The sequence below is a fragment of the Pongo pygmaeus genome, chromosome 3 (genome assembly GCF_028885625.2).
Source record: "Pongo pygmaeus isolate AG05252 chromosome 3, NHGRI_mPonPyg2-v2.0_pri, whole genome shotgun sequence".
Lineage (NCBI taxonomy): Eukaryota > Metazoa > Chordata > Mammalia > Primates > Hominidae > Pongo > Pongo pygmaeus.
This window is the reverse complement of record NC_072376.2, coordinates 77,942,129-78,014,217: the sequence shown is the minus strand read 5'-3', so window position 1 is coordinate 78,014,217 and position 72,089 is coordinate 77,942,129.

The following is a 72,089-nucleotide window of genomic DNA, read 5'->3' as shown; positions in this document are numbered from 1 at the left end:
CAGTGGAAAAGGAAATACATTCAGACGAAAACTAGATAGAACCATTCTCAGAAACTTCTTGAGATGAGTGCATTCTACTCACAGAGTTGTACCTTCCTTTTGATAGAATAGTTTTGAAACACACTTTTTGTGCAAACTGCAAGTGGATAGTTGGAGCGCTTTGAGGCGTATGCTGCAAAACGAAATATCTTCACATAAAAACTAGACAGAAGCATTCTCAGAAACTTCTTTGTGATGTGCGCATTCAACTCACAGAGTTGAAGCTTCCTTTTCATATAGCACTTTTGAAACGCTCTGTTAGTAGAATCTGCAAGGGAATATTTGGAGTGCTACGGGGCCAACCCTGGAAAAGGAAATACCTTCACATACAAACCAGACGGAAGCATTCTCAAAAACTACCCTGTGCTTTATGAATTCAACTCACTGAGAGGAATCTTCCCTTTGAGAGCGTAGTTTGGAAACACTCTTTTTGCAGAATTTGCTAGGGGATGTTTGGAGCGATATCAGGACTATGCTGGAAAAGGAAATATCTTCACTTAAACACTAGACAGAAGCATTGTCAGAAACGTCGGTGTGATGAGTGCATTCAGCTCACCGACCTGAACCTTCCTTTTGATAGAGCAGTTTTGAAACGCTCTTTTAGTAGCATCTGAAAGTGGATATTTGGAGCGCTTTGAGGCCAAGGCTGGAAAACGAAATATCATCACATAAAAACTAGACAGAAGCATTCTCAGAAACTTCTTTGTGATGAGTGGATTCAACTCACAGACTTGCACGTTCCTTTGGATAGGATAGTTTTGAAACACTCCTTTTGTAGAATCTGCGAGTGTTTATTTCGAACGCTTTGAGACCTATGCTGGAAAAGGAAATAGCTTCACCTAAAAACTAGACAGAAGCATTGTCAGAAACATCTTTGTGATGACTGCATTCAACTCACAGAGTTGAACCTACCTATTGATAGAGAAGTTTTGAAACACCCTTTTTGTAGAATCTGCAAGTGAATATTTGGAGCGATATGAGGCCTCTGCTGGGAAATGAAATATCTTCCCCTAAAAGCTAGACAGAAGCATACTCAGAAACGACTTGGCAATGTGTGCATCCAACTCACAGAGTTGAACCTTCCTTTCCCTAGAGCAGTTTTGAAACACTCTTTCAGTAGAATCTGAAAGTGGATATTTGGAGCGCTTTGAGGCCAGTGCTGGGAAACGAAATATCATCACAGAAAAACTAGACAGAAGCGTTCTGCGAAAGTTCTTTGTGATGAGTGCATTCAACTCAGGGACTCGAACGTTCCTTTTGATAGAACAGTTTTGAAACACTCCTTTTGTAGAATCTGCAAGTGTTTATTTGGAGCGCTTTGAGGCCTATGCTGGAAAAGGAAATATCTTCCCCTAAAAAGTAGATAGAAGCATTCTCAGAAACTTCTTGGTGATGTGTACATTGAACTCACAGTGTTGAACCATTCTTTGGATAGAGAAGTTTTGAAACACTCTTTTAGCAGAATCTTCAAGTGGATATATGGAGTTCCTTGAGGCCTACGCAGGAAAAGGAAATATCTTCCCGTAGAAACTAGGCAAAAGCGTTCTCAGAAAGTTCCCTGTGCTTTGTGCACTCGACTCACAGAGTTCAACCTTCCTTTTGATAGACCAGTTTTGAAACGCTCTTTTTGAAGAATCTGCACGTGGATATTTGGAACGCTTTGAGGCCTATGCTTCAAAAGGAAATATCCTGGCATAGAAACTGGACGGAAGCATTCTCAGAAACTTCTTTGCGATGAGGGCCTTCAAGTCACAGAGTGAAACCTTCCTTTTGATAGGCCAGGTTTGAAACACTGCTTCTGTAGAATCCGCAAGTGGATGCTTGGAGCTCTTTGAGGCTTAGGCTGGAAAAGGTAATATCTTCATATACAAACTAGACAGAAGCATTCTCAGAAAACTTCTTTGTCATGTGGGGATGGAACTCACAGAGTTGCACATTCCTTTTCACAGAGCAGTTCTGCAACCCTCTTTTGGTGGAAACTGCACGTGGATGTTTGGTGCGATTGCGTCATCCAGTGGAAAAGGAAATACATTCAGACGAAAACTAGATAGAACCATTCTCAGAAACTTCTTGAGATCAGTGCATTCTACTCACAGAGTTGTACCTTCCTTTTGATAGAATAGTTTTGAAACACACTTTTTGTGCTAACTGCAAGTGGATAGTTGGAGCGCTTTGAGGCGTATGCTGCAAAACGAAATATCTTCACATAAAAACTAGACAGAAGCATTCTCAGAAACTTCTTTGTGATGTGCGCATTCAACTCACACAGTTGAAGCTTCCTTTTCATATAGCACTTTTGAAACGCTCTGTTAGTAGAATCTGCAAGGGAATATTTGGAGTGCTACGGGGCCAACACTGGAAAAGGAAATACCTTCACATACAAACCAGACGGAAGCATTCTCAGAAACTACCCTGTGCTTTATGCATTCAACTCACTGAGAGGAATCTTCCCTTTGAGAGCGCAGTTTGGAAACACTCTTTTTGCAGAATTTGCTAGGGGATGTTTGGAGCGATTTCAGGACTACGCTGGAAAAGGAAATATCTTCACTTAAACACTAGACAGAAGCATTGTCAGAAACTTCGGTGTGATGAGTGCATTCAGCTCACCGACCTGAACCATCCTTTTGATAGAGCAGTTTTGAAACGCTCTTTTAGTAGCATCTGAATGTGGATATTTGGAGCGCTTTGAGGCCAAGGCTGGAAAACGAAATATCATCACATAAAAACTAGACAGAAGCATTCTCAGAAACTTCTTTGTGATGAGTGGATTCAACTCACAGACTTGCACGTTCCTTTGGATAGGATAGTTTTGAAACACTCCTTTTGTAGAATCTGCGAGTGTTTATTTCGAACGCTTTGAGGCCTATCCTGGAAAAGGAAATATCTTCACCTAAAAACTAGACAGAAGCATTGTCAGAAACATCTTTGTGATGACTGCATTCAACTCACAGAGTTGAACCTACCTATTGATAGAGAAGTTTTGAAACACCCTTTTTGTAGAATCTGCAAGTGAATATTTGGAGCGATATGAGGCCTCGGCTGGGAAATGAAATATCTTCACCTAAAAGCTAGACAGAAGCATACTCAGAAACGACCTGGCAATGTGTGCATCCAACTCACAGAGTTGAACCTTCCTTTCCCTAGAGCAGTTTTGAAACACTCTTTCAGTAGAATCTGAAAGTGGATATTTGGAGCGCTTTGAGGCCAGTGCTGGGAAACGAAATATCATCACAGAAAAACTAGACAGAAGCGTTCTGCGAAAGTTCTTTGTGATGAGTGCATTCAACTCAGGGACTCGAACGTTCCTTTTGATAGAACAGTTTTGAAACACTCTTTTTGTAGAATCTGCAAGTGTTTATTTGGAGCGCTTTGAGGCCTATGCTGGAAAAGGAAATATCTTCCCCTAAAAAGTAGATAGAAGCATTCTCAGAAACTTCTTGGTGATGTGTACATTGAACTCACAGTGTTGAACCATTCTTTGGATAGAGAAGTTTTGAAACACTCTTTTAGCAGAATCTTCAAGTGGATATATGGAGTTCCTTGAGGCCTACGCCGGAAAAGGAAATATCTTCCCGTAGAAACTAGGCAAAAGCGTTCTCAGAAAGTTCCCTGTGCTTTGTGCATTCGACTCACAGAGTTCAACCTTCCTTTTGATAGACCAGTTTTGAAACGCTCTTTTTGAAGAATCTGCACGTGGATATTTGGAACGCTTTGAGGCCTATGCTTCAAAAGGAAATATCCTGGCATAGAAACTGGACGGAAGCATTCTCAGAAACTTCTTTGCGATGAGGGCCTTCAAGTCACAGAGTGAAACCTTCCTTTTGATAGGCCAGGTTTGAAACACTGCTTCTGTAGAATCCGCAAGTGGATGCTTGGAGCTCTTTGAGGCTTAGGCTGGAAAAGGTAATATCTTCATATACAAACTAGACAGAAGCATTCTCAGAAAACTTCTTTGTCATGTGGGGATGGAACTCACAGAGTTGCACATTCCTTTTCACAGAGCAGTTCTGCAACCCTCTTTTGGTGGAAACTGCACGTGGATGTTTGGTGCGATTGCGTCATCCAGTGGAAAAGGAAATACATTCAGACGAAAACTAGATAGAACCATTCTCAGAAACTTCTTGAGATGAGTGCATTCTACTCACAGAGTTGTACCTTCCTTTTGATAGAATAGTTTTGAAACACACTTTTTGTGCTAACTGCAAGTGGATAGTTGGAGCGCTTTGAGGCGTATGCTGCAAAACGAAATATCTTCACATAAAAACTAGACAGAAGCATTCTCAGAAACTTCTTTGTGATGTGCGCATTCAACTCTCAGAGTTGAAGCTTCCTTTTCATATAGCACTTTTGAAACGCTCTGTTAGTAGAATCTGCAAGGGAATATTTGGAGTGCTACGGGGCCAACACTGGAAAAGGAAATACCTTCACATACAAACCAGACGGAAGCATTCTCAGAAACTACCCTGTGCTTTATGCATTCAACTCACTGAGAGGAATCTTCCCTTTGAGAGCGCAGTTTGGAAACACTCTTTTTGCAGAATTTGCTAGGGGATGTTTGGAGCGATTTCAGGACTACGCTGGAAAAGGAAATATCTTCACTTAAACACTAGACAGAAGCATTGTCAGAAACTTCGGTGTGATGAGTGCATTCAGCTCACCGACCTGAACCATCCTTTTGATAGAGCAGTTTTGAAACGCTCTTTTAGTAGCATCTGAAAGTGGATATTTGGAGCGCTTTGAGGCCAAGGCTGGAAAACGAAATATCATCACATAAAAACTAGACAGAAGCATTCTCAGAAACTTCTTTGTGATGAGTGGATTCAACTCACAGACTTGCACGTTCCTTTGGATAGGATAGTTTTGAAACACTCCTTTTGTAGAATCTGCGAGTGTTTATTTCGAACGCTTTGAGACCTATGCTGGAAAAGGAAATATCTTCACCTAAAAACTAGACAGAAGCATTGTCAGAAACATCTTTGTGATGACTGCATTCAACTCACAGAGTTGAACCTACCTATTGATAGAGAAGTTTTGAAACACCCTTTTTGTAGAATCTGCAAGTGAATATTTGGAGCGATATGAGGCCTCTGCTGGGAAATGAAATATCTTCCCCTAAAAGCTAGACAGAAGCATACTCAGAAACGACTTGGCAATGTGTGCATCCAACTCACAGAGTTGAACCTTCCTTTCCCTAGAGCAGTTTTGAAACACTCTTTCAGTAGAATCTGAAAGTGGATATTTGGAGCGCTTTGAGGCCAGTGCTGGGAAACGAAATATCATCACAGAAAAACTAGACAGAAGCGTTCTGCGAAAGTTCTTTGTGATGAGTGCATTCAACTCAGGGACTCGAACGTTCCTTTTGATAGAACAGTTTTGAAACACTCCTTTTGTAGAATCTGCAAGTGTTTATTTGGAGCGCTTTGAGGCCTATGCTGGAAAAGGAAATATCTTCCCCTAAAAAGTAGATAGAAGCATTCTCAGAAACTTCTTGGTGATGTGTACATTGAACTCACAGTGTTGAACCATTCTTTGGATAGAGAAGTTTTGAAACACTCTTTTAGCAGAATCTTCAAGTGGATATATGGAGTTCCTTGAGGCCTACGCAGGAAAAGGAAATATCTTCCCGTAGAATCTAGGCAAAAGCGTTCTCCGAAAGTTCCCTGTGCTTTGTGCATTCGACTCACAGAGTTCAACCTTCCTTTTGATAGAGCAGTTTTGAAACGCTCTTTTTGAAGAATCTGCACGTGGATATTTGGAACGCTTTGAGGCCTATGCTTCAAAAGGAAATATCCTGGCATAGAAACTGGACGGAAGCATTCTCAGAAACTTCTTTGCGATGAGGGCCTTCAAGTCACAGAGTGAAACCTTCCTTTTGATAGGCCAGGTTTGAAACACTGCTTCTGTAGAATCCGCAAGTGGATGCTTGGAGCTCTTTGAGGCTTAGGCTGGAAAAGGTAATATCTTCATATACAAACTAGACAGAAGCATTCTCAGAAAACTTCTTTGTCATGTGGGGATGGAACTCACAGAGTTGCACATTCCTTTTCACAGAGCAGTTCTGCAACCCTCTTTTGGTGGAAACTGCACGTGGATGTTTGGTGCGATTGTGTCATCCAGTGGAAAAGGAAATACATTCAGACGAAAACTAGATAGAACCATTCTCAGAAACTTCTTGAGATCAGTGCATTCTACTCACAGAGTTGTACCTTCCTTTTGATAGAATAGTTTTGAAACACACTTTTTGTGCTAACTGCAAGTGGATAGTTGGAGCGCTTTGAGGCGTATGCTGCAAAACGAAATATCTTCACATAAAAACTAGACAGAAGCATTCTCAGAAACTTCTTTGTGATGTGCGCATTCAACTCACACAGTTGAAGCTTCCTTTTCATATAGCACTTTTGAAACGCTCTGTTAGTAGAATCTGCAAGGGAATATTTGGAGTGCTACGGGGCCAACACTGGAAAAGGAAATACCTTCACATACAAACCAGACGGAAGCATTCTCAGAAACTACCCTGTGCTTTATGCATTCAACTCACTGAGAGGAATCTTCCCTTTGAGAGCGCAGTTTGGAAACACTCTTTTTGCAGAATTTGCTAGGGGATGTTTGGAGCGATTTCAGGACTACGCTGGAAAAGGAAATATCTTCACTTAAACACTAGACAGAAGCATTGTCAGAAACTTCGGTGTGATGAGTGCATTCAGCTCACCGACCTGAACCATCCTTTTGATAGAGCAGTTTTGAAACGCTCTTTTAGTAGCATCTGAATGTGGATATTTGGAGCGCTTTGAGGCCAAGGCTGGAAAACGAAATATCATCACATAAAAACTAGACAGAAGCATTCTCAGAAACTTCTTTGTGATGAGTGGATTCAACTCACAGACTTGCACGTTCCTTTGGATAGGATAGTTTTGAAACACTCCTTTTGTAGAATCTGCGAGTGTTTATTTCGAACGCTTTGAGGCCTATCCTGGAAAAGGAAATATCTTCACCTAAAAACTAGACAGAAGCATTGTCAGAAACATCTTTGTGATGACTGCATTCAACTCACAGAGTTGAACCTACCTATTGATAGAGAAGTTTTGAAACACCCTTTTTGTAGAATCTGCAAGTGAATATTTGGAGCGATATGAGGCCTCGGCTGGGAAATGAAATATCTTCACCTAAAAGCTAGACAGAAGCATACTCAGAAACGACCTGGCAATGTGTGCATCCAACTCACAGAGTTGAACCTTCCTTTCCCTAGAGCAGTTTTGAAACACTCTTTCAGTAGAATCTGAAAGTGGATATTTGGAGCGCTTTGAGGCCAGTGCTGGGAAACGAAATATCATCACAGAAAAACTAGACAGAAGCGTTCTGCGAAAGTTCTTTGTGATGAGTGCATTCAACTCAGGGACTCGAACGTTCCTTTTGATAGAACAGTTTTGAAACACTCTTTTTGTAGAATCTGCAAGTGTTTATTTGGAGCGCTTTGAGGCCTATGCTGGAAAAGGAAATATCTTCCCCTAAAAAGTAGATAGAAGCATTCTCAGAAACTTCTTGGTGATGTGTACATTGAACTCACAGTGTTGAACCATTCTTTGGATAGAGAAGTTTTGAAACACTCTTTTAGCAGAATCTTCAAGTGGATATATGGAGTTCCTTGAGGCCTACGCCGGAAAAGGAAATATCTTCCCGTAGAAACTAGGCAAAAGCGTTCTCAGAAAGTTCCCTGTGCTTTGTGCATTCGACTCACAGAGTTCAACCTTCCTTTTGATAGACCAGTTTTGAAACGCTCTTTTTGAAGAATCTGCACGTGGATATTTGGAACGCTTTGAGGCCTATGCTTCAAAAGGAAATATCCTGGCATAGAAACTGGACGGAAGCATTCTCAGAAACTTCTTTGCGATGAGGGCCTTCAAGTCACAGAGTGAAACCTTCCTTTTGATAGGCCAGGTTTGAAACACTGCTTCTGTAGAATCCGCAAGTGGATGCTTGGAGCTCTTTGAGGCTTAGGCTGGAAAAGGTAATATCTTCATATACAAACTAGACAGAAGCATTCTCAGAAAACTTCTTTGTCATGTGGGGATGGAACTCACAGAGTTGCACATTCCTTTTCACAGAGCAGTTCTGCAACCCTCTTTTGGTGGAAACTGCACGTGGATGTTTGGTGCGATTGCGTCATCCAGTGGAAAAGGAAATACATTCAGACGAAAACTAGATAGAACCATTCTCAGAAACTTCTTGAGATGAGTGCATTCTACTCACAGAGTTGTACCTTCCTTTTGATAGAATAGTTTTGAAACACACTTTTTGTGCTAACTGCAAGTGGATAGTTGGAGCGCTTTGAGGCGTATGCTGCAAAACGAAATATCTTCACATAAAAACTAGACAGAAGCATTCTCAGAAACTTCTTTGTGATGTGCGCATTCAACTCTCAGAGTTGAAGCTTCCTTTTCATATAGCACTTTTGAAACGCTCTGTTAGTAGAATCTGCAAGGGAATATTTGGAGTGCTACGGGGCCAACACTGGAAAAGGAAATACCTTCACATACAAACCAGACGGAAGCATTCTCAGAAACTACCCTGTGCTTTATGCATTCAACTCACTGAGAGGAATCTTCCCTTTGAGAGCGCAGTTTGGAAACACTCTTTTTGCAGAATTTGCTAGGGGATGTTTGGAGCGATTTCAGGACTACGCTGGAAAAGGAAATATCTTCACTTAAACACTAGACAGAAGCATTGTCAGAAACTTCGGTGTGATGAGTGCATTCAGCTCACCGACCTGAACCATCCTTTTGATAGAGCAGTTTTGAAACGCTCTTTTAGTAGCATCTGAAAGTGGATATTTGGAGCGCTTTGAGGCCAAGGCTGGAAAACGAAATATCATCACATAAAAACTAGACAGAAGCATTCTCAGAAACTTCTTTGTGATGAGTGGATTCAACTCACAGACTTGCACGTTCCTTTGGATAGGATAGTTTTGAAACACTCCTTTTGTAGAATCTGCGAGTGTTTATTTCGAACGCTTTGAGACCTATGCTGGAAAAGGAAATATCTTCACCTAAAAACTAGACAGAAGCATTGTCAGAAACATCTTTGTGATGACTGCATTCAACTCACAGAGTTGAACCTACCTATTGATAGAGAAGTTTTGAAACACCCTTTTTGTAGAATCTGCAAGTGAATATTTGGAGCGATATGAGGCCTCTGCTGGGAAATGAAATATCTTCCCCTAAAAGCTAGACAGAAGCATACTCAGAAACGACTTGGCAATGTGTGCATCCAACTCACAGAGTTGAACCTTCCTTTCCCTAGAGCAGTTTTGAAACACTCTTTCAGTAGAATCTGAAAGTGGATATTTGGAGCGCTTTGAGGCCAGTGCTGGGAAACGAAATATCATCACAGAAAAACTAGACAGAAGCGTTCTGCGAAAGTTCTTTGTGATGAGTGCATTCAACTCAGGGACTCGAACGTTCCTTTTGATAGAACAGTTTTGAAACACTCCTTTTGTAGAATCTGCAAGTGTTTATTTGGAGCGCTTTGAGGCCTATGCTGGAAAAGGAAATATCTTCCCCTAAAAAGTAGATAGAAGCATTCTCAGAAACTTCTTGGTGATGTGTACATTGAACTCACAGTGTTGAACCATTCTTTGGATAGAGAAGTTTTGAAACACTCTTTTAGCAGAATCTTCAAGTGGATATATGGAGTTCCTTGAGGCCTACGCAGGAAAAGGAAATATCTTCCCGTAGAATCTAGGCAAAAGCGTTCTCCGAAAGTTCCCTGTGCTTTGTGCATTCGACTCACAGAGTTCAACCTTCCTTTTGATAGAGCAGTTTTGAAACGCTCTTTTTGAAGAATCTGCACGTGGATATTTGGAACGCTTTGAGGCCTATGCTTCAAAAGGAAATATCCTGGCATAGAAACTGGACGGAAGCATTCTCAGAAACTTCTTTGCGATGAGGGCCTTCAAGTCACAGAGTGAAACCTTCCTTTTGATAGGCCAGGTTTGAAACACTGCTTCTGTAGAATCCGCAAGTGGATGCTTGGAGCTCTTTGAGGCTTAGGCTGGAAAAGGTAATATCTTCATATACAAACTAGACAGAAGCATTCTCAGAAAACTTCTTTGTCATGTGGGGATGGAACTCACAGAGTTGCACATTCCTTTTCACAGAGCAGTTCTGCAACCCTCTTTTGGTGGAAACTGCACGTGGATGTTTGGTGCGATTGTGTCATCCAGTGGAAAAGGAAATACATTCAGACGAAAACTAGATAGAACCATTCTCAGAAACTTCTTGAGATGAGTGCATTCTACTCACAGAGTTGTACCTTCCTTTTGATAGAATAGTTTTGAAACACACTTTTTGTGCTAACTGCAAGTGGATAGTTGGAGCGCTTTGAGGCGTATGCTGCAAAACGAAATATCTTCACATAAAAACTAGACAGAAGCATTCTCAGAAACTTCTTTGTGATGTGCGCATTCAACTCTCAGAGTTGAAGCTTCCTTTTCATATAGCACTTTTGAAACGCTCTGTTAGTAGAATCTGCAAGGGAATATTTGGAGTGCTACGGGGCCAACACTGGAAAAGGAAATACCTTCACATACAAACCAGACGGAAGCATTCTCAGAAACTACCCTGTGCTTTATGCATTCAACTCACTGAGAGGAATCTTCCCTTTGAGAGCGCAGTTTGGAAACACTCTTTTTGCAGAATTTGCTAGGGGATGTTTGGAGCGATTTCAGGACTACGCTGGAAAAGGAAATATCTTCACTTAAACACTAGACAGAAGCATTGTCAGAAACTTCGGTGTGATGAGTGCATTCAGCTCACCGACCTGAACCATCCTTTTGATAGAGCAGTTTTGAAACGCTCTTTTAGTAGCATCTGAATGTGGATATTTGGAGCGCTTTGAGGCCAAGGCTGGAAAACGAAATATCATCACATAAAAACTAGACAGAAGCATTCTCAGAAACTTCTTTGTGATGAGTGGATTCAACTCACAGACTTGCACGTTCCTTTGGATAGGATAGTTTTGAAACACTCCTTTTGTAGAATCTGCGAGTGTTTATTTCGAACGCTTTGAGGCCTATGCTGGAAAAGGAAATATGTTCAACTAAAAACTAGACAGAAGCATTGTCAGAAACATCTTTGTGATGACTGCATTCAACTCACAGAGTTGAACCTACCTATTGATAGAGAAGTTTTGAAACACCCTTTTTGTAGAATCTGCAAGTGAATATTTGGAGCGATATGAGGCCTCGGCTGGGAAATGAAATATCTTCACCTAAAAGCTAGACAGAAGCATACTCAGAAACGACCTGGCAATGTGTGCATCCAACTCACAGAGTTGAACCTTCCTTTCCCTAGAGCAGTTTTGAAACACTCTTTCAGTAGAATCTGAAAGTGGATATTTGGAGCGCTTTGAGGCCAGTGCTGGGAAACGAAATATCATCACAGAAAAACTAGACAGAAGCGTTCTGCGAAAGTTCTTTGTGATGAGTGCATTCAACTCAGGGACTCGAACGTTCCTTTTGATAGAACAGTTTTGAAACACTCTTTTTGTAGAATCTGCAAGTGTTTATTTGGAGCGCTTTGAGGCCTATGCTGGAAAAGGAAATATCTTCCCCTAAAAAGTAGATAGAAGCATTCTCAGAAACTTCTTGGTGATGTGTACATTGAACTCACAGTGTTGAACCATTCTTTGGATAGAGAAGTTTTGAAACACTCTTTTAGCAGAATCTTCAAGTGGATATATGGAGTTCCTTGAGGCCTACGCCGGAAAAGGAAATATCTTCCTGTAGAAACTAGGCAAAAGCGTTCTCAGAAAGTTCCCTGTGCTTTGTGCATTCGACTCACAGAGTTCAACCTTCCTTTTGATAGACCAGTTTTGAAACGCTCTTTTTGAAGAATCTGCACGTGGATATTTGGAACGCTTTGAGGCCTATGCTTCAAAAGGAAATATCCTGGCATAGAAACTGGACGGAAGCATTCTCAGAAACTTCTTTGCGATGAGGGCCTTCAAGTCACAGAGTGAAACCTTCCTTTTGATAGGCCAGGTTTGAAACACTGCTTCTGTAGAATCCGCAAGTGGATGCTTGGAGCTCTTTGAGGCTTAGGCTGGAAAAGGTAATATCTTCATATACAAACTAGACAGAAGCATTCTCAGAAAACTTCTTTGTCATGTGGGGATGGAACTCACAGAGTTGCACATTCCTTTTCACAGAGCAGTTCTGCAACCCTCTTTTGGTGGAAACTGCACGTGGATGTTTGGTGCGATTGTGTCATCCAGTGAAAAAGGAAATACATTCAGACGAAAACTAGATAGAACCATTCTCAGAAACTTCTTGAGATGAGTGCATTCTACTCACAGAGTTGTACCTTCCTTTTGATAGAATAGTTTTGAAACACACTTTTTGTGCTAACTGCAAGTGGATAGTTGGAGCGCTTTGAGGCGTATGCTGCAAAACGAAATATCTTCACATAAAAACTAGACAGAAGCATTCTCAGAAACTTCTTTGTGATGTGCGCATTCAACTCTCAGAGTTGAAGCTTCCTTTTCATATAGCACTTTTGAAACGCTCTGTTAGTAGAATCTGCAAGGGAATATTTGGAGTGCTACGGGGCCAACACTGGAAAAGGAAATACCTTCACATACAAACCAGACGGAAGCATTCTCAGAAACTACCCTGTGCTTTATGCATTCAACTCACTGAGAGGAATCTTCCCTTTGAGAGCGCAGTTTGGAAACACTCTTTTTGCAGAATTTGCTAGGGGATGTTTGGAGCGATTTCAGGACTACGCTGGAAAAGGAAATATCTTCACTTAAACACTAGACAGAAGCATTGTCAGAAACTTCGGTGTGATGAGTGCATTCAGCTCACCGACCTGAACCATCCTTTTGATAGAGCAGTTTTGAAACGCTCTTTTAGTAGCATCTGAAAGTGGATATTTGGAGCGCTTTGAGGCCAAGGCTGGAAAACGAAATATCATCACATAAAAACTAGACAGAAGCATTCTCAGAAACTTCTTTGTGATGAGTGGATTCAACTCACAGACTTGCACGTTCCTTTGGATAGGATAGTTTTGAAACACTCCTTTTGTAGAATCTGCGAGTGTTTATTTCGAACGCTTTGAGACCTATGCTGGAAAAGGAAATATCTTCACCTAAAAACTAGACAGAAGCATTGTCAGAAACATCTTTGTGATGACTGCATTCAACTCACAGAGTTGAACCTACCTATTGATAGAGAAGTTTTGAAACACCCTTTTTGTAGAATCTGCAAGTGAATATTTGGAGCGATATGAGGCCTCTGCTGGGAAATGAAATATCTTCCCCTAAAAGCTAGACAGAAGCATACTCAGAAACGACTTGGCAATGTGTGCATCCAACTCACAGAGTTGAACCTTCCTTTCCCTAGAGCAGTTTTGAAACACTCTTTCAGTAGAATCTGAAAGTGGATATTTGGAGCGCTTTGAGGCCAGTGCTGGGAAACGAAATATCATCACAGAAAAACTAGACAGAAGCGTTCTGCGAAAGTTCTTTGTGATGAGTGCATTCAACTCAGGGACTCGAACGTTCCTTTTGATAGAACAGTTTTGAAACACTCCTTTTGTAGAATCTGCAAGTGTTTATTTGGAGCGCTTTGAGGCCTATGCTGGAAAAGGAAATATCTTCCCCTAAAAAGTAGATAGAAGCATTCTCAGAAACTTCTTGGTGATGTGTACATTGAACTCACAGTGTTGAACCATTCTTTGGATAGAGAAGTTTTGAAACACTCTTTTAGCAGAATCTTCAAGTGGATATATGGAGTTCCTTGAGGCCTACGCAGGAAAAGGAAATATCTTCCCGTAGAATCTAGGCAAAAGCGTTCTCCGAAAGTTCCCTGTGCTTTGTGCATTCGACTCACAGAGTTCAACCTTCCTTTTGATAGAGCAGTTTTGAAACGCTCTTTTTGAAGAATCTGCACGTGGATATTTGGAACGCTTTGAGGCCTATGCTTCAAAAGGAAATATCCTGGCATAGAAACTGGACGGAAGCATTCTCAGAAACTTCTTTGCGATGAGGGCCTTCAAGTCACAGAGTGAAACCTTCCTTTTGATAGGCCAGGTTTGAAACACTGCTTCTGTAGAATCCGCAAGTGGATGCTTGGAGCTCTTTGAGGCTTAGGCTGGAAAAGGTAATATCTTCATATACAAACTAGACAGAAGCATTCTCAGAAAACTTCTTTGTCATGTGGGGATGGAACTCACAGAGTTGCACATTCCTTTTCACAGAGCAGTTCTGCAACCCTCTTTTGGTGGAAACTGCACGTGGATGTTTGGTGCGATTGCGTCATCCAGTGGAAAAGGAAATACATTCAGACGAAAACTAGATAGAACCATTCTCAGAAACTTCTTGAGATCAGTGCATTCTACTCACAGAGTTGTACCTTCCTTTTGATAGAATAGTTTTGAAACACACTTTTTGTGCTAACTGCAAGTGGATAGTTGGAGCGCTTTGAGGCGTATGCTGCAAAACGAAATATCTTCACATAAAAACTAGACAGAAGCATTCTCAGAAACTTCTTTGTGATGTGCGCATTCAACTCACACAGTTGAAGCTTCCTTTTCATATAGCACTTTTGAAACGCTCTGTTAGTAGAATCTTCAAGGGAATATTTGGAGTGCTACGGGGCCAACACTGGAAAAGGAAATACCTTCACATACAAACCAGACGGAAGCATTCTCAGAAACTACCCTGTGCTTTATGCATTCAACTCACTGAGAGGAATCTTCCCTTTGAGAGCGCAGTTTGGAAACACTCTTTTTGCAGAATTTGCTAGGGGATGTTTGGAGCGATTTCAGGACTACGCTGGAAAAGGAAATATCTTCACTTAAACACTAGACAGAAGCATTGTCAGAAACTTCGACGTGATGAGTGCATTCAGCTCACCGACCTGAACCTTCCTTTTGATAGAGCAGTTTTGAAACGCTCTTTTAGTAGCATCTGAAAGTGGATATTTGGAGCGCTTTGAGGCCAAGGCTGGAAAACGAAATATCATCACATAAAAACTAGACAGAAGCATTCTCAGAAACTTCTTTGTGATGAGTGGATTCAACTCACAGACTTGCACGTTCCTTTGGATAGGATAGTTTTGAAACACTCCGTTTGTAGAATCTGCGAGTGTTTATTTCGAACGCTTTGAGGCCTATGCTGGAAAAGGAAATATCTTCACCTAAAAACTAGACAGAAGCATTGTCAGAAACATCTTTGTGATGACTGCATTCAACTCACAGAGTTGAACCTACCTATTGATAGAGAAGTTTTGAAACACCCTTTTTGTAGAATCTGCAAGTGAATATTTGGAGCGATATGAGGCCTCTGCTGGGAAATGAAATATCTTCATCTAAAAGCTAGACAGAAGCATACTCAGAAACGACTTGGCAATGTGTGCATCCAACTCACAGAGTTGAACCTTCCTTTCCCTAGAGCAGTTTTGAAACACTCTTTCAGTAGAATCTGAAAGTGGATATTTGGAGCGCTTTGAGGCCAGTGCTGGGAAACGAAATATCATCACAGAAAAACTAGACAGAAGCGTTCTGCGAAAGTTCTTTGTGATGAGTGCATTCAACTCAGGAACTCGAACGTTCCTTTTGATAGAACAGTTTTGAAACACTCCTTTTGTAGAATCTGCAAGTGTTTATTTGGAGCGCTTTGAGGCCTATGCTGGAAAAGGAAATATCTTCCCCTAAAAAGTAGATGGAAGCATTCTCAGAAACTTCTTGGTGATGTGTACATTGAACTCACAGTGTTGAACCTTTCTTTGGATAGAGAAGTTTTGAAACACTCTTTTAGCAGAATCTTCAAGTGGATATATGGAGTTCCTTGAGGCCTACGCCGGAAAAGGAAATATCTTCCCGTAGATACTAGGCAAAAGCGTTCTCAGAAAGTTCCCTGTGCTTTGTGCATTCAACTCACAGAGTTCAACCTTCCTTTTGATAGAGCAGTTTTGAAACGCTCTTTTTGAAGAATCTGCACGTGGATATTTGGAACGCTTTGAGGCCTATGCTTCAGAAGGAAATATCCTGGCATAGAAACTGGACGGAAGCATTCTCAGAAACTTCTTTGCGATGAGGGCCTTCAAGTCACAGAGTGAAACCTTCCTTTTGATAGGCCAGGTTTGAAACACTGCTTCTGTAGAATCCGCAAGTGGATGCTTGGAGCTCTTTGAGGCTTAGGCTGGAAAAGGTAATATCTTCATATACAAACTAGACAGAAGCATTCTCAGAAACTTCTTTGTCATGTGGGGATGGAACTCACAGAGTTGAACATTCCTTTTCACAGAGCAGTTCTGCAACCCTCTTTTGGTGGAAACTGCACGTGGATGTTTGGTGCGATTGCGTCATCCAGTGGAAAAGGAAATACATTCAGACGAAAACTAGATAGAACCATTCTCAGAAACTTCTTGAGATGAGTGCATTCTACTCACAGAGTTGTACCTTCCTTTTGATAGAATAGTTTTGAAACACACTTTTTGTGCAAACTGCAAGTGGATAGTTGGAGCGCTTTGAGGCGTATGCTGCAAAACGAAATATCTTCACATAAAAACTAGACAGAAGCATTCTCAGAAACTTCTTTGTGATGTGCGCATTCAACTCACACAGTTGAAGCTTCCTTTTCATATAGCACTTTTGAAACGCTCTGTTAGTAGAATCTGCAAGGGAATATTTGGAGTGCTACGGGGCCAACCCTGGAAAAGGAAATACCTTCACATACAAACCAGACGGAAGCATTCTCAAAAACTACCCTGTGCTTTATGAATTCAACTCACTGAGAGGAATCTTCCCTTTGAGAGCGTAGTTTGGAAACACTCTTTTTGCAGAATTTGCTAGGGGATGTTTGGAGCGATTTCAGGACTATGCTGGAAAAGGAAATATCTTCACTTAAACACTAGACAGAAGCATTGTCAGAAACTTCGGTGTGATGAGTGCATTCAGCTCACCGACCTGAACCTTCCTTTTGATAGAGCAGTTTTGAAACGCTCTTTTTGTAGCATCTGAAAGTGGATATTTGGAGCGCTTTGAGGCCAAGGCTGGAAAACGAAATATCATCACATAAAAACTAGACAGAAGCATTCTCAGAAACTTCTTTGTGATGAGTGGATTCAACTCACAGACTTGCACGTTCCTTTGGATAGGATAGTTTTGAAACACTCCTTTTGTAGAATCTGCGAGTGTTTATTTCGAACGCTTTGAGACCTATGCTGGAAAAGGAAATATCTTCACCTAAAAACTAGACAGAAGCATTGTCAGAAACATCTTTGTGATGACTGCATTCAACTCACAGAGTTGAACCTACCTATTGATAGAGAAGTTTTGAAACACCCTTTTTGTAGAATCTGCAAGTGAATATTTGGAGCGATATGAGGCCTCTGCTGGGAAATGAAATATCTTCCCCTAAAAGCTAGACAGAAGCATACTCAGAAACGACTTGGCAATGTGTGCATCCAACTCACAGAGTTGAACCTTCCTTTCCCTAGAGCAGTTTTGAAACACTCTTTCAGTAGAATCTGAATGTGGATATTTGGAGCGCTTTGAGGCCAGTGCTGGGAAACGAAATATCATCACAGAAAAACTAGACAGAAGCGTTCTGCGAAAGTTCTTTGTGATGAGTGCATTCAACTCAGGGACTCGAACGTTCCTTTTGATAGAACAGTTTTGAAACACTCCTTTTGTAGAATCTGCAAGTGTTTATTTGGAGCGCTTTGAGGCCTATGCTGGAAAAGGAAATATCTTCCCCTAAAAAGTAGATAGAAGCATTCTCAGAAACTTCTTGGTGATGTGTACATTGAACTCACAGTGTTGAACCATTCTTTGGATAGAGAAGTTTTGAAACACTCTTTTAGCAGAATCTTCAAGTGGATATATGGAGTTCCTTGAGGCCTACGCAGGAAAAGGAAATATCTTCCCGTAGAAACTAGGCAAAAGCGTTCTCCGAAAGTTCCCTGTGCTTTGTGCATTCGACTCACAGAGTTCAACCTTCCTTTTGATAGAGCAGTTTTGAAACGCTCTTTTTGAAGAATCTGCACGTGGATATTTGGAACGCTTTGAGGCCTATGCTTCAAAAGGAAATATCCTGGCATAGAAACTGGACGGAAGCATTCTCAGAAACTTCTTTGCGATGAGGGCCTTCAAGTCACAGAGTGAAACCTTCCTTTTGATAGGCCAGGTTTGAAACACTGCTTCTGTAGAATCCGCAAGTGGATGCTTGGAGCTCTTTGAGGCTTAGGCTGGAAAAGGTAATATCTTCATATACAAACTAGACAGAAGCATTCTCAGAAAACTTCTTTGTCATGTGGGGATGGAACTCACAGAGTTGCACATTCCTTTTCACAGAGCAGTTCTGCAACCCTCTTTTGGTGGAAACTGCACGTGGATGTTTGGTGCGATTGCGTCATCCAGTGGAAAAGGAAATACATTCAGACGAAAACTAGATAGAACCATTCTCAGAAACTTCTTGAGATCAGTGCATTCTACTCACAGAGTTGTACCTTCCTTTTGATAGAATAGTTTTGAAACACACTTTTTGTGCTAACTGCAAGTGGATAGTTGGAGCGCTTTGAGGCGTATGCTGCAAAACGAAATATCTTCACATAAAAACTAGACAGAAGCATTCTCAGAAACTTCTTTGTGATGTGCGCATTCAACTCACACAGTTGAAGCTTCCTTTTCATATAGCACTTTTGAAACGCTCTGTTAGTAGAATCTGCAAGGGAATATTTGGAGTGCTACGGGGCCAACACTGGAAAAGGAAATACCTTCACATACAAACCAGACGGAAGCATTCTCAGAAACTACCCTGTGCTTTATGCATTCAACTCACTGAGAGGAATCTTCCCTTTGAGAGCGCAGTTTGGAAACACTCTTTTTGCAGAATTTGCTAGGGGATGTTTGGAGCGATTTCAGGACTACGCTGGAAAAGGAAATATCTTCACTTAAACACTAGACAGAAGCATTGTCAGAAACTTCGGTGTGATGAGTGCATTCAGCTCACCGACCTGAACCTTCCTTTTGATAGAGCAGTTTTGAAACGCTCTTTTAGTAGCATCTGAAAGTGGATATTTGGAGCGCTTTGAGGCCAAGGCTGGAAAACGAAATATCATCACATAAAAACTAGACAGAAGCATTCTCAGAAACTTCTTTGTGATGAGTGGATTCAACTCACAGACTTGCACGTTCCTTTGGATAGGATAGTTTTGAAACACTCCGTTTGTAGAATCTGCGAGTGTTTATTTCGAACGCTTTGAGGCCTATGCTGGAAAAGGAAATATCTTCACCTAAAAACTAGACAGAAGCATTGTCAGAAACATCTTTGTGATGACTGCATTCAACTCACAGAGTTGAACCTACCTATTGATAGAGAAGTTTTGAAACACCCTTTTTGTAGAATCTGCAAGTGAATATTTGGAGCGATATGAGGCCTCTGCTGGGAAATGAAATATCTTCATCTAAAAGCTAGACAGAAGCATACTCAGAAACGACTTGGCAATGTGTGCATCCAACTCACAGAGTTGAACCTTCCTTTCCCTAGAGCAGTTTTGAAACACTCTTTCAGTAGAATCTGAAAGTGGATATTTGGAGCGCTTTGAGGCCAGTGCTGGGAAACGAAATATCATCACAGAAAAACTAGACAGAAGCGTTCTGCGAAAGTTCTTTGTGATGAGTGCATTCAACTCAGGAACTCGAACGTTCCTTTTGATAGAACAGTTTTGAAACACTCCTTTTGTAGAATCTGCAAGTGTTTATTTGGAGCGCTTTGAGGCCTATGCTGGAAAAGGAAATATCTTCCCCTAAAAAGTAGATGGAAGCATTCTCAGAAACTTCTTGGTGATGTGTACATTGAACTCACAGTGTTGAACCTTTCTTTGGATAGAGAAGTTTTGAAACACTCTTTTAGCAGAATCTTCAAGTGGATATATGGAGTTCCTTGAGGCCTACGCCGGAAAAGGAAATATCTTCCCGTAGATACTAGGCAAAAGCGTTCTCAGAAAGTTCCCTGTGCTTTGTGCATTCAACTCACAGAGTTCAACCTTCCTTTTGATAGAGCAGTTTTGAAACGCTCTTTTTGAAGAATCTGCACGTGGATATTTGGAACGCTTTGAGGCCTATGCTTCAGAAGGAAATATCCTGGCATAGAAACTGGACGGAAGCATTCTCAGAAACTTCTTTGCGATGAGGGCCTTCAAGTCACAGAGTGAAACCTTCCTTTTGATAGGCCAGGTTTGAAACACTGCTTCTGTAGAATCCGCAAGTGGATGCTTGGAGCTCTTTGAGGCTTAGGCTGGAAAAGGTAATATCTTCATATACAAACTAGACAGAAGCATTCTCAGAAACTTCTTTGTCATGTGGGGATGGAACTCACAGAGTTGAACATTCCTTTTCACAGAGCAGTTCTGCAACCCTCTTTTGGTGGAAACTGCACGTGGATGTTTGGTGCGATTGCGTCATCCAGTGGAAAAGGAAATACATTCAGACGAAAACTAGATAGAACCATTCTCAGAAACTTCTTGAGATGAGTGCATTCTACTCACAGAGTTGTACCTTCCTTTTGATAGAATAGTTTTGAAACACACTTTTTGTGCAAACTGCAAGTGGATAGTTGGAGCGCTTTGAGGCGTATGCTGCAAAACGAAATATCTTCACATAAAAACTAGACAGAAGCATTCTCAGAAACTTCTTTGTGATGTGCGCATTCAACTCACACAGTTGAAGCTTCCTTTTCATATAGCACTTTTGAAACGCTCTGTTAGTAGAATCTGCAAGGGAATATTTGGAGTGCTACGGGGCCAACCCTGGAAAAGGAAATACCTTCACATACAAACCAGACGGAAGCATTCTCAAAAACTACCCTGTGCTTTATGAATTCAACTCACTGAGAGGAATCTTCCCTTTGAGAGCGTAGTTTGGAAACACTCTTTTTGCAGAATTTGCTAGGGGATGTTTGGAGCGATTTCAGGACTATGCTGGAAAAGGAAATATCTTCACTTAAACACTAGACAGAAGCATTGTCAGAAACTTCGGTGTGATGAGTGCATTCAGCTCACCGACCTGAACCTTCCTTTTGATAGAGCAGTTTTGAAACGCTCTTTTTGTAGCATCTGAAAGTGGATATTTGGAGCGCTTTGAGGCCAAGGCTGGAAAACGAAATATCATCACATAAAAACTAGACAGAAGCATTCTCAGAAACTTCTTTGTGATGAGTGGATTCAACTCACAGACTTGCACGTTCCTTTGGATAGGATAGTTTTGAAACACTCCTTTTGTAGAATCTGCGAGTGTTTATTTCGAACGCTTTGAGACCTATGCTGGAAAAGGAAATATCTTCACCTAAAAATTAGACAGAAGCATTGTCAGAAACATCTTTGTGATGACTGCATTCAACTCACAGAGTTGAACCTACCTATTGATAGAGAAGTTTTGAAACACCCTTTTTGTAGAATCTGCAAGTGAATATTTGGAGCGATATGAGGCCTCTGCTGGGAAATGAAATATCTTCCCCTAAAAGCTAGACAGAAGCATACTCAGAAACGACTTGGCAATGTGTGCATCCAACTCACAGAGTTGAACCTTCCTTTCCCTAGAGCAGTTTTGAAACACTCTTTCAGTAGAATCTGAAAGTGGATATTTGGAGCGCCTTGAGGCCAGTGCTGGGAAACGAAATATCATCACAGAAAAACTAGACAGAAGCGTTCTGCGAAAGTTCTTTGTGATGAGTGCATTCAACTCAGGGACTCGAACGTTCCTTTTGATAGAACAGTTTTGAAACACTCCTTTTGTAGAATCTGCAAGTGTTTATTTGGAGCGCTTTGAGGCCTATGCTGGAAAAGGAAATATCTTCCCCTAAAAAGTAGATAGAAGCATTCTCAGAAACTTCTTGGTGATGTGTACATTGAACTCACAGTGTTGAACCATTCTTTGGATAGAGAAGTTTTGAAACACTCTTTTAGCAGAATCTTCAAGTGGATATATGGAGTTCCTTGAGGCCTACGCAGGAAAAGGAAATATCTTCCCGTAGAAACTAGGCAAAAGCGTTCTCAGAAAGTTCCCTGTGCTTTGTGAATTCGACTCACAGAGTTCAACCTTCCTTTTGATAGAGCAGTTTTGAAACGCTCTTTTTGAAGAATCTGCACGTGGATATTTGGAACGCTTTGAGGCCTATGCTTCAAAAGGAAATATCCTGGCATAGAAACTGGACGGAAGCATTCTCAGAAACTTCTTTGCGATGAGGGCCTTCAAGTCACAGAGTGAAACCTTCCTTTTGATAGGCCAGGTTTGAAACACTGCTTCTGTAGAATCCGCAAGTGGATGCTTGGAGCTCTTTGAGGCTTAGGCTGGAAAAGGTAATATCTTCATATACAAACTAGACAGAAGCATTCTCAGAAAACTTCTTTGTCATGTGGGGATGGAACTCACAGAGTTGCACATTCCTTTTCACAGAGCAGTTCTGCAACCCTCTTTTGGTGGAAACTGCACGTGGATGTTTGGTGCGATTGTGTCATCCAGTGGAAAAGGAAATACATTCAGACGAAAACTAGATAGAACCATTCTCAGAAACTTCTTGAGATGAGTGCATTCTACTCACAGAGTTGTACCTTCCTTTTGATAGAATAGTTTTGAAACACACTTTTTGTGCTAACTGCAAGTGGATAGTTGGAGCGCTTTGAGGCGTATGCTGCAAAACGAAATATCTTCACATAAAAACTAGACAGAAGCATTCTCAGAAACTTCTTTGTGATGTGCGCATTCAACTCTCAGAGTTGAAGCTTCCTTTTCATATAGCACTTTTGAAACGCTCTGTTAGTAGAATCTGCAAGGGAATATTTGGAGTGCTACGGGGCCAACACTGGAAAAGGAAATACCTTCACATACAAACCAGACGGAAGCATTCTCAGAAACTACCCTGTGCTTTATGCATTCAACTCACAGAGAGGAATCTTCCCTTTGAGAGCGCAGTTTGGAAACACTCTTTTTGCAGAATTTGCTAGGGGATGTTTGGAGCGATTTCAGGACTACGCTGGAAAAGGAAATATCTTCACTTAAACACTAGACAGAAGCATTGTCAGAAACTTCGGTGTGATGAGTGCATTCAGCTCACCGACCTGAACCATCCTTTTGATAGAGCAGTTTTGAAACGCTCTTTTAGTAGCATCTGAAAGTGGATATTTGGAGCGCTTTGAGGCCAAGGCTGGAAAACGAAATATCATCACATAAAAACTAGACAGAAGCATTCTCAGAAACTTCTTTGTGATGAGTGGATTCAACTCACAGACTTGCACGTTCCTTTGGATAGGATAGTTTTGAAACACTCCTTTTGTAGAATCTGCGAGTGTTTATTTCGAACGCTTTGAGGCCTATGCTGGAAAAGGAAATATGTTCAACTAAAAACTAGACAGAAGCATTGTCAGAAACATCTTTGTGATGACTGCATTCAACTCACAGAGTTGAACCTACCTATTGATAGAGAAGTTTTGAAACACCCTTTTTGTAGAATCTGCAAGTGAATATTTGAAGCGATATGAGGCCTCGGCTGGGAAATGAAATATCTTCACCTAAAAGCTAGACAGAAGCATACTCAGAAACGACCTGGCAATGTGTGCATCCAACTCACAGAGTTGAACCTTCCTTTCCCTAGAGCAGTTTTGAAACACTCTTTCAGTAGAATCTGAAAGTGGATATTTGGAGCGCTTTGAGGCCAGTGCTGGGAAACGAAATATCATCACAGAAAAACTAGACAGAAGCGTTCTGCGAAAGTTCTTTGTGATGAGTGCATTCAACTCAGGGACTCGAACGTTCCTTTTGATAGAACAGTTTTGAAACACTCCTTTTGTAGAATCTGCAAGTGTTTATTTGGAGCGCTTTGAGGCCTATGCTGGAAAAGGAAATATCTTCCCCTAAAAAGTAGATAGAAGCATTCTCAGAAACTTCTTGGTGATGTGTACATTGAACTCACAGTGTTGAACCATTCTTTGGATAGAGAAGTTTTGAAACACTCTTTTAGCAGAATCTTCAAGTGGATATATGGAGTTCCTTGAGGCCTACGCCGGAAAAGGAAATATCTTCCCGTAGAAACTAGGCAAAAGCGTTCTCAGAAAGTTCCCTGTGCTTTGTGCATTCGACTCACAGAGTTCAACCTTCCTTTTGATAGACCAGTTTTGAAACGCTCTTTTTGAAGAATCTGCACGTGGATATTTGGAACGCTTTGAGGCCTATGCTTCAAAAGGAAATATCCTGGCATAGAAACTGGACGGAAGCATTCTCAGAAACTTCTTTGCGATGAGGGCCTTCAAGTCACAGAGTGAAACCTTCCTTTTGATAGGCCAGGTTTGAAACACTGCTTCTGTAGAATCCGCAAGTGGATGCTTGGAGCTCTTTGAGGCTTAGGCTGGAAAAGGTAATATCTTCATATACAAACTAGACAGAAGCATTCTCAGAAAACTTCTTTGTCATGTGGGGATGGAACTCACAGAGTTGAACATTCCTTTTCACAGAGCAGTTCTGCAACCCTCTTTTGGTGGAAACTGCACGTGGATGTTTGGTGCGATTGCGTCATCCAGTGGAAAAGGAAATACATTCAGACGAAAACTAGATAGAACCATTCTCAGAAACTTCTTGAGATGAGTGCATTCTACTCACAGAGTTGTACCTTCCTTTTGATAGAATAGTTTTGAAACACACTTTTTGTGGTAACTGCAAGTGGATAGTTGGAGCGCTTTGAGGCATATGCTGCAAAACGAAATATTTTCACATAAAAACTAGACAGAAGCATTCTCAGAAACTTCTTTGTGATGTGCGCATTCAACTCTCAGAGTTGAAGCTTCCTTTTCATATAGCACTTTTGAAACGCTCTGTTAGTAGAATCTGCAAGGGAATATTTGGAGTGCTACGGGGCCAACACTGGAAAAGGAAATACCTTCACATACAAACCAGACGGAAGCATTCTCAGAAACTACCCTGTGCTTTATGCATTCAACTCACTGAGAGGAATCTTCCCTTTGAGAGCGCAGTTTGGAAACACTCTTTTTGCAGAATTTGCTAGGGGATGTTTGGAGCGATTTCAGGACTACGCTGGAAAAGGAAATATCTTCACTTAAACACTAGACAGAAGCATTGTCAGAAACTTCGGTGTGATGAGTGCATTCAGCTCACCGACCTGAACCATCCTTTTGATAGAGCAGTTTTGAAACGCTCTTTTAGTAGCATCTGAAAGTGGATATTTGGAGCGCTTTGAGGCCAAGGCTGGAAAACGAAATATCATCACATAAAAACTAGACAGAAGCATTCTCAGAAACTTCTTTGTGATGAGTGGATTCAACTCACAGACTTGCACGTTCCTTTGGATAGGATAGTTTTGAAACACTCCTTTTGTAGAATCTGCGAGTGTTTATTTCGAACGCTTTGAGACCTATGCTGGAAAAGGAAATATCTTCACCTAAAAACTAGACAGAAGCATTGTCAGAAACATCTTTGTGATGACTGCATTCAACTCACAGAGTTGAACCTACCTATTGATAGAGAAGTTTTGAAACACCCTTTTTGTAGAATCTGCAAGTGAATATTTGGAGCGATATGAGGCCTCTGCTGGGAAATGAAATATCTTCCCCTAAAAGCTAGACAGAAGCATACTCAGAAACGACTTGGCAATGTGTGCATCCAACTCACAGAGTTGAACCTTCCTTTCCCTAGAGCAGTTTTGAAACACTCTTTCAGTAGAATCTGAAAGTGGATATTTGGAGCGCTTTGAGGCCAGTGCTGGGAAACGAAATATCATCACAGAAAAACTAGACAGAAGCGTTCTGCGAAAGTTCTTTGTGATGAGTGCATTCAACTCAGGGACTCCAACGTTCCTTTTGATAGAACAGTTTTGAAACACTCCTTTTGTAGAATCTGCAAGTGTTTATTTGGAGCGCTTTGAGGCCTATGCTGGAAAAGGAAATATCTTCCCCTAAAAAGTAGATAGAAGCATTCTCAGAAACTTCTTGGTGATGTGTACATTGAACTCACAGTGTTGAACCATTCTTTGGATAGAGAAGTTTTGAAACACTCTTTTAGCAGAATCTTCAAGTGGATATATGGAGTTCCTTGAGGCCTACGCAGGAAAAGGAAATATCTTCCCGTAGAAACTAGGCAAAAGCGTTCTCAGAAAGTTCCCTGTGCTTTGTGCATTCGACTCACAGAGTTCAACCTTCCTTTTGATAGAGCAGTTTTGAAACGCTCTTTTTGAAGAATCTGCACGTGGATATTTGGAACGCTTTGAGGCCTATGCTTCAAAAGGAAATATCCTGGCATAGAAACTGGACGGAAGCATTCTCAGAAACTTCTTTGCGATGAGGGCCTTCAAGTCACAGAGTGAAACCTTCCTTTTGATAGGCCAGGTTTGAAACACTGCTTCTGTAGAATCCGCAAGTGGATGCTTGGAGCTCTTTGAGGCTTAGGCTGGAAAAGGTAATATCTTCATATACAAACTAGACAGAAGCATTCTCAGAAAACTTCTTTGTCATGTGGGGATGGAACTCACAGAGTTGCACATTCCTTTTCACAGAGCAGTTCTGCAACCCTCTTTTGGTGGAAACTGCACGTGGATGTTTGGTGCGATTGTGTCATCCAGTGGAAAAGGAAATACATTCAGACGAAAACTAGATAGAACCATTCTCAGAAACTTCTTGAGATGAGTGCATTCTACTCACAGAGTTGTACCTTCCTTTTGATAGAATAGTTTTGAAACACACTTTTTGTGCTAACTGCAAGTGGATAGTTGGAGCGCTTTGAGGCGTATGCTGCAAAACGAAATATCTTCACATAAAAACTAGACAGAAGCATTCTCAGAAACTTCTTTGTGATGTGCGCATTCAACTCTCAGAGTTGAAGCTTCCTTTTCATATAGCACTTTTGAAACGCTCTGTTAGTAGAATCTGCAAGGGAATATTTGGAGTGCTACGGGGCCAACACTGGAAAAGGAAATACCTTCACATACAAACCAGACGGAAGCATTCTCAGAAACTACCCTGTGCTTTATGCATTCAACTCACAGAGAGGAATCTTCCCTTTGAGAGCGCAGTTTGGAAACACTCTTTTTGCAGAATTTGCTAGGGGATGTTTGGAGCGATTTCAGGACTACGCTGGAAAAGGAAATATCTTCACTTAAACACTAGACAGAAGCATTGTCAGAAACTTCGGTGTGATGAGTGCATTCAGCTCACCGACCTGAACCATCCTTTTGATAGAGCAGTTTTGAAACGCTCTTTTAGTAGCATCTGAAAGTGGATATTTGGAGCGCTTTGAGGCCAAGGCTGGAAAACGAAATATCATCACATAAAAACTAGACAGAAGCATTCTCAGAAACTTCTTTGTGATGAGTGGATTCAACTCACAGACTTGCACGTTCCTTTGGATAGGATAGTTTTGAAACACTCCTTTTGTAGAATCTGCGAGTGTTTATTTCGAACGCTTTGAGGCCTATGCTGGAAAAGGAAATATGTTCAACTAAAAACTAGACAGAAGCATTGTCAGAAACATCTTTGTGATGACTGCATTCAACTCACAGAGTTGAACCTACCTATTGATAGAGAAGTTTTGAAACACCCTTTTTGTAGAATCTGCAAGTGAATATTTGAAGCGATATGAGGCCTCGGCTGGGAAATGAAATATCTTCACCTAAAAGCTAGACAGAAGCATACTCAGAAACGACCTGGCAATGTGTGCATCCAACTCACAGAGTTGAACCTTCCTTTCCCTAGAGCAGTTTTGAAACACTCTTTCAGTAGAATCTGAAAGTGGATATTTGGAGCGCTTTGAGGCCAGTGCTGGGAAACGAAATATCATCACAGAAAAACTAGACAGAAGCGTTCTGCGAAAGTTCTTTGTGATGAGTGCATTCAACTCAGGGACTCGAACGTTCCTTTTGATAGAACAGTTTTGAAACACTCCTTTTGTAGAATCTGCAAGTGTTTATTTGGAGCGCTTTGAGGCCTATGCTGGAAAAGGAAATATCTTCCCCTAAAAAGTAGATAGAAGCATTCTCAGAAACTTCTTGGTGATGTGTACATTGAACTCACAGTGTTGAACCATTCTTTGGATAGAGAAGTTTTGAAACACTCTTTTAGCAGAATCTTCAAGTGGATATATGGAGTTCCTTGAGGCCTACGCCGGAAAAGGAAATATCTTCCCGTAGAAACTAGGCAAAAGCGTTCTCAGAAAGTTCCCTGTGCTTTGTGCATTCGACTCACAGAGTTCAACCTTCCTTTTGATAGACCAGTTTTGAAACGCTCTTTTTGAAGAATCTGCACGTGGATATTTGGAACGCTTTGAGGCCTATGCTTCAAAAGGAAATATCCTGGCATAGAAACTGGACGGAAGCATTCTCAGAAACTTCTTTGCGATGAGGGCCTTCAAGTCACAGAGTGAAACCTTCCTTTTGATAGGCCAGGTTTGAAACACTGCTTCTGTAGAATCCGCAAGTGGATGCTTGGAGCTCTTTGAGGCTTAGGCTGGAAAAGGTAATATCTTCATATACAAACTAGACAGAAGCATTCTCAGAAAACTTCTTTGTCATGTGGGGATGGAACTCACAGAGTTGAACATTCCTTTTCACAGAGCAGTTCTGCAACCCTCTTTTGGTGGAAACTGCACGTGGATGTTTGGTGCGATTGCGTCATCCAGTGGAAAAGGAAATACATTCAGACGAAAACTAGATAGAACCATTCTCAGAAACTTCTTGAGATGAGTGCATTCTACTCACAGAGTTGTACCTTCCTTTTGATAGAATAGTTTTGAAACACACTTTTTGTGGTAACTGCAAGTGGATAGTTGGAGCGCTTTGAGGCATATGCTGCAAAACGAAATATTTTCACATAAAAACTAGACAGAAGCATTCTCAGAAACTTCTTTGTGATGTGCGCATTCAACTCTCAGAGTTGAAGCTTCCTTTTCATATAGCACTTTTGAAACGCTCTGTTAGTAGAATCTGCAAGGGAATATTTGGAGTGCTACGGGGCCAACACTGGAAAAGGAAATACCTTCACATACAAACCAGACGGAAGCATTCTCAGAAACTACCCTGTGCTTTATGCATTCAACTCACTGAGAGGAATCTTCCCTTTGAGAGCGCAGTTTGGAAACACTCTTTTTGCAGAATTTGCTAGGGGATGTTTGGAGCGATTTCAGGACTACGCTGGAAAAGGAAATATCTTCACTTAAACACTAGACAGAAGCATTGTCAGAAACTTCGGTGTGATGAGTGCATTCAGCTCACCGACCTGAACCATCCTTTTGATAGAGCAGTTTTGAAACGCTCTTTTAGTAGCATCTGAAAGTGGATATTTGGAGCGCTTTGAGGCCAAGGCTGGAAAACGAAATATCATCACATAAAAACTAGACAGAAGCATTCTCAGAAACTTCTTTGTGATGAGTGGATTCAACTCACAGACTTGCACGTTCCTTTGGATAGGATAGTTTTGAAACACTCCTTTTGTAGAATCTGCGAGTGTTTATTTCGAACGCTTTGAGACCTATGCTGGAAAAGGAAATATCTTCACCTAAAAACTAGACAGAAGCATTGTCAGAAACATCTTTGTGATGACTGCATTCAACTCACAGAGTTGAACCTACCTATTGATAGAGAAGTTTTGAAACACCCTTTTTGTAGAATCTGCAAGTGAATATTTGGAGCGATATGAGGCCTCTGCTGGGAAATGAAATATCTTCCCCTAAAAGCTAGACAGAAGCATACTCAGAAACGACTTGGCAATGTGTGCATCCAACTCACAGAGTTGAACCTTCCTTTCCCTAGAGCAGTTTTGAAACACTCTTTCAGTAGAATCTGAAAGTGGATATTTGGAGCGCTTTGAGGCCAGTGCTGGGAAACGAAATATCATCACAGAAAAACTAGACAGAAGCGTTCTGCGAAAGTTCTTTGTGATGAGTGCATTCAACTCAGGGACTCCAACGTTCCTTTTGATAGAACAGTTTTGAAACACTCCTTTTGTAGAATCTGCAAGTGTTTATTTGGAGCGCTTTGAGGCCTATGCTGGAAAAGGAAATATCTTCCCCTAAAAAGTAGATAGAAGCATTCTCAGAAACTTCTTGGTGATGTGTACATTGAACTCACAGTGTTGAACCATTCTTTGGATAGAGAAGTTTTGAAACACTCTTTTAGCAGAATCTTCAAGTGGATATATGGAGTTCCTTGAGGCCTACGCAGGAAAAGGAAATATCTTCCCGTAGAAACTAGGCAAAAGCGTTCTCAGAAAGTTCCCTGTGCTTTGTGCATTCGACTCACAGAGTTCAACCTTCCTTTTGATAGAGCAGTTTTGAAACGCTCTTTTTGAAGAATCTGCACGTGGATATTTGGAACGCTTTGAGGCCTATGCTTCAAAAGGAAATATCCTGGCATAGAAACTGGACGGAAGCATTCTCAGAAACTTCTTTGCGATGAGGGCCTTCAAGTCACAGAGTGAAACCTTCCTTTTGATAGGCCAGGTTTGAAACACTGCTTCTGTAGAATCCGCAAGTGGATGCTTGGAGCTCTTTGAGGCTTAGGCTGGAAAAGGTAATATCTTCATATACAAACTAGACAGAAGCATTCTCAGAAAACTTCTTTGTCATGTGGGGATGGAACTCACAGAGTTGAACATTCCTTTTCACAGAGCAGTTCTGCAACCCTCTTTTGGTGGAAACTGCACGTGGATGTTTGGTGCGATTGCGTCATCCAGTGGAAAAGGAAATACATTCAGACGAAAACTAGATAGAACCATTCTCAGAAACTTCTTGAGATGAGTGCATTCTACTCACAGAGTTGTACCTTCCTTTTGATAGAATAGTTTTGAAACACACTTTTTGTGCTAACTGCAAGTGGATAGTTGGAGCGCTTTGAGGCGTATGCTGCAAAACGAAATATCTTCACATAAAAACTAGACAGAAGCATTCTCAGAAACTTCTTTGTGATGTGCGCATTCAACTCACACAATTGAAGCTTCCTTTTCATATAGCACTTTTGAAACGCTCTGTTAGTAGAATCTTCAAGGGAATATTTGGAGTGCTAAGGGGCCAACACTGGAAAAGGAAATACCTTCACATACAAACCAGACAGAAGCATTCTCAGAAACTACCCTGTGCTTTATGCATTCAACTCACTGAGAGGAATCTTCCCTTTGAGAGCGCAGTTTGGAAACACTCTTTTTGCAGAATTTGCTAGGGGATGTTTGGAGCGATTTCAGGACTACGCTGGAAAAGGAAATATCTTCACTTAAACACTAGACAGAAGCATTGTCAGAAACTTCGGCGTGATGAGTGCATTCAGCTCACCGACCTGAACCTTCCTTTTGATAGAGCAGTTTTGAAACGCTCTTTTAGTAGCATCTGAAAGTGGATATTTGGAGCGCTTTGAGGCCAAGGCTGGAAAACGAAATATCATCACATAAAAACTAGACAGAAGCATTCTCAGAAACTTCTTTGTGATGAGTGGATTCAACTCACAGACTTGCACGTTCCTTTGGATAGGATAGTTTTGAAACACTCCTTTTGTAGAATCTGCGAGTGTTTATTTCGAACGCTTTGAGGCCTATGCTGGAAAAGGAAATATCTTCACCTAAAAACTAGACAGAAGCATTGTCAGAAACATCTTTGTGATGACTGCATTCAACTCACAGAGTTGAACCTACCTATTGATAGAGAAGTTTTGAAACACCCTTTTTGTAGAATCTGCAAGTGAATATTTGGAGCGATATGAGGCCTCTGCTGGGAAATGAAATATCTTCATCTAAAAGCTAGACAGAAGCATACTCAGAAACGACTTGGCAATGTGTGCATCCAACTCACAGAGTTGAACCTTCCTTTCCCTAGAGCAGTTTTGAAACACACTTTCAGTAGAATCTGAAAGTGGATATTTGGAGCGCTTTGAGGCCAGTGCTGGGAAACGAAATATCATCACAGAAAAACTAGACAGAAGCGTTCTGCGAAAGTTCTTTGTGATGAGTGCATTCAACTCAGGAACTCGAACGTTCCTTTTGATAGAACAGTTTTGAAACACTCCTTTTGTAGAATCTGCAAGTGTTTATTTGGAGCGCTTTGAGGCCTATGCTGGAAAAGGAAATATCTTCCCCTAAAAAGTAGATAGAAGCATTCTCAGAAACTTCTTGGTGATGTGTACATTGAACTCACAGTGTTGAACCTTTCTTTGGATAGAGAAGTTTTGAAACACTCTTTTAGCAGAATCTTCAAGTGGATATATGGAGTTCCTTGAGGCCTACGCCGGAAAAGGAAATATCTTCCCGTAGATACTAGGCAAAAGCGTTCTCAGAAAGTTCCCTGTGCTTTGTGCATTCAACTCACAGAGTTCAACCTTCCTTTTGATAGAGCAGTTTTGAAACGCTCTTTTTGAAGAATCTGCACGTGGATATTTGGAACGCTTTGAGGCCTATGCTTCAGAAGGAAATATCCTGGCATAGAAACTGGACGGAAGCATTCTCAGAAACTTCTTTGCGATGAGGGCCTTCAAGTCACAGAGTGAAACCTTCCTTTTGATAGGCCAGGTTTGAAACACTGCTTCTGTAGAATCCGCAAGTGGATGCTTGGAGCTCTTTGAGGCTTAGGCTGGAAAAGGTAATATCTTCATATACAAACTAGACAGAAGCATTCTCAGAAACTTCTTTGTCATGTGGGGATGGAACTCACAGAGTTGAACATTCCTTTTCACAGAGCAGTTCTGCAACCCTCTTTTGGTGGAAACTGCACGTGGATGTTTGGTGCGATTGCGTCATCCAGTGGAAAAGGAAATACATTCAGACGAAAACTAGATAGAACCATTCTCAGAAACTTCTTGAGATGAGTGCATTCTACTCACAGAGTTGTACCTTCCTTTTGATAGAATAGTTTTGAAACACACTTTTTGTGCAAACTGCAAGTGGATAGTTGGAGCGCTTTGAGGCGTATGCTGCAAAACGAAATATCTTCACATAAAAACTAGACAGAAGCATTCTCAGAAACTTCTTTGTGATGTGCGCATTCAACTCACAGAGTTGAAGCTTCCTTTTCATATAGCACTTTTGAAACGCTCTGTTAGTAGAATCTGCAAGGGAATATTTGGAGTGCTACGGGGCCAACCCTGGAAAAGGAAATACCTTCACATACAAACCAGACGGAAGCATTCTCAAAAACTACCCTGTGCTTTATGAATTCAACTCACTGAGAGGAATCTTCCCTTTGAGAGCGTAGTTTGGAAACACTCTTTTTGCAGAATTTGCTAGGGGATGTTTGGAGCGATTTCAGGACTATGCTGGAAAAGGAAATATCTTCACTTAAACACTAGACAGAAGCATTGTCAGAAACTTCGGTGTGATGAGTGCATTCAGCTCACCGACCTGAAACTTCCTTTTGATAGAGCAGTTTTGAAACGCTCTTTTTGTAGCATCTGAAAGTGGATATTTGGAGCGCTTTGAGGCCAAGGCTGGAAAACGAAATATCATCACATAAAAACTAGACAGAAGCATTCTCAGAAACTTCTTTGTGATGAGTGGATTCAACTCACAGACTTGCACGTTCCTTTGGATAGGATAGTTTTGAAACACTCCTTTTGTAGAATCTGCGAGTGTTTATTTCGAACGCTTTGAGACCTATGCTGGAAAAGGAAATATCTTCACCTAAAAACTAGACAGAAGCATTGTCAGAAACATCTTTGTGATGACTGCATTCAACTCACAGAGTTGAACCTACCTATTGATAGAGAAGTTTTGAAACACCCTTTTTGTAGAATCTGCAAGTGAATATTTGGAGCGATATGAGGCCTCTGCTGGGAAATGAAATATCTTCCCCTAAAAGCTAGACAGAAGCATACTCAGAAACGACTTGGCAATGTGTGCATCCAACTCACAGAGTTGAACCTTCCTTTCCCTAGAGCAGTTTTGAAACACTCTTTCAGTAGAATCTGAAAGTGGATATTTGGAGCCCTTTGAGGCCAGTGCTGGGAAACGAAATATCATCACAGAAAAACTAGACAGAAGCGTTCTGCGAAAGTTCTTTGTGATGAGTGCATTCAACTCAGGGACTCGAACGTTCCTTTTGATAGAACAGTTTTGAAACACTCCTTTTGTAGAATCTGCAAGTGTTTATTTGGAGCGCTTTGAGGCCTATGCTGGAAAAGGAAATATCTTCCCCTAAAAAGTAGATAGAAGCATTCTCAGAAACTTCTTGGTGATGTGTACATTGAACTCACAGTGTTGAACCATTCTTTGGATAGAGAAGTTTTGAAACACTCTTTTAGCAGAATCTTCAAGTGGATATATGGAGTTCCTTGAGGCCTACGCCGGAAAAGGAAATATCTTCCTGTAGAAACTAGGCAAAAGCGTTCTCAGAAAGTTCCCTGTGCTTTGTGCATTCGACTCACAGAGTTCAACCTTCCTTTTGATAGACCAGTTTTGAAACGCTCTTTTTGAAGAATCTGCACGTGGATATTTGGAACGCTTTGAGGCCTATGCTTCAAAAGGAAATATCCTGGCATAGAAACTGGACGGAAGCATTCTCAGAAACTTCTTTGCGATGAGGGCCTTCAAGTCACAGAGTGAAACCTTCCTTTTGATAGGCCAGGTTTGAAACACTGCTTCTGTAGAATCCGCAAGTGGATGCTTGGAGCTCTTTGAGGCTTAGGCTGGAAAAGGTAATATCTTCATATACAAACTAGACAGAAGCATTCTCAGAAAACTTCTTTGTCATGTGGGGATGGAACTCACAGAGTTGCACATTCCTTTTCACAGAGCAGTTCTGCAACCCTCTTTTGGTGGAAACTGCACGTGGATGTTTGGTGCGATTGCGTCATCCAGTGGAAAAGGAAATACATTCAGACGAAAACTAGATAGAAACATTCTCAGAAACTTCTTGAGATGAGTGCATTCTACTCACAGAGTTGTACCTTCCTTTTGATAGAATAGTTTTGAAACACACTTTTTGTGCTAACTGCAAGTGGATAGTTGGAGCGCTTTGAGGCGCATGCTGCAAAACGAAATATCTTCACATAAAAACTAGACAGAAGCATTCTCAGAAACTTCTTTGTGATGTGCGCATTCAACTCACACAGTTGAAGCTTCCTTTTCATATAGCACTTTTGAAACGCTCTGTTAGTAGAATCTGCAAGGGAATATTTGGAGTGCTACGGGGCCAACACTGGAAAAGGAAATACCTTCACATACAAACCAGACGGAAGCATTCTCAGAAACTACCCTGTGCTTTATGTATTCAACTCACTGAGAGGAATCTTCCCTTTGAGAGCGCAGTTTGGAAACACTCTTTTTGCAGAATTTGCTAGGGGATGTTTGGAGCGATTTCAGGACTACGCTGGAAAAGGAAATATCTTCACTTAAACACTAGACAGAAGCATTGTCAGAAACTTCGGTGTGATGAGTGCATTCAGCTCACCGACCTGAACCATCCTTTTGATAGAGCAGTTTTGAAACGCTCTTTTAGTAGCATCTGAAAGTGGATATTTGGAGCGCTTTGAGGCCAAGGCTGGAAAACGAAATATCATCACATAAAAACTAGACAGAAGCATTCTCAGAAACTTCTTTGTGATGAGTGGATTCAACTCACAGACTTGCACGTTCCTTTGGATAGGATAGTTTTGAAACACTCCTTTTGTAGAATCTGCGAGTGTTTATTTCGAACGCTTTGAGGCCTATGCTGGAAAAGGAAATATGTTCAACTAAAAACTAGACAGAAGCATTGTCAGAAACATCTTTGTGATGACTGCATTCAACTCACAGAGTTGAACCTACCTATTGATAGAGAAGTTTTGAAACACCCTTTTTGTAGAATCTGCAAGTGAATATTTGGAGCGATATGAGGCCTCGGCTGGGAAATGAAATATCTTCACCTAAAAGCTAGACAGAAGCATACTCAGAAACGACCTGGCAATGTGTGCATCCAACTCACAGAGTTGAACCTTCCTTTCCCTAGAGCAGTTTTGAAACACTCTTTCAGTAGAATCTGAAAGTGGATATTTGGAGCGCTTTGAGGCCAGTGCTGGGAAACGAAATATCATCACAGAAAAACTAGACAGAAGCGTTCTGCGAAAGTTCTTTGTGATGAGTGCATTCAACTCAAGGACTCGAACGTTCCTTTTGATAGAACAGTTTTGAAACACTCCTTTTGTAGAATCTGCAAGTGTTTATTTGGAGCGCTTTGAGGCCTATGCTGGAAAAGGAAATATCTTCCCCTAAAAAGTAGATAGAAGCATTCTCAGAAACTTCTTGGTGATGTGTACATTGAACTCACAGTGTTGAACCATTCTTTGGATAGAGAAGTTTTGAAACACTCTTTTAGCAGAATCTTCAAGTGGATATATGGAGTTCCTTGAGGCCTACGCCGGAAAAGGAAATATCTTCCTGTAGAAACTAGGCAAAAGCGTTCTCAGAAAGCTCCCTGTGCTTTGTGCATTCGACTCACAGAGTTCAACCTTCCTTTTGATAGACCAGTTTTGAAACGCTCTTTTTGAAGAATCTGCACGTGGATATTTGGAACGCTTTGAGGCCTATGCTTCAAAAGGAAATATCCTGGCATAGAAACTGGACGGAAGCATTCTCAGAAACTTCTTTGCGATGAGGGCCTTCAAGTCACAGAGTGAAACCTTCCTTTTGATAGGCCAGGTTTGAAACACTGCTTCTGTAGAATCCGCAAGTGGATGCTTGGAGCTCTTTGAGGCTTAGGCTGGAAAAGGTAATATCTTCATATACAAACTAGACAGAAGCATTCTCAGAAAACTTCTTTGTCATGTGGGGATGGAACTCACAGAGTTGCACATTCCTTTTCACAGAGCAGTTCTGCAACCCTCTTTTGGTGGAAACTGCACGTGGATGTTTGGTGCGATTGCGTCATCCAGTGGAAAAGGAAATACATTCAGACGAAAACTAGATAGAACCATTCTCAGAAACTTCTTGAGATGAGTGCATTCTACTCACAGAGTTGTACCTTCCTTTTGATAGAATAGTTTTGAAACACACTTTTTGTGCTAACTGCAAGTGGATAGTTGGAGCGCTTTGAGGCGTATGCTGCAAAACGAAATATCTTCACATAAAAACTAGACAGAAGCATTCTCAGAAACTTCTTTGTGATGTGCGCATTCAACTCTCAGAGTTGAAGCTTCCTTTTCATATAGCACTTTTGAAACGCTCTGTTAGTAGAATCTGCAAGGGAATATTTGGAGTGCTACGGGGCCAACACTGGAAAAGGAAATACCTTCACATACAAACCAGACGGAAGCATTCTCAGAAACTACCCTGTGCTTTATGCATTCAACTCACTGAGAGGAATCTTCCCTTTGAGAGCGCAGTTTGGAAACACTCTTTTTGCAGAATTTGCTAGGGGATGTTTGGAGCGATTTCAGGACTACGCTGGAAAAGGAAATATCTTCACTTAAACACTAGACAGAAGCATTGTCAGAAACTTCGGTGTGATGAGTGCATTCAGCTCACCGACCTGAACCATCCTTTTGATAGAGCAGTTTTGAAACGCTCTTTTAGTAGCATCTGAAAGTGGATATTTGGAGCGCTTTGAGGCCAAGGCTGGAAAACGAAATATCATCACATAAAAACTAGACAGAAGCATTCTCAGAAACTTCTTTGTGATGAGTGGATTCAACTCACAGACTTGCACGTTCCTTTGGATAGGATAGTTTTGAAACACTCCTTTTGTAGAATCTGCGAGTGTTTATTTCGAACGCTTTGAGACCTATGCTGGAAAAGGAAATATCTTCACCTAAAAACTAGACAGAAGCATTGTCAGAAACATCTTTGTGATGACTGCATTCAACTCACAGAGTTGAACCTACCTATTGATAGAGAAGTTTTGAAACACCCTTTTTGTAGAATCTGCAAGTGAATATTTGGAGCGATATGAGGCCTCTGCTGGGAAATGAAATATCTTCCCCTAAAAGCTAGACAGAAGCATACTCAGAAACGACTTGGCAATGTGTGCATCCAACTCACAGAGTTGAACCTTCCTTTCCCTAGAGCAGTTTTGAAACACTCTTTCAGTAGAATCTGAAAGTGGATATTTGGAGCGCTTTGAGGCCAGTGCTGGGAAACGAAATATCATCACAGAAAAACTAGACAGAAGCGTTCTGCGAAAGTTCTTTGTGATGAGTGCATTCAACTCAGGGACTCGAACGTTCCTTTTGATAGAACAGTTTTGAAACACTCCTTTTGTAGAATCTGCAAGTGTTTATTTGGAGCGCTTTGAGGCCTATGCTGGAAAAGGAAATATCTTCCCCTAAAAAGTAGATAGAAGCATTCTCAGAAACTTCTTGGTGATGTGTACATTGAACTCACAGTGTTGAACCATTCTTTGGATAGAGAAGTTTTGAAACACTCTTTTAGCAGAATCTTCAAGTGGATATATGGAGTTCCTTGAGGCCTACGCAGGAAAAGGAAATATCTTCCCGTAGAAACTAGGCAAAAGCGTTCTCCGAAAGTTCCCTGTGCTTTGTGCATTCGACTCACAGAGTTCAACCTTCCTTTTGATAGAGCAGTTTTGAAACGCTCTTTTTGAAGAATCTGCACGTGGATATTTGGAACGCTTTGAGGCCTATGCTTCAAAAGGAAATATCCTGGCATAGAAACTGGACGGAAGCATTCTCAGAAACTTCTTTGCGATGAGGGCCTTCAAGTCACAGAGTGAAACCTTCCTTTTGATAGGCCAGGTTTGAAACACTGCTTCTGTAGAATCCGCAAGTGGATGCTTGGAGCTCTTTGAGGCTTAGGCTGGAAAAGGTAATATCTTCATATACAAACTAGACAGAAGCATTCTCAGAAAACTTCTTTGTCATGTGGGGATGGAACTCACAGAGTTGCACATTCCTTTTCACAGAGCAGTTCTGCAACCCTCTTTTGGTGGAAACTGCACGTGGATGTTTGGTGCGATTGCGTCATCCAGTGGAAAAGGAAATACATTCAGACGAAAACTAGATAGAACCATTCTCAGAAACTTCTTGAGATGAGTGCATTCTACTCACAGAGTTGTACCTTCCTTTTGATAGAATAGTTTTGAAACACACTTTTTGTGCTAACTGCAAGTGGATAGTTGGAGCGCTTTGAGGCGTATGCTGCAAAACGAAATATCTTCACATAAAAACTAGACAGAAGCATTCTCAGAAACTTCTTTGTGATGTGCGCATTCAACTCTCAGAGTTGAAGCTTCCTTTTCATATAGCACTTTTGAAACGCTCTGTTAGTAGAATCTGCAAGGGAATATTTGGAGTGCTACGGGGCCAACACTGGAAAAGGAAATACCTTCACATACAAACCAGACGGAAGCATTCTCAGAAACTACCCTGTGCTTTATGCATTCAACTCACTGAGAGGAATCTTCCCTTTGAGAGCGCAGTTTGGAAACACTCTTTTTGCAGAATTTGCTAGGGGATGTTTGGAGCGATTTCAGGACTACGCTGGAAAAGGAAATATCTTCACTTAAACACTAGACAGAAGCATTGTCAGAAACTTCGACGTGATGAGTGCATTCAGCTCACCGACCTGAACCTTCCTTTTGATAGAGCAGTTTTGAAACGCTCTTTTAGTAGCATCTGAAAGTGGATATTTGGAGCGCTTTGAGGCCAAGGCTGGAAAACGAAATATCATCACATAAAAACTAGACAGAAGCATTCTCAGAAACTTCTTTGTGATGAGTGGATTCAACTCACAGACTTGCACGTTCCTTTGGATAGGATAGTTTTGAAACACTCCGTTTGTAGAATCTGCGAGTGTTTATTTCGAACGCTTTGAGGCCTATGCTGGAAAAGGAAATATCTTCACCTAAAAACTAGACAGAAGCATTGTCAGAAACATCTTTGTGATGACTGCATTCAACTCACAGAGTTGAACCTACCTATTGATAGAGAAGTTTTGAAACACCCTTTTTGTAGAATCTGCAAGTGAATATTTGGAGCGATATGAGGCCTCTGCTGGGAAATGAAATATCTTCATCTAAAAGCTAGACAGAAGCATACTCAGAAACGACTTGGCAATGTGTGCATCCAACTCACAGAGTTGAACCTTCCTTTCCCTAGAGCAGTTTTGAAACACTCTTTCAGTAGAATCTGAAAGTGGATATTTGGAGCGCTTTGAGGCCAGTGCTGGGAAACGAAATATCATCACAGAAAAACTAGACAGAAGCGTTCTGCGAAAGTTCTTTGTGATGAGTGCATTCAACTCAGGAACTCGAACGTTCCTTTTGATAGAACAGTTTTGAAACACTCCTTTTGTAGAATCTGCAAGTGTTTATTTGGAGCGCTTTGAGGCCTATGCTGGAAAAGGAAATATCTTCCCCTAAAAAGTAGATAGAAGCATTCTCAGAAACTTCTTGGTGATGTGTACATTGAACTCACAGTGTTGAACCTTTCTTTGGATAGAGAAGTTTTGAAACACTCTTTTAGCAGAATCTTCAAGTGGATATATGGAGTTCCTTGAGGCCTACGCCGGAAAAGGAAATATCTTCCCGTAGATACTAGGCAAAAGCGTTCTCAGAAAGTTCCCTGTGCTTTGTGCATTCGACTCACAGAGTTCAACCTTCCTTTTGATAGAGCAGTTTTGAAACGCTCTTTTTGAAGAATCTGCACGTGGATATTTGGAACGCTTTGAGGCCTATGCTTCAGAAGGAAATATCCTGGCATAGAAACTGGACGGAAGCATTCTCAGAAACTTCTTTGCGATGAGGGCCTTCAAGTCACAGAGTGAAACCTTCCTTTTGATAGGCCAGGTTTGAAACACTGCTTCTGTAGAATCCGCAAGTGGATGCTTGGAGCTCTTTGAGGCTTAGGCTGGAAAAGGTAATATCTTCATATACAAACTAGACAGAAGCATTCTCAGAAACTTCTTTGTCATGTGGGGATGGAACTCACAGAGTTGAACATTCCTTTTCACAGAGCAGTTCTGCAACCCTCTTTTGGTGGAAACTGCACGTGGATGTTTGGTGCGATTGCGTCATCCAGTGGAAAAGGAAATACATTCAGACGAAAACTAGATAGAACCATTCTCAGAAACTTCTTGAGATGAGTGCATTCTACTCACAGAGTTGTACCTTCCTTTTGATAGAATAGTTTTGAAACACACTTTTTGTGCAAACTGCAAGTGGATAGTTGGAGCGCTTTGAGGCGTATGCTGCAAAACGAAATATCTTCACATAAAAACTAGACAGAAGCATTCTCAGAAACTTCTTTGTGATGTGCGCATTCAACTCACACAGTTGAAGCTTCCTTTTCATATAGCACTTTTGAAACGCTCTGTTAGTAGAATCTGCAAGGGAATATTTGGAGTGCTACGGGGCCAACCCTGGAAAAGGAAATACCTTCACATACAAACCAGACGGAAGCATTCTCAAAAACTACCCTGTGCTTTATGAATTCAACTCACTGAGAGGAATCTTCCCTTTGAGAGCGTAGTTTGGAAACACTCTTTTTGCAGAATTTGCTAGGGGATGTTTGGAGCGATTTCAGGACTATGCTGGAAAAGGAAATATCTTCACTTAAACACTAGACAGAAGCATTGTCAGAAACTTCGGTGTGATGAGTGCATTCAGCTCACCGACCTGAACCTTCCTTTTGATAGAGCAGTTTTGAAACGCTCTTTTTGTAGCATCTGAAAGTGGATATTTGGAGCGCTTTGAGGCCAAGGCTGGAAAACGAAATATCATCACATAAAAACTAGACAGAAGCATTCTCAGAAACTTCTTTGTGATGAGTGGATTCAACTCACAGACTTGCACGTTCCTTTGGATAGGATAGTTTTGAAACACTCCTTTTGTAGAATCTGCGAGTGTTTATTTCGAACGCTTTGAGACCTATGCTGGAAAAGGAAATATCTTCACCTAAAAATTAGACAGAAGCATTGTCAGAAACATCTTTGTGATGACTGCATTCAACTCACAGAGTTGAACCTACCTATTGATAGAGAAGTTTTGAAACACCCTTTTTGTAGAATCTGCAAGTGAATATTTGGAGCGATATGAGGCCTCTGCTGGGAAATGAAATATCTTCCCCTAAAAGCTAGACAGAAGCATACTCAGAAACGACTTGGCAATGTGTGCATCCAACTCACAGAGTTGAACCTTCCTTTCCCTAGAGCAGTTTTGAAACACTCTTTCAGTAGAATCTGAAAGTGGATATTTGGAGCGCCTTGAGGCCAGTGCTGGGAAACGAAATATCATCACAGAAAAACTAGACAGAAGCGTTCTGCGAAAGTTCTTTGTGATGAGTGCATTCAACTCAGGGACTCGAACGTTCCTTTTGATAGAACAGTTTTGAAACACTCCTTTTGTAGAATCTGCAAGTGTTTATTTGGAGCGGTTTGAGGCCTATGCTGGAAAAGGAAATATCTTCCCCTAAAAAGTAGATAGAAGCATTCTCAGAAACTTCTTGGTGATGTGTACATTGAACTCACAGTGTTGAACCATTCTTTGGATAGAGAAGTTTTGAAACACTCTTTTAGCAGAATCTTCAAGTGGATATATGGAGTTCCTTGAGGCCTACGCAGGAAAAGGAAATATCTTCCCGTAGAAACTAGGCAAAAGCGTTCTCAGAAAGTTCCCTGTGCTTTGTGAATTCGACTCACAGAGTTCAACCTTCCTTTTGATAGAGCAGTTTTGAAACGCTCTTTTTGAAGAATCTGCACGTGGATATTTGGAACGCTTTGAGGCCTATGCTTCAAAAGGAAATATCCTGGCATAGAAACTGGACGGAAGCATTCTCAGAAACTTCTTTGCGATGAGGGCCTTCAAGTCACAGAGTGAAACCTTCCTTTTGATAGGCCAGGTTTGAAACACTGCTTCTGTAGAATCCGCAAGTGGATGCTTGGAGCTCTTTGAGGCTTAGGCTGGAAAAGGTAATATCTTCATATACAAACTAGACAGAAGCATTCTCAGAAAACTTCTTTGTCATGTGGGGATGGAACTCACAGAGTTGCACATTCCTTTTCACAGAGCAGTTCTGCAACCCTCTTTTGGTGGAAACTGCACGTGGATGTTTGGTGCGATTGTGTCATCCAGTGGAAAAGGAAATACATTCAGACGAAAACTAGATAGAACCATTCTCAGAAACTTCTTGAGATGAGTGCATTCTACTCACAGAGTTGTACCTTCCTTTTGATAGAATAGTTTTGAAACACACTTTTTGTGCTAACTGCAAGTGGATAGTTGGAGCGCTTTGAGGCGTATGCTGCAAAACGAAATATCTTCACATAAAAACTAGACAGAAGCATTCTCAGAAACTTCTTTGTGATGTGCGCATTCAACTCTCAGAGTTGAAGCTTCCTTTTCATATAGCACTTTTGAAACGCTCTGTTAGTAGAATCTGCAAGGGAATATTTGGAGTGCTACGGGGCCAACACTGGAAAAGGAAATACCTTCACATACAAACCAGACGGAAGCATTCTCAGAAACTACCCTGTGCTTTATGCATTCAACTCACTGAGAGGAATCTTCCCTTTGAGAGCGCAGTTTGGAAACACTCTTTTTGCTGAATTTGCTAGGGGATGTTTGGAGCGATTTCAGGACTATGCTGGAAAAGGAAATATCTTCACTTAAACACTAGACAGAAGCATTGTCAGAAACTTCGGTGTGATGAGTGCATTCAACTCACAGACCTGAACCTTCCTTTTGATAGAGCAGTTTTGAAACGCTCTTTTTTTTTTTTTCTTTTATTGTAATTATTATTATTATTATTATTATTATTATACTTTAGGTTTTATGGTACATGTGCCCAATGTGCCGTAAGTTACATATGTATACATGTGCCATGGTGGTGCACTGCACCCACCAACTCTTCATCTAGCATTAGGTATATCACCCAATGCTATCCCTCCCCCCTCCCCCCACCCCACAACAGTCCCTGAAGTGTGATGTTCCCCTTCCTGTGTCCATGTGTTCTCATTGTTCAATTCCCACCTATGAGTGAGAATATGCGGTGTTTTGTTTTTTGTTCTTGCGATAGTTTACTGAGAATGATGATTTCCAATTTCATCCATGTCCCTACAAAGGACATGAACTCATCATTTCTTATGGCTGCATAGTATTCCATGGTGTAGATGTGCCACATTTTCTTAATCCAGTCTATCATTGTTGGACATTTGGGTTGGTTCCAAGTCTTTGCTATTGTGAATAATGCCGCAATAAACATACGTGTGCATGTGTCTTTATAGCAGCATGATTTATAGTCCTTTGGGTATATACCCAGTAATGGGATGGCTGGGTCGAATGGAATTTCTAGTTCTAGATCCCTGAGGAATCGCCACACTGACTTCCACAATGGTTGAACTAGTTTACAGTCCCACCAACAGTGTAAAAGTGTTCCTATTTCTCCACATCCTCTCCAGCACCTGTTGTTTCCTGACTTTTTAATGATCGCCATTCTAACTGGTGTGAGATGGTATCTCATTGTGGTTTTTATTTGCATTTCTCTGATGGCCAGTGATGGTGAGCATTTTTTCATGTGTCTTTTGGCTGCATAAATGTCTTCTTTTGAGAAGTGTCTGTTCATGTCCTTCGCCCACTTTTTGATGGGGTTGTTTGTTTTTTTCTTGTAAATTTGTTGGAGTTCATTGTAGATTCTGGATATTAGCCCTTTGTCAGATGAGTAGGTTGCGAAAATTTTCTCCCATTTTGTAGGTTGCCTGTTCACTCTGATGGTAGTTTCCTTTGCTGTGCAGAAGCTCTTTAGTTTAATTAGATCCCATTTGTCAATTTTGGCTTTTGTTGCCATTGCTTTTGGTGTTTTAGACATGAAGTCCTTGCCCATGCCTATGTCCTGAATGGTATTGCCTAGGTTTTCTTCTAGGGTTTTTATGGTTTTAGGTCTAACATTTAAGTCTTTAATCCATCTTGAATTGATTTTTGTATAAGGTGTAAGGAAGGGATCCAGTTTCAGCTTTCTACATATGGCTAGCCAGTTTTCCCAGCACCATTTATTAAATAGGGAATCCTTTCCCCATTTCTTGTTTTTCTCAGGTTTGTCAAAGATCAGATGGTTGTAGATATGTGGCATTATTTCTGACGGCTCTGTTCTGTTCCATTGATCTATATCTCTGTTTTGGTACCAGTACCATGCTGTTTTGGTTACTGTAGCCTTGTAGTATAGTTTGAAGTCAGGTAGCGTGATGCCTCCAGCTTTGTTCTTTTGGCTTAGGATTGAATTGGCGATGCGGGCTCTTTTTTGGTTCCATATGAACTTTAAAGTAGTTTTTTCCAATTCTGTGAAGAAAGTCATTGGTAGCTTGATGGGGATGGCATTGAATCTGTAAATTACCTTGGGAAGGATGGCCATTTTCATGATATTGATTCTTCCTACCCATGAGCATGGAATGTTCTTCCATTTGTTTGTATCCTCTTTTATTTCCTTGAGCAGTGGTTTGTAGTTCTCCTTGAAGAGGTCTTTCACATCCCTTGTAAGTTGGATTCCTAGGTATTTTATTCTCTTTGAAGCAATTGTGAATGGGAGTTCACTCATGATTTGGCTCTCTGTTTGTCTGTTATTGATGTATAAGAATGCTTGTGATTTTTGCACATTGATTTTGTATCCTGAGACTTTGCTGAAGTTGCTTATCAGCTTAAGGAGATTTTGGGCTGAGACAATGGGGTTTTCTAGATATACTATCATGTCATCGGCAAACAGGGACAATTTGACTTCCTCTTTTCCTAATTGAATACCCTTGATTTCCTTCTCCTGCCTAATTGCCCTGGCCAGAACATCCAACACTATGTTGAATAGAAGTGGCGACAGAGGGCATCCCTGTCTTGTGCCAGTTTTCAAAGGGAATGCTTTCAGTTTTTGCCCATTCAGTATGATATTGGCTGTGGGTTTGTCATAAATAGCTCTTATTATTTTGAGATACGTCCCATCAATTCCTAATTTATTGAGAGTTTTTAGCATGAAGGGTTGTTGAATTTTGTCAAAGGCCTTTTCTGCATCTATTGAGATAATCATGTGGTTTTTGTCTTTGGTTCTGTTTATATGCTGGATTACATTTATTGATTTGCGTATATTGAACCAGCCTTGCATCCCAGGGATGAAGCCCACTTGATCATGGTGGATAAGCTTTTTGATGTGCTGCTGGATTCTGTTTGCCAGTATTTTATTGAGGATTTTTGCATCAATGTTCATCAAGGATATTGGTCTAAAATTCTCTTTTTTTGTTGTGTCTGCCAGGCTTTGGTATCAGGATGATGCTGGCCTCATAAAATGAGTTAGGGAGGATTCCCTCTTTTTCTATTGATTGGAATAGTTTCAGAAGGAATGGTACCAGCTCCTCCTTGTACCTCTGGTAGAATTCGGCTGTGAACCCATCTGGTCCTGGACTTTTTTTGGTTGGTAAGCTATTGATTATTGCCACAATTTCAGCTCCTGTTATTGGTCTATTCAGAGATTGAACTTCTTCTTGGTTTAGTCTTGGGAGGGTGTATGTGTTGAGGAATTTATCCATTTCTTCTAGATTTTCTAGTTTATCTGCATAGAGGTGTTTGTAATATTCTCTGATGGTAGTTTGTATTTCTGTGGGATCGGTGGTGATATCCCCTTTATCATTTTTTATTGCATCTATTTGATTCTTCTCTCTTTTTTTCTTTATTAATCTTGCTAGCGGTCTATCAATTTTGTTGATCCTTTCAAAAAACCAGCTCCTGGATTCATTGATTTTTTGAAGGGTTTTTTGTGTCTCTATTTCCTTCAGTTCTGCTCTGATTTTAGTTATTTCTTGCCTTCTGCTAGCTTTTGAATGTGTTTACTCTTGCTTTTCTAGTTCTTTTAATTGTGATGTTAGGGTGTCAATTTTGGATCTTTCCTGCTTTCTCTTGTGGGCATTTAGTGCTATAAATTTCCCTCTACACACTGCTTTGAATGCATCCCAGAGATTCTGGTATGTTGTGTCTTGGTTCTCGGTGGTTTCAAAGAACATCTTTATTTCTGCCTTCATTTCGTTATGTACCCAGTAGTCATTCAGGAGCAGGTTGTTCAGTTTCCACGTAGTTGAGCGGTTTTGAGTGAGATTCTTAATCCTGAGTTCTAGCTTGATTGCACTGTGATCTGAGAGACAGTTTGTTACAATTTCTGTTCTTTTACATTTATTGAGGAGAGCTTTACTTCCAAGGATATGGTCAATTTTGGAATAGGTGTGGTGTGGTGCTGAAAAAAATGTATATTCTGTTGATTTGGGGTGGAGAGTTCTGTAGATGTCTATTAGGTCTGCTTGGTGCAGAGCTGAGTTCAATTCCTGGGTATCCTTGCTGACTTTCTGTCTCGTTGATCTGTCTAATGTTGACAGTGGGGTGTTAAAGTCTCCCATTATTAATGTGTGGGAGTCTAAGTCTCTTTGTAGGTCACTCAGGACTTGCTTTATGAATCTGGGTGCTCCTGTATTGGGTGCATATATATTTAGGATAGTTAGCTCTTCTTGTTGAATTAATCCCTTTACCATTATGTAATGGCCTTCTTTGTCTCTTTTGATCTTTGTTGGTTTAAAGTCTGTTTTATCAGAGACTAGGATTGCAACCCCTGCCTTTTTTTGTTTTCCATTTTCTTGGTAGATCTTCCTCCATCCTTTTATTTTGAGCCTATGTGTGTCTCTGCACGTGAGATGGGTTTCCTGAATACAGCACACTGATGGGTCTTGAGTCTTTATCCAATTTGCCAGTCTGTGTCTTTTAATTGGACCATTTAGTCCATTTACATTTAAAGTTAATATTGTTATGTGTGAATTTGATCCTGTCATTATGATGTTAGCTCGATGTTTTGCTCGTTAGTTGATGCAGTCTCTTCCTAGTCTCAATGGTCTTTACATTTCGGTATGATTTTGCAGTGGCTGGTACCGGTTGTGCCTTTCCATGTTTAGCGCTTCCTTCAAGAGCTCTTTTAGGGCAGGCCTGGTGGTGACAAAATCTCTCAGCATTTGCTTGTCTGTAAAGTATTTTATTTCTCCTTCACTTATGAAGCTTAGTTTGGCAGGATATGAAATTCTGGGTTGAAAATTCTTTTCTTTAAGAATGTTGAATATTGGCCCCCACTCTCTTCTGGCTTGTAGGGTTTCTGCCGAGAGATCCGCTGTTAGTCTGATGGGCTTCCCTTTGATGGTAACCCGTCCTTTCTCTCTGGCTGCCCTTAACATTTTTTCCTTCATTTCAACTTTGGTGAATCTGACAATTATGTGTCTTGGAGTTGCTCTTCTCGAAGAGTATCTTTGTGGCGTTCTCTGTATTTCCTGAATCTGAATGTTGGCCTGCCTTGCTAGATTGGGGAAGTTCTCCTGGATAATATCCTGCAGAGTGTTTTCCAACTTGTTTCCATTCTCCCCATCACTTTCAGGTACACCAATCAGACGTAGATTTGGTCTTTTCACATAGTCCCACATTTCTTGGAGGCTTTGCTCGTTTCTTTTTATTCTTTTTTCTCTAAACTTCCCTTCTCACTTCATTTCATTCATTTCATCTTCCAGGGCTGATACCCTTTCTTCCATTTGATCGCATCGGCTCCTGAGGCTTCTGCATTCTTCACGTAGTTCTCGAGCCTTGGTTTTCAGCTCCATCAGCTCCTTTAAGCACTTCTCTGTATTGGTTATTCTAGTTATACATTCTTCTAAATTTTTTTCAAAGTTTTCAACTTCTTTGCCTTTGGATTGAATATCCTCCCGTAGCTCGGAGGAATTTGATCGTCTGAAGCCTTCTTCTCTCAGCTCGTCAAAGTCATTCTCCGTCCAGCTTTGTTCCGTTGCTGGTGAGGAACTGCGTTCCTTTGGAGGAGGAGAGGTACTCTGGTTTTTAGAGTTTCCAGTTTTTCTGCTCTGTTTTTTCCCCATCTTTGTGGTTTTATCTACTTTTGGTCTTTGATGATGGTGATGTACAGATGGGTTTTTGGTGTGGATGTCCTTTCTGTTAGTTTTCCTTCTAACAGACAGAACCCTCAGCTGCAGGTCTGTTGGAGTACCTGGCCGGCCGTGTGAGGTGTCAGTCTGCCCCTGCTGGGTGGTGCCTCCCAGTTAGGCTGCTCGGGGGTCAGGGGTCAGGGACCCACTTGAGGAGGCAGTCAGCCCGTTCTCAGATCTCCAGCTGCGTGCTGGGAGAACCACTGCTCTCCTCACAGCTGTCAGACAGGGACATTTAAGTCTGCAGAGGTTACTGCTGTCTTTTTGTTTGTCTGTGCCCTGCCCCCAGTGGTGGAGCCTACAGAGGCAGGCAGGCCTCCTTGAGCTGTGGTGGGCTCCACCCAGTTCAAGCTTCCAGGCTGCTTTGTTTACCTAAGCGAGCCTGGGCAATGGCGGGCGCCCCTCCCCCAGCCTCGCTGCCGACTTGCTGCTTGATCTCTGACTGCTGTGCTAGCAATCAGCGAGACTCCGTGGGCGTAGGACCCTCTGAGCCAGGTGCGGGCTATACTCTCCTGGGGCACCGTTTCCTAAGCCCGTCGGAAAAGCACAGTATTCGGGTGGGAGTGGCCCGATTTTCCAGGTGCCGTCTGTCACCTCTGGAAAGGGAACTCCCTGACCCCTTGCGCTTCACGAGTGAGGCAATGCCTCGCCCCTGCTTCGGCTGGCGCACGGTGCGCTCACCCACTGACCTGCGCCCACTGTCTGGCACTCCCTAGTGAGATGAACACGGTACCTCAGATGGAAATGAAGAAATCACCCGTCTTCTGCGTCGCCCATGCTGGGAGCTGTAGACCGGAGCTGTTCCTATTCGGCCATCTTGGCTCCTCCCCCTGAAACGCTCTTTTAGTAGCATCTGAAAGTGGATATTTGGAGCGCTTTGAGGCCAAGGCTGGAAAACGAAATATCATCACATAAAAACTAGACAGAAGCATTCTCAGATACTTCTTTGTGATGAGTGGATTCAACTCACAGACTTGCACGTTCCTTTGGATAGGATAGTTTTGAAACACTCCTTTTGTGGAATCTGCGAGTGTTTATTTCGGACGCTTTGAGGCCTATGCTGGAAAAGGAAATATCTTCACCTAAAAACTAGACAGAAGCATTGTCAGAAACATCTTTGTGATGACTGCATTCAACTCACAGAGTTGAACCTACCTATTGATAGAGAAGTTTTGAAACACCCTTTTTGTAGAATCTGCAAGTGAATATTTGGAGCGATATGAGGCCTCTGCTGGGAAATGAAATATCTTCCCCTAAAAGCTAGACAGAAGCATACTCAGAAACGACTTGGCAATGTGTGCATCCAACTCACAGAGTTGAAACTTCCTTTCCCTAGAGCAGTTTTGAAACACTCTTTCAGTAGAATCTGAAAGTGGATATTTGGAGCGCTTTGAGGCCAGTGCTGGGAAACGAAATATCATCACAGAAAAACTAGACAGAAGCGTTCTGCGAAAGTTCTTTGTGATGAGTGCATTCAACTCAGAGACTCGAACGTTCCTTTTGATAGAACAGTTTTGAAACACTCCTTTTGTAGAATCTACAAGTGTTTATTTGGAGCGCTTTGAGGCCTATGCTGGAAAAGGAAATGTCTTCCCCTAAAAAGTAGATAGAAGCATTCTCAGAAACTTCTTGGCGATGTGTACATTGAACTCACAGTGTTGAACCTTTCTTTGGATAGAGAAGTTTTGAAACACTCTTTTAGCAGAATCTTCAAGTGGATATATGGAGTTCCTTGAGGCCTACGCCGGAAAAGGAAATATCTTCCCGTAGAAACTAGGCAAAAGCATTCTCAGAAAGTTCCCTGTGCTTTGTGCATTCAACTCACAGAGTTCAACCTTCCTTTTGATAGAGCAGTTTTGAAACACTCTTTTTGTAGAATCTGCACGTGGATATTTGGAACGCTTTGAGGCCTATGCTTCAAAAGGAAATATCCTGGCATAGAAACTGGACGGAAGCATTCTCAGAAACTTCTTTGCGATGAGGGACTTGAAGTCACAGAGTGAAACCATCCTTTTGATAGGCCAGCTTTGAAACACTGCTTCTGTAGAATCCGCAAGTGGATGCTTGGAGCTCTTTGAGGCTTAGGCTGGAAAAGGTAATATCTTCATATACAAACTAGACAGAAGCATTCTCAGAAACTTCTGTGTCATGTGGGGATGGAACTCACAGAGTTGAACATTCCTTTTCACAGAGCAGTTCTGCAACCCTCTTTTGGTGGAAACTGCACGTGGATGTTTGGTGCGATTGCGTCATCCAGTGGAAAAGGAAATACATTCAGACGAAAACTAGATAGAACCATTCTCAGAAACTTCTTGAGACGAGTGCATTCTACTCACAGAGTTGTACCTTCCTTTTGATAGAATAGTTTTGAAACACACTTTTTGTGCAAACTGCAAGTGGATAGTTGGAGCGCTTTGAGGCGTATGCTGCAAAACGAAATATCTTCACATACAAACTAGACAGAAGCATTCTCAGAAACTTCTTTGTGATGTGCGCATTCAACTCACACAGTTGAAGCTTCCTTTTCATATAGCACTTTTGAAACGCTCTGTTAGTAGACTCTGCAAGGGAATATTTGGAGTGCTACGAGGCCAACACTGGAAAAGGAAATACCTTCACATACAAACCAGACGGAAGCATTCTCAGAAACTACCCTGTGCTTTATGCATTCAAGTCACTGAGAGGAATCTTCCCTTTGAGAGCGCAGTTTGGAAACACTCTTTTTGCAGAATTTGCTAGGGGAGGTTTGGAGCGATTTCAGGACTATGCTGGAAAAGGAAATATCGTCACTTAAACACTAGACAGAAGCATTGTCAGAAACTTCGGTGTGATGAGTGCATTCAACTCACAGACCTGAACCTTCCTTTTGATAGAGCAGTTTTGAAACGCTCTTTTAGTAGCATCTGAAAGTGGATATTTGGAGCGCTTTGAGGCCAAGGCTGGAAAACGAAATATCATCACATAAAAACTAGACAGAAGCATTCTCAGAAACTTCTTTGTGATGAGTGGATTCAACTCACAGACTTGCACGTTCCTTTGGATAGGATAGTTTTGAAACACTCCTTTTGTAGAATCTGCGAGTGTTTATTTCGAACGCTTTGAGGCCTATGCTGGAAAAGGAAATATCTTCACCTAAAAACTAGACAGAAGCATTGTCAGAAACATCTTTGTGATGACTGCATTCAACTCACAGAGTTGAACCTACCTATTGATAGAGAAGTTTTGAAACACCCTTTTTGTAGAATCTGCAAGTGAATATTTGGAGCGATATGAGGCCTCTGCTGGGAAATGAAATATCTTCCCCTAAAAGCTAGACAGAAGCATACTCAGAAACGACTTGGCAATGTGTGCATCCAACTCACAGAGTTGAACCTTCCTTTCCCTAGAGCAGTTTTGAAACACTCTTTCAGTAGAATCTGAAAGTGGATATTTGGAGCGCTTTGAGGCCAGTGCTGGGCAACGAAATATCATCACAGAAAAACTAGACAGAAGCGTTCTGCGAAAGTTCTTTGTGATGAGTGCATTCAACTCAGGGACTCGCACGTTCCTTTTGATAGAACACTTTTGAAACACTCCTTTTGTAGAATCTGCAAGTGTTTATTTGGAGCGCTTTGAGGCCTATGCTGGAAAAGGAAATGTCTTCCCCTAAAAAGTAGATAGAAGCATTCTCAGAAACTTCTTGGTGATGTGTACATTGAACTCACCGTGTTGAACCTTTCTTTGGATAGAGAAGTTTTGAAACACTCTTTTAGCAGAATCTTCAAGTGGATATATGGAGTTCTTTGAGGCCTACGCCGGAAAAGGAAATATCTTCCCGTAGAAACTAGGCAAAAGCATTCTCAGAAAGTTCCCTGTGCTTTGTGCATTCAACTCACAGAGTTCAACCTTCCTTTTGATAGAGCAGTTTTGAAACACTCTTTTTGTAGAATCTGTACGTGGATATTTGGAACGCTTTGAGGCCTATGCTTCAAAACGAAATATCTTCACATACAAACTAGACAGAAGCATTCTCAGAAACTTCTTTGTGATGTGCGCATTCAACTCACACAGTTGAAGCTTCCTTTTCATATAGCACTTTTGAAACGCTCTGTTAGTAGAATCTGCAAGGGAATATTTGGAGTGCTACGAGGCCAACACTGGAAAAGGAAATACCTTCACATACAAACCAGACGGAAGCATTCTCAGAAACTACCCTGTGCTTTATGCATTCAAGTCACTGAGAGGAATCTTCCCTTTGAGAGCGCAGTTTGGAAACACTCTTTTTGCAGAATTTGCTAGGGGAGGTTTGGAGCGATTTCAGGACTATGCTGGAAAAGGAAATATCTTCACTTAAACACTAGACAGAAGCATTGTCAGTAACTTCGGTGTGATGAGTGCATTCAACTCACAGACCTGAACCTTCCTTTTGATAGAGCAGTTTTGAAACGCTCTTTTAGTAGCATCTGAAAGTGGATATTTGGAGCGCTTTGAGGCCAAGGCTGGAAAACGAAATATCATCACATAAAAACTAGACAGAAGCATTCTCAGAAACTTCTTTGTGATGAGTGGATTCAACTCACAGACTTGCACGTTCCTTTGGATAGGATAGTTTTGAAACACTCCTTTTGTAGAACCTGCGAATGTTTATTTCGAACCCTTTGAGGCCTATGCTGGAAAAGGAAATATCTTCACCTAAAAACTAGACAGAAGCATTGTCAGAAACATCTTTGTGATGACTGCATTCAACTCACAGAGTTGAACCTACCTATTGATAGAGAAGTTTTGAAACACCCTTTTTGTAGAATCTGCAAGTGAATATTTGGAGCGATATGAGGCCTCTGCTGGGAAATGAAATATCTTCCCCTAAAAGCTAGACAGAAGCATACTCAGAAACGACTTGGCAATGTGTGCATCCAACTCACAGAGTTGAACCTTCCTTTCCCTAGAGCAGTTTTGAAACACTCTTTCAGTAGAATCTGAAAGTGGATATTTGGAGCGCTTTGAGGCCAATGCTGGGCAACGAAATATCATCACAGAAAAACTAGACAGAAGCGTTCTGCGAAAGTTCTTTGTGATGAGTGCATTCAACTCAGGGACTCGAACGTTCCTTTTGATAGAACAGTTTTGAAACACTCCTTTTGTAGAATCTGCAAGTGTTTATTTGGAGCGCTTTGAGGCCTATGCTGGAAAAGGAAATATCTTCCCCTAAAAAGTAGATAGAAGCATTCTCAGAAACTTCTTGGTGATGTGTACATTGAACTCACAGTGTTGAACCTTTCTTTGGATAGAGAAGTTTTGAAACACTCTTTTAGCAGAATCTTCAAGTGGATATATGGAGTTCCTTGAGGCCTACGCCGGAAAAGGAAATATCTTCCCATAGAAACTAGGCAAAAGCATTCTCAGAAAGTTCCCTGTGCTTTGTGCATTCAACTCACAGAGTTCAACCTTCCTTTTGATAGAGCAGTTTTGAAACACTCTTTTTGTAGAATCTGCACGTGGATATTTGGAACGCTTTGAGGCCTATGCTTCAAAAGGAAATATCCTGGCATAGAAACGGGACGGAAGCATTCTCAGAAACTTCTTTGCGATGAGGGCCTTCAAGTCACAGAGTGAAACCTTCCTTTTGATAGGCCAGCTTTGAAACACTGCTTCTGTAGAATCCGCAAGTGGATGCTTGGAGCTCTTTGAGGCTTAGGCTGGAAAAGGTAATATCTTCATATACAAACTAGACAGAAGCATTCTCAGAAACTTCTGTGTCATGTGGGGATGGAACTCACAGAGTTGAACATTCCTTTTCACAGAGCAGTTCTGCAACCCTCTTTTGGTGGAAACTTCACGTGGATGTTTGGTGCGATTGCGTCATCCAGTGGAAAAGGAAATACATTCAGACGAAAACTAGATAGAACCATTCTCAGAAACTTCTTGAGATGAGTGCATTCTACTGACATAGTTGTAACTTCCTTTTGATAGAATAGTTTTGAAACACACTTTTTGTGCAAACCGCAAGTGGATAGTTGGAGCGCTTTGAGGCGTATGCTGCAAATCGAAATATCTTCACATACAAACTAGACAGAAGCATTCTCAGAAACTTCTTTGTGATGTGCGCATTCAACTCACAGAGTTGAAGCTTCCTTTTCATATAGCACTTTTGAAACGCTCTGTTAGTAGAATCTGCAAGGGAATATTTGGAGTGCTAGGAGGCCAACACTGGAAAAGGAAATACCTTCACATACAAACCAGACGGAAGCATTCTCAGAAACTACCCTGTGCTTTATGCATTCAAGTCACTGAGAGGAATCTTCCCTTTGAGAGCGCAGTTTGGAAACACTCTTTTTGCAGAATTTGCTAGGGGAGGTTTGGAGCGATTTCAGGACTATGCTGGAAAAGGAAATATCGTCACTTAAACACTAGACAGAAGCATTGTCAGAAACTTCGGTGTGATGAGTGCATTCAACTCACAGACCTGAACCTTCCTTATGATAGAGCAGTTTTGAAACACTCTTTTAGTAGCATCTGAAAGTGGATATTTGGAGCGCTTTGAGGCCAAGGCTGGAAAACGAAATATCATCACATAAAAACTAGACAGAAGCATTCTCAGAAACTTCTTTGTGATGAGTGGATTCAACTCACAGACTTGCACGTTCCTTTGGATAGGATAGTTTTGAAACACTCCTTTTGTAGAATCTGCGAGTGTTTATTTCGAACGCTTTGAGGCCTATGCTGGAAAAGGAAATATCTTCACCTAAAAACTAGACAGAAGCATTGTCAGAAACATCTTTGTGATGACTGCATTCAACTCACAGAGTTGAACCTACCTATTGATAGAGAAGTTTTGAAACACCCTTTTTGTAGAATCTGCAAGTGAATATTTGGAGCGATATGAGGCCTCTGCTGGGAAATGAAATATCTTCCCCTAAAAGCTAGACAGAAGCATACTCAGAAACGACTTGGCAATGTGTGCATCCAACTCACAGAGTTGAACCTTCCTTTCCCTAGAGCAGTTTTGAAACACTCTTTCAGTAGAATCTGAAAGTGGATATTTGGAGCGCTTTGAGGCCAGAGCTGGGAAACGAAATATCATCACAGAAAAACTAGACAGAAGCGTTCTGCGAAAGTTCTTTGTGATGAGTGCATTCAACTCAGGGACTCGAACGTTAATTTTGATAGAACACTTTTGAAACACTCCTTTTGTAGAATCTCCAAGTGTTTATTTGGAGTGCTTTGAGGCCTATGCTGGAAAAGGAAATGTCTTCCCCTAAAAAGTAGATAGAAGCATTCTCAGAAACTTCTTGGTGATGTGTACATTGAACTCACCGTGTTGAACCTTTCTTTGGATAGAGAAGTTTTGAAACACTCTTTTAGCAGAATATTCAAGTGGATATATGGAGTTCCTTGACGCCTACGCCGGAAAAGGAAATATCTTCCCTTAGAAACTAGGCAAAAGCATTCTCAGAAAGTTCCCTGTGCTTTGTGCATTCAACTCACAGAGTTCAACCTTCCTTTTGATAGAGCAGTTTTGAAACACTCTTTTTGTAGAATCTGCACGTGGATATTTGGAACGCTTTGAGGCCTATGCTTCAAAAGGAAATATCCTGGTATAGAAACTGGACGGAGGCATTCTCAGAAACTTCTTTGCGATGAGGGCCTTGAAGTCACAGAGTGAAACCTTCCTTTTGATAGGCCAGCTTTGAAACACTGCTTCTGTAGAATCCGCAAGTGGATGCTTGGAGCTCTTTGAGGCTTAGGCTGGAAAAGGTAATATCTTCATATACAAAGTAGACAGAAGCATTCTCAGAAACTTCTGTGTCATGTGGGGATGGAACTCACAGAGTTGAACATTCCTTTTCACAGAGCAGTTCTGCAACCCTCTTTTGGTGGAAACTGCACGTGGATGTTTGGTGCGATTGCGTCATCCAGTGGAAAAGGAAATACTTTCAGACGAAAACTAGATAGAACCATTCTCAGAAACTTCTTGAGATCAGTGCATTCTACTCACAGAGTTGTACCTTCCTTTTGATAGAATAGTTTTGAAACACACTTTTTGTGCAAACCGCAAGTGGATAGTTGGAGCGCTTTGAGGCGTATGTTGCAAAACGAAATATCTTCACACACAAACTAGACAGAAGCATTCTCAGAAACTTCTTTGTGATGTGCGCATTCAACTCACACAGTTGAAGCTTCCTTTTCATATAGCACTTTTGAAACGCTCTGTTAGTAGAATCTGCAAGGGAATATTTGGAGTACTACGAGGCCAACACTGGAAAAGGAAATACCTTCACATACAAACCAGACGGAAGCATTCTCAGAAACTACCCTGTGCTTTATGCATTCAAGTCACTGAGAGGAATCTTCCCTTTGAGAGCGCAGTTTGGAAACACTCTTTTTGCAGAATTTGCTAGGGGAGGTTTGGAGCGATTTCAGGACTATGCTGGAAAAGGAAATATCTTCACTTAAACACTAGACAGAAGCATTGTCAGAAACTTCGGTGTGATGAGTGCATTCAACTCACAGACCTGAACCTTCCTTTTGATAGAGCAGTTTTGAAACGCTCTTTTAGTAGCATCTGAAAGTGGATATTTGGAGCGCTTTTAGGCCAAGCCTGGAAAACGAAATATCATCACATAAAAACTAGACAGAAGCATTCTCAGAAACTTCTTTGTGATGAGTGGATTCAACTCACAGACTTGCACGTTCCTTTGGATAGGATAGTTTTGAAACACTCCTTTTGTAGAATCTGCGAGTGTTTATTTCGAACGCTTTGAGGCCTATGCTGGAAAAGGAAATATCTTCACCTAAAAACTAGACAGAAGCATTGTCAGAAACATCTTTGTGATGACTGCATTCAACTTACAGAGTTGAACCTACCTATTGATAGAGAAGTTTTGAAACACCCTTTTTGTAGAATCTGCAAGTGAATATTTGGAGCGATATGAGGCCTCTGCTGGGAAATGAAATATCTTCCCCTAAAAGCTAGACAGAAGCATACTCAGAAACGACTTGGCAATGTGTGCATCCAACTCACAGAGTTGAACCTTCCTTTCCCTAGAGCAGTTTTGAAACACTCTTTCAGTAGAATCTGAAAGTGGATATTTGGAGCGCTTTGAGGCCAGTGCTGGGCAACGAAATATCATCACAGAAAAACTAGACAGAAGCGTTCTGCGAAAGTTCTTTGTGAAGAGTGCATTCAACTCAGGGACTCGAACGTTCCTTTTGATAGAACAGTTTTGAAACACTCCTTTTGTACAATCTGCAAGTGTTTATTTGGAGCGCTTTGAGGCCTATGCTGGAAAAGGAAATATCTTCCCCTTAAAAGTAGATAGAAGCATTCTCAGAAACTTCTTGGTGATGTGTACATCGAACTCACCGTGTTGAACCTTTCTTTGGATAGAGAAGTTTTGAAACACTCTTTTAGCAGAATATTCAAGCGGATATATGGAGTTCCTTGAGGCCTACGCCGGAAAAGGAAATATCTTCCCATGGAAACTAGGCAAAAGCATTCTCAGAAAGTTCCCTGTGCTTTGTGCATTCAACTCACAGAGTTCAACCTTCCTTTTGATAGAGCAGTTTTGAAACACTCTTTTTGTAGAATCTGCACGTGGATACTTGGAACGCTTTGAGGCCTATGCTTCAAAAGGAAATATCCTGGTATAGAAACTGGACGGAAGCATTCTCAGAAACTTCTTTGCGATGAGGGCCTTGAAGTCACAGAGTGAAACCTTCCTTTTGATAGGCCAGCTTTGAAACACTGGTTCTGTAGAATCCGCAAGTGGATGCTTGGAGCTCTTTGAGGCTTAGGCTGGAAAAGGTAATATCTTCATATACAAACTAGACAGAAGCATTCTCAGAAACTTCTGTGTCATGTGGGGATGGAACTCACAGAGTTGAACATTCCTTTTCACAGAGCAGTTCTGCAACCCTCTTTTGGTGGAAACTGCACGTGGATGTTTGGTGCGATTGCGTCATCCAGTGGAAAAGGAAATACTTTCAGACGAAAACTAGATAGAACCATTCTCAGAAACTTCTTGAGATGAGTGCATTCTACTCACAGAGTTGTACCTTCCTTTTGATAGAATAGTTTTGAAACACACTTTTTGTGCAAACCGCAAGTGGATAGTTGGAGCGCTTTGAGGCGTATGCTGCAAAACGAAATATCTTCACATACAAACTAGACAGAAGCATTCTCAGAAACTTCTTTGTGATGTGCGCATTCAACTCACACAGTTGAAGCTTCCTTTTCATATAGCACTTTTGAAACGCTCTGTTAGTAGAATCTGCAAGGGAATATTTGGAGTGCTACGAGGCCAACACTGGAAAAGGAAATACCTTCACATACAAACCAGACGGAAGCATTCTCCGAAACTAACCTGTGCTTTATGCATTCAAGTCACTGAGAGGAATCTTCCCTTTGAGAGCGCAGTTTGGAAACACTCTTTTTGCAGAATTTGCTAGGGGAGGTTTGGAGCGATTTCAGGACTATGCTGGAAAAGGAAATATCTTCACTTAAACACTAGACAGAAGCATTGTCAGAAACTTCGGTGTGATGAGTGCATTCAACTCACAGACCTGAACCTTCCTTTTGATAGAGCAGTTTTGAAACGCTCTTTTAGTAGCATCTGAAAGTGGATATTTGGAGCGCTTTTAGGCCAAGGCTGGAAAACGAAATATCACATAAAAACTAGACAGAAGCATTCTCAGAAACTTCTTTGTGATGAGTGGATTCAACTCACAGACTTGCACGTTCCTTTGGATAGGATAGTTTTGAAACACTCCTTTTGTAGAATCTGCGAGTGTTTATTTCGAACGCTTTGAGGCCTATGCTGGAAAAGGAAATATCTTCACCTAAAAACTAGACAGAAGCATTGTCAGAAACATCTTTGTGATGACTGCCTTCAACTCACAGAGTTGAACCTACCTATTGATAGAGAAGTTTTGAAACACCCTTTTTGTAGAATCTGCAAGTGAATATTTGGAGCGATATGAGGCCTCTGCTGGGAAATGAAATATCTTCCCCTAAAAGCTAGACAGAAGCATACTCAGAAACGACTTGGCAATGTGTGCATCCAACTCACAGAGTTGAACCTTCCTTTCCCTAGAGCAGTTTTGAAACACTCTTTCAGTAGAATCTGAAAGTGGATATTTGGAGCGCTTTGAGGCCAGTGCTGGGCAACGAAATATCATCACAGAAAAACTAGACAGAAGCGTTCTGCGAAAGTTCTTTGTGATGAGTGCATTCAACTCAGAGACTCGAACGTTCCTTTTGATAGAACAGTTTTGAAACACTCCTTTTGTAGAATCTGCAAGTGTTTATTTGGAGCGCTTTGAGGCCAATGCTGGAAAAGGAAATGTCTTCCCCTAAAAAGTAGATAGAAGCATTCTCAGAAACTTCTTGGTGATGTGTACATTGAACTCACAGTGTTGAACCTTTCTTTGGATAGAGAAGTTTTGAAACACTCTTTTAGCAGAATCTTCAAGTGGATATATGGAGTTCCTTGAGGCCTACGCCGGAAAAGGAAATATCTTCCCGTAGAAACTAGGCAAAAGCATTCTCAGAAAGTTCCCTGTGCTTTGTGCATTCAACTCACAGAGTTCAACCTTCCTTTTGATAGAGCAGTTTTGAAACACTCTTTTTGTAGAATCTGCACGTGGATATTTGGAACGCTTTGAGGCCTATGCTTCAAAAGGAAATATCCTGGCATAGAAACTGGACGGAAGCATTCTCAGAAACTTCTTTGCGATGAGGGCCTTGAAGTCACAGAGTGAAACCTTCCTTTTGATAGGCCAGCTTTGAAACACTGCTTCTGTAGAATCCGCAAGTGAATGCTTGGAGCTCTTTGAGGCTTAGGCTGGAAAAGGTAATATCTTCATATACAAACTAGACAGAAGCATTCTCAGAAACTTCTGTGTCATGTGGGGATGGAACTCACAGAGTTGAACATTCCTTTTCACAGAGCAGTTCTACAACCCTCTTTTGGTGGAAACTGCACGTGGATGTTTGTTGCGATTGCGTCATCCAGTGGAAAAGGAAATACATTCAGACGAAAACTAGATAGAACCATTCTCAGAAACTTCTTGAGATGAGTGCATTCTACTCACAGAGTTGTAACTTCCTTTTGATAGAATAGTTTTGAAACACACTTTTTGTGCAAACCGCAAGTGGATAGTTGGAGCGCTTTGAGGCGTATGTTGCAAAACGAAATATCTTCACACACAAACTAGACAGAAGCATTCTCAGAAACTTCTTTGTGATGTGCGCATTCAACTCACACAGTTGAAGCTTCCTTTTCATATAGCACTTTTGAAACGCTCTGTTAGTAGAATCTGCAAGGGAATATTTGGAGTACTACGAGGCCAACACTGGAAAAGGAAATACCTTCACATACAAACCAGACGGAAGCATTCTCAGAAACTACCCTGTGCTTTATGCATTCAAGTCACTGAGAGGAATCTTCCCTTTCAGAGCGCAGTTTGGAAACACTCTTTTTGCAGAATTTGCTAGGGGAGGTTTGGAGCGATTTCAGGACTATGCTGGAAAAGGAAATATCTTCACTTAAACACTAGACAGAAGCATTGTCAGAAACTTCGGTGTGATGAGTGCATTCAACTCACAGACCTGAACCTTCCTTTTGATAGAGCAGTTTTGAAACGCTCTTTTAGTAGCATCTGAAAGTGGATATTTGGAGCGCTTTGAGGCCAAGGCTGGAAAACGAAATATCATCACATAAAAACTAGACAGAAGCATTCTCAGAAACTTCTTTGTGATGAGTGGATTCAACTCACAGACTTGCACGTTCCTTTGGATAGGATAGTTTTGAAACACTCCTTTTGTAGAATCTGCGAGTGTTTATTTCGAACGCTTTGAGGCCTATGCTGGAAAAGGAAATATCTTCACCTAAAAACTAGACAGAAGCATTGTCAGAAACATCTTTGTGATGACTGCATTCAACTCACAGAGTTGAACCTACCTATTGATAGAGAAGTTATGAAACACCCTTTTTGTAGAATCTGCAAGTGAATATTTGGAGCGATATGAGGCCTCTGCTGGGAAATGAAATATCTTCCCCTAAAAGCTAGACAGAAGCATACTCAGAAACGACTTGGCAATGTGTGCATCCAACTCACAGAGTTGAACCTTCCTTTCCCTAGAGCAGTTTTGAAACACTCTTTCAGTAGAATCTGAAAGTGGATATTTGGAACGCTTTGAGGCCAGTGCTGGGCAACGAAATATCATCACAGAAAAACTAGACAGAAGCGTTCTGCGAAAGTTCTTTGTGATGAGTGCATTCAACTCAGGGACTCGAACGTTCCTTTTGATAGAACAGTTTTGAAACACTCCTTTTGTACAATCTGCAAGTGTTTATTTGGAGCGCTTTGAGGCCTATGCTGGAAAAGGAAATATCTTCCCCTTAAAAGTAGATAGAAGCATTCTCAGAAACTTCTTGGTGATGTGTACATCGAACTCACCGTGTTGAACCTTTCTTTGGATAGAGAAGTTTTGAAACACTCTTTTAGCAGAATATTCAAGCGGATATATGGAGTTCCTTGAGGCCTACGCCGGAAAAGGAAATATCTTCCCATGGAAACTAGGCAAAAGCATTCTCAGAAAGTTCCCTGTGCTTTGTGCATTCAACTCACAGAGTTCAACCTTCCTTTTGATAGAGCAGTTTTGAAACACTCTTTTTGTAGAATCTGCACGTGGATATTTGGAACGCTTTGAGGCCTATGCTTCAAAAGGAAATATCCTGGTATAGAAACTGGACGGAAGCATTCTCAGAAACTTCTTTGCGATGAGGGCCTTGAAGTCACAGAGTGAAACCTTCCTTTTGATAGGCCAGCTTTGAAACACTGCTTCTGTAGAATCCGCAAGTGGATGCTTGGAGCTCTTTGAGGCTTAGGCTGGAAAAGGTAATATCTTCATATAAAAACTAGACAGAAGCATTCTCAGAAACTTCTGTGTCATGTGGGGATGGAACTCACAGAGTTGAACATTCCTTTTCACAGAGCAGTTCTGCAACCCTCTTTTGGTGGAAACTGCACGTGGATGTTTGGTGCGATTGCGTCATCCAGTGGAAAAGGAAATACTTTCAGACGAAAACTAGATAGAACCATTCTCAGAAACTTCTTGAGATGAGTGCATTCTACTCACAGAGTTGTACCTTCGTTTTGATAGAATAGTTTTGAAACACACTTTTTGTGCAAACCGCAAGTGGATAGTTGGAGCGCTTTGAGGCGTATGCTGCAAAACGAAATATCTTCACATACAAACTAGACAGAAGCATTCTCAGAAACTTCTTTGTGATGTGCGCATTCAACTCACACAGTTGAAGCTTCCTTTTCATATAGCACTTTTGAAACGCTCTGTTAGTAGAATCTGCAAGGGAATATTTGGAGTGCTACGAGGCCAACACTGGAAAAGGAAATACCTTCACATACAAACCAGACGGAAGCATTCTCAGAAACTACCCTGTGCTTTATGCATTCAAGTCACTGAGAGGAATCTTCCCTTTGAGAGCGCAGGTTGGAAACACTCTTTTTGCAGAATTTGCTAGGGGAGGTTTGGAGCGATTTCAGGACTATGCTGGAAAAGGAAATATCTTCACTTAAACACTAGACAGAAGCATTGTCAGAAACTTCGGTGTGATGAGTGCATTCAACTCACAGACCTGAACCTTCCTTTTGATAGAGCAGTTTTGAAACGCTCTTTTAGTAGCATCTGAAAGTGGATATTTGGAGCGCTTTTAGGCCAAGGCTGGAAAACGAAATATCACATAAAAACTAGACAGAAGCATTCTCAGAAACTTCTTTGTGATGAGTGGATTCAACTCACAGACTTGCACGTTCCTTTGGATAGGATAGTTTTGAAACACTCCTTTTGTAGAATCTGCGAGTGTTTATTTCGAACGCTTTGAGGCCTATGCTGGAAAAGGAAATATCTTCACCTAAAAACTAGACAGAAGCATTGTCAGAAACATCTTTGTGATGACTGCATTCAACTCACAGAGTTGAACCTACCTATTGATAGAGAAGTTTTGAAACACCCTTTTTGTAGAATCTGCAAGTGAATATTTGGAGCGATATGAGGCCTCTGCTGGGAAATGAAATATCTTCCCCTAAAAGCTAGACAGAAGCATACTCAGAAACGACTTGGCAATGTGTGCATCCAACTCACAGAGTTGAACCTTCCTTTCCCTAGAGCAGTTTTGAAACACTCTTTCAGTAGAATCTGAAAGTGGATATTTGGAGCGCTTTGAGGCCAGTGCTGGGCAACGAAATATCATCACAGAAAAACTAGACAGAAGCGTTCTGCGAAAGTTCTTTGTGATGAGTGCATTCAACTCAGAGACTCGAACGTTCCTTTTGATAGAACAGTTTTGAAACACTCCTTTTGTAGAATCTGCAAGTGTTTATTTGGAGCGCTTTGAGGCCTATGCTGGAAAAGGAAATGTCTTCCCCTAAAAAGTAGATAGAAGCATTCTCAGAAACTTCTTGGCGATGTGTACATTGAACTCACAGTGTTGAACCTTTCTTTGGATAGAGAAGTTTTGAAACACTCTTTTAGCAGAATCTTCAAGTGGATATATGGAGTTCCTTGAGGCCTACGCCGGAAAAGGAAATATCTTCCCGTAGAAACTAGGCAAAAGCATTCTCAGAAAGTTCCCTGTGCTTTGTGCATTCAACTCACAGAGTTCAACCTTCCTTTTGATAGAGCAGTTTTGAAACACTCTTTTTGTAGAATCTGCACGTGGATATTTGGAACGCTTTGAGGCCTATGCTTCAAAAGGAAATATCCTGGCATAGAAACTGTACGGAAGCATTCTCAGAAACTTCTTTGCGATGAGGGCCTTGAAGTCACAGAGTGAAACCTTCCTTTTGATAGGCCAGCTTTGAAACACTGCTTCTGTAGAATCCGCAAGTGAATGCTTGGAGCTCTTTGAGGCTTAGGCTGGAAAAGGTAATATCTTCATATACAAACTAGACAGAAGCATTCTCAGAAACTTCTGTGTCATGTGGGGATGGAACTCACAGAGTTGAACATTCCTTTTCACAGAGCAGTTCTGCAACCCTCTTTTGGTGGAAACTGCACGTGGATGTTTGGTGCGATTGCGTCATCCAGTGGAAAAGGAAATACTTTCAGACGAAAACTAGATAGAACCATTCTCAGAAACTTCTTGAGATGAGTGCATTCTACTGACATAGTTGTATCTTCGTTTTGATAGAATAGTTTTGAAACACACTTTTTGTGCAAACCGCAAGTGGATAGTTGGAGCGCTTTGAGGCGTATGCTGCAAAACGAAATATCTTCACATACAAACTAGACAGAAGCATTCTCAGAAACTTCTTTGTGATGTGCGCATTCAACTCACACAGTTGAAGCTTCCTTTTCATATAGCACTTTTGAAACGCTCTGTTAGTAGAATCTGCAAGGGAATATTTGGAGTGCTACGAGGCCAACACTGGAAAAGGAAATACCTTCACATACAAACCAGACGGAAGCATTCTCAGAAACTACCCTGTGCTTTATGCATTCAAGTCACTGAGAGGAATCTTCCCTTTGAGAGCGCAGTTTGGAAACACTCTTTTTGCAGAATATGCTAGGGGAGGTTTGGAGCGATTTCAGGACTATGCTGGAAAAGGAAATATCTTCACTTAAACACTAGACAGAAGCATTGTCAGAAACTTCGGTGGGATGAGTGCATTCAACTCACAGACCTGAACCTTCCTTTTGATAGAGCAGTTTTGAAACGCTCTTTTAGTAGTATCTGAAAGTCGATATTTGGAGCGCTTTTAGGCCAAGGCTGGAAAACGAAATATCATCACATAAAAACTAGACAGAAGCATTCTCAGAAACTTCTTTGTGATGAGTGGATTCAACTCACAGACTTGCACGTTCCTTTGGATAGGATAGTTTTGAAACACTCCTTTTGTAGAACCTGCGAATGTTTATTTCGAAAGCTTTGAGGCCTATGCTGGAAAAGGAAATATCTTCACCTAAAAACTAGACAGAAGCATTGTCAGAAACATCTTTGTGATGACTGCATTCAACTCACAGAGTTGAACCTACCTATTGATAGAGAAGTTTTGAAACACCCTTTTTGTAGAATCTGCAAGTGAATATTTGGAGCGATATGAGGCCTCTGCTGGGAAATGAAATATCTACCCCTAAAAGCTAGACAGAAGCATACTCAGAAACGACTTGGCAATGTGTGCATCCAACTCACAGAGTTGAACCTTCCTTTCCCTAGAGCAGTTTTGAAACACTCTTTCAGTAGAATCTGAAACTGGATATTTGGAGCGCTTTGAGGCCAGTGCTGGGAAACGAAATATCATCACAGAAAAACTAGACAGAAGCGTTCTGCGAAAGTTCTTTGTGATGAGTGCATTCAACTCAGGGACTCGAGCGTTCCTTTTGATAGAACAGTTTTGAAACACTCCTTTTGTAGAATCTGCAAGTGTTTATTTGGAGCGCTTTCAGGCCTATGCTGGAAAAGGAAATATCTTCCCCTAAAAAGTAGATAGAAGCATTCTCAGAAACTTCTTGGTGATGTGTACATTGAACTCACCGTGTTGAACCTTTCTTTGGATAGAGAAGTTTTGAAACACTCTTTTAGCAGAATCTTCAAGTGGATATATGGAGTTCCTTGAGGCCTACGCCGGAAAAGGAAATATCTTCCCATAGAAACTAGGCAAAAGCATTCTCAGAAAGTTCCCTGTGTTTGTGCATTCAACTCACAGAGTTCAACCTTCCTTTTGATACAGCAGTTTTGAAACACTCTTTTTGTAGAATCTGCACGTGGATATTTGGAACGCTTTGAGGCCTATGCTTCAAAAGGAAATATCCTGGCATAGAAACTGGACGGAAGCATTCTCAGAAACTTCTTTGCGATGAGGGCCTTGAAGTCACAGAGTGAAACCTTCCTTTTGATAGGCCAGCTTTGAAACACTGCTTCTGTAGAATCCGCAAGTGGATGCTTGGAGCTCTTTGAGGCTTAGGCTGGAAAAGGTAATATCTTCATATACAAAGTAGACAGAAGCATTCTCAGAAACTTCTGTGTCATGTGGGGATGGAACTCACAGAGTTGAACATTCCTTTTCACAGAGCAGTTCTGCAACCCTCTTTTGGTGGAAACTGCACGTGGATGTTTGGTGCGATTGCGTCATCCAGTGGAAAAGGAAATACTTTCAGACGAAAACTAGATAGAACCATTCTCAGAAACTTCTTGAGATGAGTGCATTCTACTGACATAGTTGTACCTTCGTTTTGATAGAATAGTTTTGAAACACACTTTTTGTGCAAACCGCAAGTGGATAGTTGGAGCGCTTTGAGGCGTATGCTGCAAAACGAAATATCTTCACATAAAAACTAGACAGAAGCATTCTCAGAAACTTCTTTGTGATGTGCGCATTCAACTCTCACAGTTGAAGCTTCCTTTTCATATAGCACTTTTGAAACGCTCTGTTAGTAGAATCTGCAAGGGAATATTTGGAGTGCTACGAGGCCAACGCTGGAAAAGGAAATACCTTCACATACAAACCAGACGGAAGCATTCTCAGAAACTACCCTGTGCTTTATGCATTCAAGTCACTGAGAGGAATCTTCCCTTTGAGAGCGCAGTTTGGAAACACTCTTTTTGCAGAATTTGCTAGGGGAGGTTTGGAGCGATTTCAGGACTATGCTGGAAAAGGAAATATCTTCACTTAAACACTAGACAGAAGCATTGTCAGAAACTTCGGTGTGATGAGTGCATTCAACTCACAGACCTGAACCTTCCTTTTGATAGAGCAGTTTTGAAACGCTCTTTTAGTAGCATCTGAAAGTGGATATTTGGAGCGCTTTTAGGCCAAGGCTGGAAAACGAAATATCATCACATAAAAACTAGACAGAAGCATTCTCAGAAACTTCTTTGTGATGAGTGGATTCAACTCACAGACTTGCACGTTCCTTTGGATAGGATAGTTTTGAAACACTCCTTTTGTAGAATCTGCGAGTGTTTATTTCGAACGCTTTGAGGCCTATGCTGGAAAAGGAAATATCTTCACCTAAAAACTAGACAGAAGCATTGTCAGAAACATCTTTGTGATGACAGCATTCAACTCACAGAGTTGAACCTACCTATTGATAGAGAAGTTTTGAAACACCCTTTTTGTAGAATCTGCAAGTGAATATTTGGAGCGATATGAGGCCTCTGCTGGGAAATGAAATATCTTCCCCTAAAAGCTAGACAGAAGCATACTCAGAAACGACTTGGCAATGTGTGCATCCAACTCACAGAGTTGAACCTTCCTTTCCCTAGAGCAGTTTTGAAACACTCTTTCAGTAGAATCTGAAAGTGGATATTTGGAGCGGTTTGAGGCCAGTGCTGGGCAACGAAATATCATCACAGAAAAACTAGACAGAAGCGTTCTGCGAAAGTTCTTTGTGATGAGTGCATTCAACTCAGAGACTCGAACGTTCCTTTTGATAGAACAGTTTTGAAACACTCCTTTTGTAGAATATGCAAGTGTTTATTTGGAGCGCTTTGAGGCCTATGCTGGAAAAGGAAATGTCTTCCCCTAAAAAGTAGATAGAAGCATTCTCAGAAACTTCTTGGCGATGTGTACATTGAACTCACAGTGTTGAACCTTTCTTTGGATAGAGAAGTTTTGAAACACTCTTTTAGCAGAATCTTCAAGTGGATATATGGAGTTCCTTGAGGCCTACGCCGGAAAAGGAAATATCTTCCCGTAGAAACTAGGCAAAAGTATTCTCAGAAAGTTCCCTGTGCTTTGTGCATTCAACTCACAGAGTTCAACCTTCCTTTTGATAGAGCAGTTTTGAAACACTCTTTTTTTAGAATCTGCACGTGGATATTTGGAACGCTTTGAGGCCTATGCTTCAAAAGGAAATATCCTGGCATAGAAACTGGACGGAAGCATTCTCAGAAACTTCTTTGCGATGAGGGCCTTTAAGTCACAGAGTGAAACCTTCCTTTTGATAGGCCAGCTTTGAAACACTGCTTCTGTAGAATCCGCAAGTGGATGCTTGGAGCTCTTTGAGGCTTAGGCTGGAAAAGGTAATATCTTCATATACAAACTAGACAGAAGCATTCTCAGAAACTTCTGTGTCATGTGGGGATGGAACTCACAGAGTTGAACATTCCTTTTCACAGAGCAGTTCTGCAACCCTCTTTTGGTGGAAACTGCACGTGGATGTTTGGTGCGATTGCGTCATCCAGTGGAAAAGGAAATACATTCAGACGAAAACTAGATAGAACCATTCTCAGAAACTTCTTGAGATGAGTGCATTCTACTCACAGAGTTGTACCTTCCTTTTGATAGAATAGTTTTGAAACACACTTTTTGTGCAAACCGCAAGTGGATAGTTGGAGCGCTTTGAGGCGTATGCTGCAAAACGAAATATCTTCACATACAAACTAGACAGAAGCATTCTCAGAAACTTCCTTGTGATGTGCGCATTCAACTCACACAGTTGAAGCTTCCTTTTCATATAGCACTTTTGAAACGCTCTGTTAGTAGAATCTGCAAGGGAATATTTGGAGTGCTACGAGGCCAACACTGGAAAAGGAAATACCTTCACATACAAACCAGACGGAAGCATTCTCAGAAACTACCCTGTGCTTTATGCATTCAAGTCACTGAGAGGAATCTTCCCTTTGAGAGCGCAGTTTGGAAACACTCTTTTTGCAGAATTTGCTAGGGGAGGTTTGGAGCGATTTCAGGACTATGCTGGAAAAGGAAATATCTTCACTTAAACACTAGACAGAAGCGTTGTCAGAAACTTCGGTGTGATGAGTGCATTCAACTCACAGACCTGAACCTTCCTTTTGATAGAGCAGTTTTGAAACGCTCTTTTAGTAGCATCTGAAAGTGGATATTTGGAGCGCTTTTAGGCCAAGGCTGGAAAACGAAATATCATCACATAAAAACTAGACAGAAGCATTCTCAGAAACTTCTTTGTGATGAGTGGATTCAACTCACAGACTTGCACGTTCCTTTGGATAGGATAGTTCTGAAACACTCCTTTTGTAGAATCTGCGAGTGTTTATTTCGAACGCTTTGAGGCCTATGCTGGAAAAGGAAATATCTTCACCTAAAAACTAGACAGAAGCATTGTCAGAAACATCTTTGTGATGACTGCATTCAACTCACAGAGTTGAACCTACCTATTGATAGAGAAGTTTTGAAACACCCTTTTTGTAGAATCTGCAAGTGAATATTTGGAGCGATATGAGGCCTCTGCTGGGAAATGAAATATCTTCCCCTAAAAGCTAGACAAAAGCATACTCAGAAACGACTTGGCAATGTGTGCATCCAACTCACAGAGTTGAACCTTCCTTCCCCTAGAGCAGTTTTGAAACACTCTTTCAGTAGAATCTGAAAGTGGATATTTGGAGCGCTTTGAGGCCAGTGCTGGGCAACGAAATATCATCACAGAAAAACTAGACAGAAGCGTTCTGCGAAAGTTCTTTGTGATGAGTGCATTCAACTCAGAGACTCGAACGTTCCTTTTGATAGAACAGTTTTGAAACACTCCTTTTGTAGAATCTGCAAGTGTTTATTTGGAGCGCTTTGAGGCCTATGCTGGAAAAGGAAATATCTTCCCCTAAAAAGTAGATAGAAGCATTCTCAGAAACTTCTTGGTGATGTGTACATTGAACTCACAGTGTTGAACCTTTCTTTGGATAGAGAAGTTTTGAAACACTCTTTTAGCAGAATCTTCAAGTGGATATATGGAGTTCCTTGAGGCCTACGCCGGAAAAGGAAATATCTTCCCGTAGAAACTAGGCAAAAGCATTCTCAGAAAGTTCCCTGTGCTTTGTGCATTCAACTCACAGAGTTCATCCTTCCTTTTGATAGAGCAGTTTTGAAACACTCTTTTTGTAGAATCTGCACGTGGATATTTGGAACGCTTTGAGGCCTATTCTTCAAAAGGAAATATCCTGGCATAGAAACTGGACGGAAGCATTCTCAGAAACTTCTTTGCGATGAGGGCCTTGAAGTCACAGAGTGAAACCTTCCTTTTGATAGGCCAGCTTTGAAACACTGCTTCTGTAGAATCCGCAAGTGAATGCTTGGAGCTCTTTGAGGCTTAGGCTGGAAAAGGTAATATCTTCATATACAAACTAGACAGAAGCATTCTCAGAAACTTCTGTGTCATGTGGGGATGGAACTCACAGAGTTGAACATTCCTTTTCACAGAGCAGTTCTGCAACCCTCTTTTGGTGGAAACTGCACGTGGATGTTTGGTGCGATTGCGTCATCCAGTGGAAAAGGAAATACTTTCAGACGAAAACTAGATAGAACCATTCTCAGAAACTTCTTGAGATGAGTGCATTCTACTGACATAGTTGTATCTTCGTTTTGATAGAATAGTTTTGAAACACACTTTTTGTGCAAACCGCAAGTGGATAGTTGGAGCGCTTTGAGGCGTATGCTGCAAAACGAAATATCTTCACATACAAACTAGACAGAAGCATTCTCAGAAACTTCTTTGTGATGTGCGCATTCAACTCACACAGTTGAAGCTTCCTTTTCATATAGCACTTTTGAAACGCTCTGTTAGTAGAATCTGCAAGGGAATATTTGGAGTGCTACGAGGCCAACACTGGAAAAGGAAATACCTTCACATACAAACCAGACGGAAGCATTCTCAGAAACTACCCTGTGCTTTATGCATTCAAGTCACTGAGAGGAATCTTCCCTTTGAGAGCGCAGTTTGGAAACACTCTTTTTGCAGAATTTGCTAGGGGAGGTTTGGAGCGATTTCAGGACTATGCTGGAAAAGGAAATATCTTCACTTAAACACTAGACAGAAGCATTGTCAGAAACTTCGGTGTGATGAGTGCATTCAACTCACAGACCTGAACCTTCCTTTTGATAGAGCAGTTTTGAAACGCTCTTTTAGTAGCATCTGAAAATGGATATTTGGAGCGCTTTTAGGCCAAGGCTGGAAAACGAAATATCATCACATAAAAACTAGACAGAAGCATTCTCAGAAACTTCTTTGTGATGAGTGGATTCAACTCACAGACTTGCACGTTCCTTTGGGTAGGATAGTTTTGAAACACTCCTTTTGTAGAACCTGCGAATGTTTATTTCGAAAGCTTTGAGGCCTATGCTGGAAAAGGAAATATCTTCACCTAAAAACTAGACAGAAGCATTGTCAGAAACATCTTTGTGATGACTG